The 60,948-nt window shown below is 49.4% G+C and overlaps 6 protein-coding genes across 17 annotated transcripts; 4 read left to right on the top strand and 2 right to left on the bottom strand.

Annotated features, from left to right (window-relative positions):
- Positions 1 to 4,800: 4,800 nt before the first annotated feature.
- Positions 4,801 to 6,927, top strand: RAMP2 (receptor activity modifying protein 2). 2 transcript variants are annotated; one of them, XM_047846053.1, is made up of 4 exons: positions 4,801 to 5,273; positions 5,625 to 5,780; positions 6,246 to 6,354; positions 6,482 to 6,927. In XM_047846053.1, exons 1-4 carry the CDS (start codon positions 5,174 to 5,176, stop codon positions 6,735 to 6,737), a joined length of 621 nt encoding a protein of 206 aa, XP_047702009.1. In that variant the 5' UTR covers positions 4,801 to 5,173; the 3' UTR covers positions 6,738 to 6,927. The 2 variants fall into 2 exon arrangements, with proteins under 2 accessions (XP_047702009.1, XP_047702010.1); XM_047846054.1 differs by having other exon boundaries at positions 4,915 to 5,273; positions 5,715 to 5,780.
- Positions 6,928 to 11,048: 4,121 nt separating this feature from the next.
- VPS25 (vacuolar protein sorting 25 homolog) lies at positions 11,049 to 16,095 on the top strand. Its single transcript, XM_047845621.1, has 6 exons — positions 11,049 to 11,175; positions 11,389 to 11,534; positions 12,454 to 12,507; positions 13,135 to 13,223; positions 13,995 to 14,070; positions 15,467 to 16,095. Exons 1-6 carry the CDS (start codon positions 11,123 to 11,125, stop codon positions 15,577 to 15,579), a joined length of 531 nt encoding a protein of 176 aa, XP_047701577.1. The 5' UTR covers positions 11,049 to 11,122; the 3' UTR covers positions 15,580 to 16,095.
- A 124-nt stretch (positions 16,096 to 16,219) lies between these two features.
- Positions 16,220 to 32,839, top strand: WNK4 (WNK lysine deficient protein kinase 4). Of its 8 annotated transcripts, none has more exons than XM_047845608.1 (19): positions 16,220 to 16,555; positions 16,810 to 17,847; positions 19,268 to 19,440; positions 20,424 to 20,644; positions 20,977 to 21,134; positions 21,609 to 21,697; positions 21,794 to 22,010; positions 23,947 to 24,211; positions 24,468 to 24,589; positions 24,817 to 24,875; positions 24,967 to 25,084; positions 25,358 to 25,474; positions 29,701 to 29,838; positions 30,412 to 30,466; positions 30,570 to 31,165; positions 31,245 to 31,305; positions 31,405 to 31,813; positions 31,897 to 32,096; positions 32,263 to 32,839. In XM_047845608.1, the coding sequence occupies exons 2-19, from the start codon at positions 17,233 to 17,235 to the stop codon at positions 32,400 to 32,402; spliced, it is 3,753 nt and encodes a 1,250-aa protein (XP_047701564.1). In that variant the 5' UTR covers positions 16,220 to 16,555; positions 16,810 to 17,232; the 3' UTR covers positions 32,403 to 32,839. The 8 variants fall into 8 exon arrangements, with proteins under 8 accessions (XP_047701564.1, XP_047701569.1, XP_047701566.1 ...); XM_047845613.1 differs by having other exon boundaries at positions 16,220 to 17,847; positions 32,263 to 32,318; positions 32,507 to 32,839; XM_047845610.1 differs by having other exon boundaries at positions 16,220 to 17,847; positions 32,263 to 32,360; positions 32,507 to 32,839.
- A 234-nt stretch (positions 32,840 to 33,073) lies between these two features.
- On the bottom strand, positions 33,074 to 34,578 carry LOC125158475 (cytochrome c oxidase assembly factor 3 homolog, mitochondrial). The gene is made up of 2 exons (XM_047845622.1): positions 34,274 to 34,578; positions 33,074 to 33,928 (listed from the first exon to the last, which is right to left on the bottom strand). Exons 1-2 carry the CDS (start codon positions 34,485 to 34,487, stop codon positions 33,822 to 33,824), a joined length of 321 nt encoding a protein of 106 aa, XP_047701578.1. The 5' UTR covers positions 34,488 to 34,578; the 3' UTR covers positions 33,074 to 33,821.
- Positions 34,579 to 34,982: 404 nt separating this feature from the next.
- On the top strand, positions 34,983 to 42,634 carry CNTD1 (cyclin N-terminal domain containing 1). 3 transcript variants are annotated; one of them, XM_047845618.1, is made up of 8 exons: positions 34,983 to 35,047; positions 36,387 to 36,506; positions 37,998 to 38,073; positions 38,321 to 38,489; positions 39,460 to 39,622; positions 40,543 to 40,687; positions 41,300 to 41,396; positions 41,974 to 42,634. In XM_047845618.1, exons 4-8 carry the CDS (start codon positions 38,325 to 38,327, stop codon positions 42,139 to 42,141), a joined length of 738 nt encoding a protein of 245 aa, XP_047701574.1. In that variant the 5' UTR covers positions 34,983 to 35,047; positions 36,387 to 36,506; positions 37,998 to 38,073; positions 38,321 to 38,324; the 3' UTR covers positions 42,142 to 42,634. The 3 variants fall into 3 exon arrangements, with proteins under 3 accessions (XP_047701574.1, XP_047701576.1, XP_047701575.1); XM_047845620.1 differs by lacking the exons at positions 36,387 to 36,506; positions 37,998 to 38,073 and having other exon boundaries at positions 34,998 to 35,047; XM_047845619.1 differs by lacking the exons at positions 34,983 to 35,047; positions 37,998 to 38,073 and having other exon boundaries at positions 35,095 to 36,506.
- Positions 42,635 to 42,766: 132 nt separating this feature from the next.
- On the bottom strand, positions 42,767 to 55,797 carry BECN1 (beclin 1). Of its 2 annotated transcripts, XM_047845615.1 has the most exons (12): positions 55,657 to 55,797; positions 55,254 to 55,382; positions 51,336 to 51,403; positions 50,375 to 50,433; positions 49,612 to 49,702; positions 49,362 to 49,498; positions 49,007 to 49,201; positions 47,953 to 48,099; positions 45,700 to 45,849; positions 44,868 to 44,928; positions 44,286 to 44,428; positions 42,767 to 43,570 (listed from the first exon to the last, which is right to left on the bottom strand). In XM_047845615.1, exons 2-12 carry the CDS (start codon positions 55,378 to 55,380, stop codon positions 43,402 to 43,404), a joined length of 1,347 nt encoding a protein of 448 aa, XP_047701571.1. In that variant the 5' UTR covers positions 55,381 to 55,382; positions 55,657 to 55,797; the 3' UTR covers positions 42,767 to 43,401. The 2 variants fall into 2 exon arrangements, with proteins under 2 accessions (XP_047701571.1, XP_047701573.1); XM_047845617.1 differs by lacking the exon at positions 55,657 to 55,797 and having other exon boundaries at positions 50,292 to 50,433; positions 55,254 to 55,276.
- Between the last annotated feature and the right edge of the window lie 5,151 nt (positions 55,798 to 60,948).

The following is a 60,948-nucleotide window of genomic DNA, read 5'->3' as shown; positions in this document are numbered from 1 at the left end:
TGTCCATCTAATGCATTAAGGTGTTGGGGAAAAGGATGTGAAAAGATGCTGTCTGTAAGTGAAACAAGCATAGTCAGGAGAGGGATCATACAGAGGGAGGAAAGTCCTCTGGCATGAGGAATCCTGTCTGGTTACCCTTCCGGCCTGTCTTTTGCATCCCTTTCTATTTGGTTCTTTCTAGCAGGCTGGCTAACGGGTTCTATCAGGTATTGTGGAGCAGAGGTTAAGTACTCTGGCTTCAGCATTAAGAAGACCTGGATATCTGCCAATATTAGTTGCATGAGCTTGGATAAATTACTTAACTTTTCAGTTTCCTCATCTGGAAAGTGGATTGCTATGGTACCTGATTTAATAGAGTTGTGAATTTTACTCTATCTATCTATCTATCTATCTATCTATCTATCTATCTATACTTAGGCTTCACACCCAGCATGGAGCCCAACTTGAGGCTTGAACTCATAACCCTGAGATCAAGACCTGAGCTGAGATAGAATCGAACACTTAACCAACTGAGCCACCCAGGTGCCCTAAGTCATGAGTTTTAAATGAAACAATCTGTATGAAGTACCAAGGATACTGGTGGGCATCATCAGGGCATCTTCATGTTACTTAACATCTAAACTCTTGGGGTGCTGGGAGCAGGTAGAAGCGTTCCTGCAGATGGTTTCATAGGACAGTCCTGAGGAACGGAGGAAGAGTGAAAGCAACCCTGGCGTCTGGCAGCGGGTCCTGAGAGCAACCATGAGTCAGCCCCAGGTGCCGAGGGACCAGCAGTGTTCTCAGCACTGCTGGGCGTGGGCTATGGTCACTTGGCCATGGTCCTCTTCAGTCATGCTGTCTGAATGTCCTTCTTATAAATCTGGTCTGGTGGGGTTTTTTTTCCCCTTTCAGAAAAACAGCCTCCACCATATGATGTCATGGTCCAGCCTGGATCTGGGAAGGAAGGGAGGAGGAGGTTGTATGTATGTAGTTGGGTAAAGCAGCATCTTCTTATTTCTGGAGGGGTCTATCTGGCCCTGGAAGAAACTCTCTATCCTTTTCTCCTCTTTTCAACCTCATTTTCAAGACCCAGTAAGAAATCAATATTCAGATGTAGATTGAGAGGGAGGTGATACATCACAATGGTTAAGACATGAAGCTTAGCATCAAGCAGTCCCAGGTTTAAATCCTGACTGTCAGTTGCTACCTTTGAGGCCTTGGGCACATCATTCCTGTTTCCCCATTTTACCCACAAACAAGATAATTTTAATGTTACGGTGGTAAGGTTTTAAGACATATTTGCAAAGCTCAGCACATGTGTCAGAGAACACACTATGCATCACATAGTAATTGTTCAATAAATGGTAGCTACATTAAGAACCAGCATTTGATGAGGAATATGGCCTAATCATTTTCTCTGCTTCTTCTAACTTGAGAGCCAAAGTTTTCTCCAATAACCATTCTTCCCTCTGTGGGATGGCCATACTCACACTGAGTGTTCCTTCATTCTGGAGATGAGGAGATGGGGAGAGATGGAGCTGTGTCCCTACATCTTTGTCTTCCCTCCCTTAGCTAGCTGGCTCCCCAGCTGCAGCTCTTCTGGTTCTCTCTGCTACCTCCCTGCCCTCTAAAGAAATCTGTTTCCTCTCTCCAGCTTGGAAGGATCAGCCCCTCCCAGCCAGGACTTCTGGCTCCCCTGACCCTGACTCTCCCCCACATCCTCTCCTGAGCTCTGGTCTTTATTTTGCAGACAGCTGGAGAAGAGGCCAGCATATGTGAATGTCTCTACATGGTAGAGATGCTGATTCCAGGATGCTCTGCATGCAATTTCATTGTGTAGGAGGCCCCCAGTGCTTTTTACTCCACATTATGTTGTTCTGGATTTGGGTGTAGGGGGAAGGGTGAAGATTAAAAATGGCACTTCTTTTAAGGATCAACTCACCTCTCTTCTTGTTTCAGGCAGGATGTCCCTTCCCCTGTAACAAGAAGGGGAATTTACTTGGCAGTAGGATCTCTATCAAGGAAAAGTCAGTCTAGGTTGGGGCCATAAATCTCAGGTTAATGTCCAGCTGGACCAGAACTAGATCCCTCTCTTCCTAAGCAGTAGGAGTGGGTGTGGAATATGGACAGAGGACTAAGGAAGTGTGTAGGAAACAAAGACCAGACTCCACTGGATATGAGACAAAAAGACTACAGATAATATTATACTACAGTTAAAAGAAAAGAGGCACATCTGTATGTGCTATTGTGAAAAGAAGCCCAAAACATGTTATTAAAGTAAAAAAAAAAAGTCATCAAACAACAGAGATATTATATCCCATTTATGTTTTTTTTTAAGTCCAAAATATATAGGGAAGTGAGAAAGGAATAAAGGTATAAAGTTTTCTGTGTTTAAATATTTTGCAATGAGTATATACTTGTGTATTACCTGCAATTAGAAAGTATATTTTTGGGCTGCCAGGGTGGCTTAGTTAAGTGTAAGATTTTGGCTCAGGTACTAACAGCTCAGAGCCTGGAGCCTGCTTCAGATTCTGTGTCTTCCTTTCTGTCTACCCCTTCCCTGCTCACACTCTGTCTCTCTCTCTCTCTGTCTCTCTCAAAACAAATAAACATTAAAAAAAAATTAAGTATATTTTTATAGCAGAAAGTATGTTTTTAAGGCAGCAGTAGGGTTTAAAAGGGAAGGGAAGAGGGCGTCCATGGGTGGAATACAGGATTTGCATAAAAGAACCAGCTTCTGTCCTTAATGAAGCCCTTCTCTGTCCCCTCCTTGCAGAACATAGGACTGTCTTCTATGGCAAAGCGAAGTCTCTGGTCCTCTTTCAGCCCCATAGTACCCCAATACCAGACCCCCAGTTACCAGGATGCCCTCAGGAGTCAATGAAACAGCCAAATGTCCAACTGGTAAGGAAAAGTAGGAAGAGGAAAATCAGGAGGAGGGAAAATTCCCAGATTCTCCAATGGGAAGGTTAGACTCCCAAGTTCAGGAATGACTACATCAAACTTCCCTTTGGAGGTCTCCATGTCATGCTCCAGGCTAAAGATAACATTTTCTACTGAGTCACCTATATTTTCCCTTTTGATTCTAAGGTCATTTTATATATGAAAATGTTGACCTCCAGAGATATGAAATGACCTGCCCAAGATTACACAGCAACACAGAAGCAGAACTTGCCTTTAGAATCCCAACCAATGCTCGTTTGTGTTTGTTTGTTTGTTTGTTTGTTTGTTTTTATCAAACGATACTATACTGCCCTATTTAAAACCCAGCATTTATTTTCGTCAACTTTAATCTTGATCCCCAACCCCATTCCTAATTCACGGTGGGCTCAGGTGTTTCTGGCCCCAGCCCAGTGGAAATGGTTTGTTTTGTTTTCTGTCCCTCCATGCTTTCCCTTCCCATCTTATCACCCAGAGATCCCCCTCTTGACCATGTTTCCTTCTTGAAAAGGGCAGTCATGGGTGGGAGGAAACGAATGGATTCGGTCCCTGGCCTGATGTGGCTCTGAGGCTGTCTGGCTCTTTCCTGCACATTGCAGAAGATGACAATCACCAGGAGGGCTTTGGGGTTCCTGCCAACTGGGCCACCTCCTTTCTTCTTTGGGATGCCTTATCAAGGCAACCTCTTGACCCTAGTGATGGAGGAGGACAACAGGCTTTTAGTGGCCATAATTCAAGAGCCTAAGACCCCGAGATGAAGATTTGAAGAGAGATCATGAAAGATAATTTATGGTGGGCAGAAATCAGTAAACTGGGACAAGAGCAGCAGCTGAGTCCAGGGGTCAGTGTCTGGGAGTAATTTAGGAAAGTTCAGTGCTGACAGCTGTGTCTGGAGTTGAACGCCAGGGCCAAACCAGCTCCTGGGCTGCTCGGCTGCTTCAGGCTAATGAAGCTCTGGCTCAGGACACAGAGACAGCTGTGGTATGGCAGAAGTCAGGGCCCCTGGGGCCCCAGGCCCAGCCTGGCTGCTTCATAGCAGTGTAACCTTAGGCAAGTCCTTAGGAAAGAAGGAAAGGAAACGTCCACTGAGTGAGTCCAATGCCCTTTCACATACATTGTCCTCAGTACAGTTTATCCAGGAAGATGATGTATGTCCTTATCTTACAGGAGAGTAAGCAGAGATCATCAAGGTAACCAAGATCATTCTGGGCTATCTGGCTAGGGAGTGGGAAGACAGAAATACCAGTCAGAGCTTCTGAACTCAAGTTCTGGGCTCTTTTCCCTGAGCTTTCGCTTTTTTCGCTGTAAAACAGGGACAATAATGTACCCACCTTGTGAATGAAGTCACCCATAGTAGGTTCTAAATAAACCGTTCCCTTTTCACAACCTTGGTCTTGAAGAGAGAGTAGTGGCCACTTTCTTCCTAGGAATGGAGTAATCTTTTACTTTTGCCCCTCCCCCCCCCCATCCGGTTTATGGCACCTTTTTCCTAGGAATGAAATAATCTTACTTTTGCCCTTCCCCCCAATCAGATGTGTGGATCGAGGCCCCAGGAGGTGCCTCCGAAGGGAGGGTATTTGGATTTTGGTTTCCCCTCTGCCCGGATCCCCAGGCCTTCTCCTGACTCTGGAGGGCTGGCTCCCTCATCTCCTCCTCCCCAGTTTTGGCGGGTGAGTTGACATCAGTGGGTGTTCCCGGGGAAGGGGAACTCTGAGCCCAGCTCCAGGAGCCCCTTCCCCCACGGCCCAAGACAGCCCCAACCTCCTTCCTTAGATACTGCGGCGTGGAGAGGCCCTCTGAACTCCCAGCCCCTTTCTTCTGCAGATCCGCGATAGCAACACGCTAACCCCCTTCCTCAGCCCCCGCATCGAAAGAGAAGGGGACGACTAGGGTCCCGGGAGCGGATGCTCAGAGACTCGGGAGAGTCCTTGGGCGCCACGCGGCTCAGCCCAGGAAATGCGTCCCGGTTCTGGGGTTACGAGGGGAGCTGTCCAGCCCCGCAGGGTGAACTAGAAGAAAGAGTGGGCCAACGCCGACCCGCCGGAGGGAGCGGCGGGCGCCGGGGCGGGGTGGGGCATCGACTCCCCCTCCGGCCCGCGGGCCCCGGGCGTCGCCCCCGCCCCCCACGTGGCCGCAGCCGTCCCAGCCCCTGCGAGGAAGCGGCGCGGCTTCCTGGGGCTTGGGCCGGGGATATAGGCGCCCCCGCCCGGGCTCGGCTCAGCGCCACCGCCCCTCCTCGCCTGCTAGCCGCGCGATGGCCTCGCTCCGGGCAGAGCGCGCCGCCGGCGGCCCGCGGTTCTCTACGACCCTCGCGGGGCGACCGGCAGCGCTCCGCCTCCTCCTCCTGCTGGGCGGTGAGCGCTGCGCCCCGGGGCTCGGGCGGGAGGCGCGGGAGGCCCGGAGGGGAGGGGGGGGGCTGGACCGCCAAGGCCGAAACGGGCCCCGGGGTGAGGGCGGAACAGCGCTGTCCTCCGACAGTCCCCGGCTCCACCTCGGTGAAGGCGCAGCGCGAACTGCTTCCCACTTGGAGGAACGTGGGGTGCCGGGGGCCCGGCGGAGAGGTCTTGGGAGGTCTGGGGCTGGCCTGGAGGAAGAGGGTTTGGGGTCTGGATGTGAGTGGGAGGGAGCTGGTATCAGCCCTCTCTTCCAGTCACTGAAGCACCCCTTGGGAGCCTGGATTATTCTTCTTTCTCTTCTGCGAGTAGCTCTGACTTCCAAGGGTCTCAGACCCCTCCTCCAGGCTCCACCGCCTAGATCCCCGCCATCCTCCTTCCTTCCCCCATTTCTGCTCACAGCTGTCCTGAAGCCCCAGGAGTCCCTGGCTCAGCTTCTTCCCACTGAAGGCAGCTTGAAGTCAGAAGGTGTGTACCGCGCGACTCTGGGAAGGTGGCCGAGGGCAACGAGGAGAGCTAGGTCAGTGGGGAGGGTCCCTTTCCCACAAGGCAGGCCCCAACCCCAAATGAAATCGCACTAAACTCCCTTCCGTTCTCTCCTGGGGTTCCTTGTGGTCTTTCTCCCTCTCAGCCCACAACCCACCCTCCCCGCACCCCCCCCCCCCCCGCCCCCAGCTCTGAGCTGGCTCACCTCAGGTGGGTTAGAAGACCCCAGAAAAAAACGTATATGGATGTTCCCCATCAGGCTGGGAAGTGCTGAGCACATGGAAGGCATTAACATTTTTCTGAGCTGAGACTCTCTCCTTGGGAAACTTTCTGAGGCTGTTCCTGGTGGCTGCCATGTCTGAAGACAGGAACAGTGGAAGTACCTGGACCTGAGGGCTTGGAGGGAGGGCCAGGGGTGTGGTCAGTGTGCAGCATCTGTGCCCACAGAGAACAAGATGGAGGACTATAAGGCGAATGCCCAGTTTTGCTGGCAATCTTATAAGGAGCAGATGGACTCTATCCCCAAGGACTGGTGCGACTGGACCATGATTAGCAGGTAGGGGCAGTGCTAGGGCAGCTTGGACCAGGGGTGGGGCCTGCTCCTTGTGTGTGGGCCTTGAGTGTGGGGTATTCCTCTCTCTGGGCCCAACCCCATATTCACTCTAGTCTTCCCTTGCTTCCAGGCCCTATAGCGACCTGCAATATTGCTTGGAGCATTTTGCAGAAGCATTTGGCCTGGGTTTCCCCAATCCCTTGGCAGAAGAGATCATCTTTGAGACTCACCAGATCCACTTTGCCAACTGCTCCTTGATGCAGCCCACCTTATCAGACCCTCCAGAGGATGTGCTCCTGGCCATGATCATAGCCCCCATCTGCCTCATCCCCTTCCTTGTCACCCTTGTGGTGTGGAGGAGTAAAGACAGCGAGGCCCAGGCCTAGGGTGGTGGTATGAGCTATTAGCAGTCATCTTACTCCTTTCCCCTGCCACCACCAGGTCTCTCTCTCTTCCCCTCCCTGCCTCCTTCTCTCACTCTCACCCCCACCACAGACCCTTGAATTGCTGGAAATGGAAGCCCAGTGGTGGCACAAGTTTTGTAATCTTCAAAATAAAACTTTTTTTTTTTTTTTTTGGTACTATCCCCTCCCCATCCCAGAGTCTCTACCATTTCCCACAGCTCTGGGCAGCAGAGCTGGAAAATCTGGATACCAGCACTGTTTTGTTCACTTGCCTGCTCCTCACTATTCCTCTCCCCCCACTTGAAAGCCACCCCCTACACTGCTTCCTCCCAGGGCTGGGCCTTTCCTGTCCTTATCCAAAACCAACACCAGGAAACCTGCAGGAAGAGACTCCCTTCCGGCTTGGATGGCAGCTGGGGAGGTGTGGGGGAAGGGGCAAGGGTGGAATCTCTGCTGTGACTCCTGTGGGAAGGAAGGGGGACTGCCTAGGAGCTCTGAATTTTCCTCTTTTTCATGCCTCAGTTTACTCCCAGGGCCTAGGAATAGAAACCTTGATATGACCAAAAAGAGTTCATTCCTAAAGAGCTCAGGATTGAAGGGAAAGGCAGTGGGACTTATTCTACTAACTCCACCACAGAACTCCCCGTCCAGGTCCCTGGCCCTCATCCTACATTGTCCTGGACCCTGGGGGTGTGGCCTACAGCCTGTTAGCACACTGCCCCCTGGTGTCCACTGGAGCTAACAGCCAGAAGATGGATATGACCTGGAAGCAGCTCAAAGCTGAGGAGACTGGACCCTGGAATCAAACATCTGTCATCCCCATAGCAACCATTAGTTCTTAGCAAACCCTTCTATCAGCTTCCTAAGCCATACTGATACTCCTCTAAGACACCTTCCCACTTTCTAGGGACATACCTAGCCTCTGAACTCACCATTTCTGTATATGAATACTCTTACATGTTCCCTGGACAGTGAGGCCCAGTTTTCCCCCAGAGAACCTTCATCTTCAGTTCTTCCAGATCATCAAAAATACTGGAGAACAAGGACAGCTGGATGGCTCAGTCAATTAAGTGTCTGACTTTGGCTCAGGTCATGATGTCATGGTTTGTGGGCTCGAGCCCCACATCAGGCTGTGTGCTGACAGCTCAGGCAGAGCCTGGAGCCTGCTTTGGAGTGTGTGTCCTCTCTCTGCCCCTGCCCTGCTTGTGCTCTGTTTGTCTCTCTCTCCCCAAAACAAATAAACATTAAAAAAATACTAGAGAATAACTTTATTCTCCATAAAGACACCTGTTTATTTTCTGTGGCACGTGGAGCCTTGTCAGGGACTTTCCTTCCCTCCTTGCTGAAATATTTGCCTCCCTGAGTACATGCATATCCATTTCCTTGGGACATGCCTGTCTATTCCACAGATAGATATCTGTATGCTTCCTAGAATGTATCTACTCATCCTCTGAGATAGACTTCTCTCAGGGCATATCTGTCTCTCTAGGGGCATACCTGTTCCCTGGGACATTTTGGGTTTTCACCTGAGATAAGTCTCTGCTCTGTTCCCATGAATGCATTGGTCTTCCCCAGGGATATATCTATCCTCCTTTTGGCCCATATTTGCCTTCATGTGTTTTACTAATGTACATCAAGGGCATACTGGTATAAAATACTGTGTATGGTATATTGTGTTGGAAAGATAAGTTAGGACTTGGTTTCTGCTCTCAATGACTTTCCATCTAGTACGGGAGCTGACATGTGTACCAATCAACAAAAGCAATGGAGTGTGTGATTAGAGTCACGAAAGGGATACAAACCAAATGTTATCTAAGTGCAAAAAAAGGAGGGGTCACACCTAGCTGAGGTGTGATCACAGGAGGGTGATTGCAGAGTTTGTACACGACTAGGCCTTAGGATGGAGTGCATTTCCCCCAGGGAAGAGAATAGGAAAACAGGTGAATTAGGAAAATATTGTGATAATCCAGGCTTGAGAAAAAGAGGACATGGGTCAAAGGAGTGATGAATGGGAAATAGAAAATAAAAAGTAGAAGAAATGATTAAAAACAGGGGAGGGACTTTGGATATGAAGGAGATGAAAGAGAGGAGAGGTTAGAGCTGATTGAGGCTTTGCATCTGAGTTACTAGGACAACGATGGAAGTAATGGTAGAAAATGGCCATTAGGGAGAGAAGCTGGCATGAAGAAAGGGATTTACAATATGAGCTAAAAACGGAACAAGCTTTTACGTCCCACAGAGAGTTAGAAATGGGAGGGGTGTTGGTGGTGGAAAGAGATTGGAGCTGGAAATACAGATTTAGGAATCTTTTGCACAGAAATGTCAAGTGAAACCATGAGAAGGATGAAAGTTCTTAAGACAGAAGATGTATTGCAAAGAAAGCTAAAAGGGCACCTGGGTGGCTCAGTCGGTTAAGCTTCCAACTTTGGCTCAGGCTATGAGCTCGAGGTCCATGAGTTCAGGCCTCTATGCTGACAGCTCAGAGCCTAGAGCCTGCTTCAGATTCTGTGTCTCCCTCTCTCTCTGCCCTCCCTCACTCACACTTTGTCTCTCTCTCTCTGTCTCAAAAATGAATAAACATAAAAAAAAAAAAAAGAAAGAAAGAAAAGAAAGCTGAGAGGGCACCTGGGTGGCTCAGTCGGTTGAATGTAGCTCAGGTCATGATCTCATGGCTCATGAGTTTGAGCTCCAAGTCGGGCTCCGCACTGACAGTGCAGAGCCTGCTTGGGATTCTCTCTCTCCATCTCTGTACCTCCCCTGCTCGCATGGTTCTCTCTCTCTCAAAATAAAGAAAAAAAGAAAAGGAAAGGAAAGAAAGCTGAGGTTAGGTTCTTAGGAAATGTGCACATTTATTTTTTTTAATGTTTATATTTGAGGGGGGGGGGGCGAGTGCAAGTGGGGGAGGGGCAGAGAGAGAGAGGGACACAGAATCAGAAGCGGGCTCCAGGCCCTGAGCTGTCAGCACAGAGCCTGACACAGGGCTCAAACCTACAAACCGCAAGATCATGACCTGAGCCAAAGTTGGATGCTTAGCTAACTGAGCCACCCAGGTGCCCCATGGAAAATTACACATTTAAAGAATGAGGGGGAAATGAGACAGAAAGATCAGAGAGACAGTAGCAGAACAAGGATAAAGCAGTGCCATGGAAGCAAAGGAGATAGTGCCTTTTGAAAGAACATTGTCAACAGAATGGTCCATCCATTCATATAACAAATATTTGCTGGGTACTACTGTGGATCAGGAACTGTGCACAATGAAGGGTGAACTTGGGTGGGGGAAAGGTTAAAGATCGGATAGGAAATTGAGAGGGTGACAGAGTCAAGGAAACTGTACATATTTTCAAGTAGGGATGGCCTATGCATATTTGTCAACTAGGGGAGAGGAGCCAGAGGAAAGGAAAAGAGGGTAGATGACACCCAGAGAAGTCCTGGAGGCACTTGGAAAAGAGAGGCAAGAAGACATGCCAAAGGTTGGCCTTGTAAAGGAGGAGTGACACTTCTTCCTTTGAATCCAAAATGAAGGGGTAAAAGTGGAGAGAAATTCTTGTGGGATGCATTAAGTGTGGTGACAAAGAGGGACAAAAAGGGAAAGATTAAGAAGTTCACATGTTCGGCATCAAGTTCACAAAATAGAGAAAGGCATTCTGCAGAAAGGAGGAAGACGGAGACAGGTGGAATGACTTGACGACCGGAAAAATGAAGAGTTACCTGGAGGGATGTGACAGGGAGTCAATAAAAGTGTTGGGCTGCACCGAGAGCCCAGCAGTGAGGTTAGTCAGGGAATCTGGGGTTCAGCCAGCATGTTCAGACAGAATTGGGTAGTCTAGGCTGGGTAAGGAGTCAAATACGACCACAATGGGTCCGGAGTCTTGAGACTAGGAAGGTGAGGATGTGAGAGATAGATGGCTGTGGTCCAAAACGGCAGCAGTGAATCATGGAAGCTGACCCATTTTCAGCAATAAAAGCTACAAATATGCTCCCATGGGTGCTGCAGGAGACCAGGGAATGGTGGAGTCGAAGGACACAGTAATTGAGGAGGCTGGGGAATTGTGAGTGAAGTTAAATGCAACTAACACGTGTTAATATTAAAAGAAGCCTTAGCAGAGTGAAACAAACTATCAAGCTATGCCGCTTTGGGGGAAGTCACTGCCCATTTCTAGAGCTGAATGAGACTTCTCTGGGCTCTAAACGGTACGGATTTTTAGGTTCATAGCAAGAGACTGGCAGAGAAGCAAGATACCTTCCGTTGGGCGGCCCTTCTCGGGAAAGGCCTCCGGAACCTTTCTGCTGTGCTTTTTGCCCGGACGTGCAGAAGCGGAGGCCGGAAGTCCTCTGCCCGGAGGTTCCGGGTTTCCTGGGCTACTACGATGGCGATGAGTTTCGAGTGGCCGTGGCAGTATCGCTTCCCGCCCTTCTTTACGTGAGGCTCAGACCCCGAGAAGCCCCGCTGTGCCTCCCTCCCCTGCCCCGGACCCCGGGCTCAGCCCTGATGCTTCAAATGGGGAGGGGGAGAAAGGACCCGGTCGCCACCACCCTTAGTCCCTCACTTTGTCCCCCAGACGCGCCTGCGTCTGTGCTGCCTCTCGCCCTCTCACGCCCTCTAATTCTGCGCCCCACCCCCTTCACCCGGCAGGTTGCAGCCGAATGTGGACACTCGGCAGAAGCAGCTGGCCGCCTGGTGCTCGCTGGTCCTGTCCTTCTGCCGCCTGCACAAACAGTCCAGCATGACGGTGATGGAAGCTCAGGAGAGCCCGCTCTTCAACAACGTGAAGCTACAACGTATCCTCCCTCAGGCTCTTCCACAGCCCACACACACGCACTTCTGCGCTTGCACACATGCCCAGACTTCACACCCCCTTCACCCCAGTAGGCAGGTTCCCACCCAGACTGGACTTGGGAAGGAGCCATATGTGTAGCTGACTTCCATTTTAGCCCCAACCCCCAATGCAAATGCAGCATCAGACCCTCCAGTCCTAGGTAGTGATGAATACCCAGGTGTCATTCCGGGCTTAGAATCTCTGACCCAAAGCCAAGTCCCCGGTTTTCCAACCTGAGCCCTTTTGACTCTGAATCTCCTGTCCTCTTCTGAGTGAAGCTCAAACTCTGGTACTACCTTAAGTAATTTTCTCTACCCACTCTCCTTCTCCCAGGAAGTAAGGGTCATTTGTTTTTGCTTCCTGATTCATAGCTAAAATATCTGTGGAGAAAGTCTGAAGGAAGAAGAGGAGACAGATGGTGACAAAAGGGAGTGCCTTTCATTTCTAAAGCTCTTCCTTTTTTTTTTTTTTTTAATGTTTATTTATTTTTGAGAGTGAGAGGGCACAAGTGGGATAGGGACAGAGAGAGAAAGACAGAATCCGAAGCAGGCTCCAGGCTCTGAGCTGTCAGCACAGAACCTAACTCGGGGCTTGAACTCAGGAACTGTGAGATCATGACCTGAGTTGAAGTCCCACCCTTAACCGACTGAGCCACCCAGGTGCCCCCATAAAGCTCTTCCTTTTAATTGAACTAGTATCTCTTTACCTTCCTCCCCCCTTTATCCAGGAAGTGCCAATTTATAGCCTTTTGGGGAATTGCACATATATGTGTGTGGGAGGGAGAGGAAGGGGACAGGTGGTTCTTCACATGAGACTGGCCTCAAGAGTTTTTATCCCACCTAATTCATTCCATCAATGCTGTTCCCTTAACTTTAAACCAGGGAAGCTTCCTGTGGAATCAATCCAGGTTGTATTAGAGGAACTGAGGAAGAAAGGTGGGTTCAGGTCCTCAGATTTCCTTATTTTTCCTCCTGGTTGGGTTTTCCTGAGGGCAGCTTGGCACAAGTCTTTGCTTTTTTTTTTTTTTTTTTTTTAATTTCTTTTAACTTTTATTTATTAAGTAATCTCTGTACCCAACATGGGGCTCGAACTCACAACCCCTGAGATCAAGAGTCCCATGCTCTACCAACTGAGCCAGCCACGTTTCTCTGAGATTTTAGTTTTAAGTAATCTCTCTCACCCAGCATGGGGCTCGAACCCACAACCTCAAGATCAAGAGTCACCCACTCCACTGACTGAGCCAGCCAGGTGCCCCATGAGTCTTTGCTTTTAACAACTTTCTTTTTCTCTCCCCTGGCTTGGAGCCCATAGTGTTCTATATAGAAGATAGTCCAATTCCCTGGGTCTTTTTCCCTATTGGTATTCATTATTGAAATCTCTCCATCTGTGTTCTGAGACCTGGAGAAAGGTGGAAGGAGAATTGGTGCCTTGCAGATAATAATAGTAAAGCAATTCTTGGATTTCACTTCCTGAAAGCTGAATCTCTTCCACTCTTTATACATTTGGTTTTGCCTTTTGTCCCTTCTTAGCGTAAGATACTTTCATAAGTATCTTTTTTGTAGGAAACCTGGAGTGGTTGGATAAGAACAAATCTAGCTTCCTGATCATGTGGCGAAGGCCAGAAGAATGGGGGAAACTCATCTATCAGTGGGTGAGACTGTTCTGCCACAGTGACCCATGGCAAAGGAGAATTATATCTGTGTTCAGCAGATACCTGGTGTTCCTAGGTCTGGACTGAGCAAAGTGGGAAGGGGAAGAAAGAGGAAGTATAGGTCTTCCAGGCAAACCTCTTTCAATGACTCAATTTCCTAGGCTGCATAGAACTTCCCTACCTTTGTAGGAGGCCAGAGGCTACGTGAGGCCATGTTTGGAGAATGCAGTGCTGGGAACCATGAGTACTATTGTTGGCTGGCGTCTCTGGCCACAGAAGATAAATGGGGAAAGGAAGGGCAAAAAAAACCCAAAAAACAACAACCCTGGGGCCCCTCCCCCACTAGGCGCTTTGGGGCTGTCCACAATATGAATGAGACATTCTGAACCAGTATGGGTGTGGGGACAAACTGTCTTCCCCAAATTCCTAGCCACCACCAGCCCTAAACTTTCCCAAGGGAGAGAAGAGGGGAAGAAGCATCAACAACCTAAATATAACAAACACATGCCACCTATTCCTGAACAGGAAAACAAAATGAGAGGTCACTCCTCAGACATGTGAAGGCCTGTGGTTTAGTGGTTCCGTATATGTGTGTACACGTATAAATATAGCACCTGTAGGGGTTGTGGTTTTTAGGCCACTCCTGCCGAGGTGACAGTGAGCCCTGGTTTGGGGACAGGTATCATTCGTGGGTCAGATAGGTGGAGTCAGTGAGCTCACCTTCCAGGAGATCCCTGGTCCTTATTCAGTCACTGTTTTCTGTGTCTATAGGTTTCCAGGAGTGGCCAGAACAACTCCGTGTTCACTCTCTATGAGCTGACCAATGGGGAAGACACAGAGGATGAGGGTAATGCTTCTCCCTTTCCCTCCAGTTTTGTCATCTGAATCCTCCAGTCCTTGTTCAGCTGACATTCAGACTTCCCATCCCTGCCTTTGAATTCCAAATACTACATGATAGAAGGGCTCTTAACCCATGTCCAAGGTTTCCCTAAGCCACCTGAATTTACATGCAAAATACCCCCAAATTTTGTCAGTGGGATATGTGCATTTTTCTAGGGATAGAGTCCATATTAAAAGATTGTCAAGGGCATCTGTGATCCATGAAAAGTTAAGAATTCCTGGTGTAGATAATGAGGAACCGGCGCAGAAGATTAAGCCTGAAATCTCATTCTTTGCTGATGCTGGCTTTCTTTCACCCTTTATACTTACAGAGGGCTCAAGATTTGTGGGTGTCAGCTGAAGGGATTGGGCCAACGCCACCATCCCCACCCCTAGGCCTTTTAAATACTTTAGTTTCTAGCCAGGTGAGGATTTATATACTGTTTGATTTTTACATAGTGTAAATATACTCTTAGCTTTTTTATCTCTGACTTCATATTCTGATCCCAGGATCACCAAAAGTTCCAATCTCAGCTGGGGAGGAAAGGGCAGCTCCCCTTTCTGCCAGGCCCTGGCTGCCGTAACAGAGTTTACAGGTCTTGGCTGTTCCCCCCTGCCCTACAGGCCTCTGCTTGCTACTCCCACCATTGCCCCATGACTTCAGTGCCACAACCATGCCCAGCCCACCACTCATGCTGGGCAAAACTGGAGGCTTCCTCAGAAAGCAAGCTCCCTGACTCAAGCCGTAGGCCCCCGCAGGGAGTGAGGTGTGCGAGCCTGTTAGGGCTTGCCACCTGCTTCTCACATCTCCCTGCAATATCTTGCCATATCTCCAGATATTCAGCTGGCCCTTGGCTCCCAGCCTCGCTCCTTTTAACTAGGAAAGGGCAGATATCTGTGCTGGCCCTTAACAGTCTCCTGGTCAGAGGTATGGCTATACTTTGTGTTAGGACAGGTGCTCCTAATGGGTACAGGTGTGCAAACTAGGGTCAGTGTCCAGTGTCAAGGACCTTGACGTTCCTAGGTTTAATTGTCCCCCACTTTGTGGCCCAAAAGTAGATGGTGTCACTCTCATACATCAGATACTAATGGCACATGGGTGGGGGATACACATGAGGGTTGAGTCCAACAGAAGAACCCAGAAGGGGAAAATAAGTGTGAACTCACATTTTGTGCAGACTCTGGCTTTCTCTCACCCCTTACTCTTAAGGCGTACCCAGGAAGGATTGGTGGCAGCGGCAGCAGTATAGGTGGTACATGTCTACCCTGGCCTCAAGGGGTCCCAGCTTCCAGCTAGACTTCTCCTCAGGGGCCTTGAGCCCCCAGGAGCCAAGTGTCCCTGACTACCCATCTCTCCCTTCCAGAGTTCCATGGGCTGGATGAAGCAACCCTACTCCGGGCTCTGCAGGCCCTACAGCAGGAGCACAAGGCTGAGATCATCACTGTCAGCGATGGCCGAGGCGTCAAGTTCTTCTAGCAGAGACCTGTCTCCTTTTACTTCTTACCTCCCACCCTTCCAGGGCTTTCAAAAGGAGACAGACCCAGTGACCCCACAGACTGGATCTGTGACTCCACCAGACTCAAAAGGGCTCCAGTCCAGGGATGGGTTTCCCACTTACCCCACGTTTCTGTCCCTGGGGAAGGGCGAGGCTGAGGCGCCTGGGAGAAAAGATGTGCTTCTCCTTGCCCTACCTCCTCTCCCATCCTAGACTGTCCCTGAGCCAGGGTCTGTAAACCTATAAGTCCACATGTGTTCACACACGTAAGTACATACACACGCCTGCACAAGCTTCTGTCTCTTCCCCTTCCCACCCCCTTAGCTGCTATTGCCTCCCTCTCAGGCTGGTGCTGGATCCTTCTTAGGGGATGGGAGAAGCCCTGGCTGCAGGCAGCCTTCCAGGCAACATGAAGATAGGAGGCCCAGGAAGGGGCCTGGCAGTGAGAGGCCAGGCCCGACACTGATTTTATGATATTAAAAAGCTCATCCCCACTGCCTCCTGTTGGAAGTTACTACTGGAATGGGCATAGGGAGGGCTGTGAAGTGTTGCCCCCTGAGTGAATCCCAGCCTAGGAGAGGGTAGAGGAGGCCTATGGCCTTTGTAAATGAAAAGGTGCCCCCGTGCTGGCAGGCTCCAGGGGGCCTGTGGTTTTACATCTGCTGGGTGGGCTGTGTGGGGGAGTGCTGATGGAACACAGCTTAGGGACAGACTGCTTTCTGAATTGGAGTAACTTCATGGCTTCCCCTTCTCCCCCATGAAAGTCCTGAACTGCTCTGAAGCCCCTCCCTCCATCCCACTGGTCTGGGGTGGGGTAGTTGAGGCCAAGGGGAGCTGAAGGGGTGTAAACCGGATATGGACTTTGGTTTATTGGGAACTTGGGCAAACAGAAGGAGGAGGAAGGAGAGCCCACAGAGCAAAAACAGCTACTGTGGCCAGGGCTAGGCTGCGGCCAAGGTAGGAAGGCGGAGGGGATGGGTGACCGGGTCCTTGGCTTGGGGGAGGGACTTGTCCTGGGGTGCACACACCCATCCCTGTGCAGCCCAGAGGGTCAGCGGCTTGGGAGAAAACCAGACCTTTCCATTGACCTCTGTATTGTCGGCCTGGGGCTACTCCGGACGAACCGGAGGGGGGTGGCGCTACCTTATCTGGGGCTTGCAGGCGGGTGGTAACCTTCCCTTAACCACCCCTCTCTCCCCCCACGCTTCTAGGGCCGGAGGGCCGCTGTCACGTTTCCTCTCCCAACCCCAGCATCGTGCCTCCCCCAGCTACCCCCGCCCCCCGACAGGTTTGCTCACTCTTAGTGCGGGAGGACACACGGCCGCCTCGCACCCGGTCGACTTCGGAATGAGCCCCCGGGCGGTGCACCGGGAGGCGAGGGAGAGGAGGGCCTGCGGCCGGGGGCGGGGCGGCCGAGGTGAGGGGCTGCGCACCCGATTCCGCGCGGCTGGCCGCTCCGAGGGGGCCGCCCTGGGGGGATGAGGGCGGGGCCGGGGGCGGGGCTGCAGGACGGTCGAGCCGGGACTGGGGCCCCTGTAGCTCAGCCCTAGCGCTGCGCACCCAGCCAGTCCGCCTGTCAGACCGCCTCCTCTCCAGCCGCCCGGCTTGCTGCCCTGCGGCGCCGGCCCTTCCTCATGCTGGCACCCCCGGCCTCCGAGACTGCGGTCCCCATGTCCCAGGCGGAGGCCGACCTGGCCCTGCGGCCCCCGCCGCCTCTCGCTGCCGCGGGGCCGCCCCGCCTCGGGCCCCCTCCTCGCCGGGCGCGCCGCTTCTCCGGGAAGGCTGAGACCCGGCCGCGCTCTTCCCGTCTCAGCCGCCGCAGCTCAGTCGACTTGGGGCTGCTGAGCTCTTGGTCCCAGCCAGCCTCACCCGCTCCGGAGCCCCCTGAGCCTCCGGACTCCGCTGAACCCGACCCCGCGAAAAGCCCACCGCCTAGCTGCCCAGAACCCCCCGAGGGCACGTGGACCGGGGGAGCCCCCGCGAAGGCTGCAGACTCAGCGCGTCCAGAGCTAGCAGTCTCGGCAGGAGGCCCGGGGTCCCGGGAACCGCCGAGGGTCCCCGAAGCCGCGGCTCGGGAGCGGCAGAGGGAGCAGGAGGAAAAGGAAGACACGGAGACCCAGGCAGTGGCAACGTCCCCGGACGGCCGATACCTCAAGTTTGACATCGAGATCGGACGTGGCTCGTTCAAGACGGTGTATCGAGGGCTGGACACCGACACCACGGTGGAGGTGGCCTGGTGTGAGCTGCAGGTGCGGCTGGGCACCCCCTCTGTGGCACCCTCTGTGGTCCCTGGGATGGGACCCTTTGGAGGTCTGGGGATGAGAAACCTAGGGGACAGCAGCAAGGGAGAGATCTATTTTTCCAGTCAAATGTCTGGACACTCCTGCCCCACCTTGCTCTGATGATTAATGGATCTGACTGATTCTGGGCTGCAGAAGGAAAAACTGAGGCAGGGGGTACATGGAAGCTCCCCTATGGGTTGTGGACATTTTAACTTTGAAGTCTCTGTACTCAACCCTGAGAGGTGGAAGATAGGATGCTAAATCGGGGAGGGAGCCAGTTTGGATCTGAGGGGGACCAATTTCCCTCAGTAGTAACAATCTCTTCCTTTCCCGTTCCCCTGAGTACTGAGACACTCAGTGTGACCCTGGTCCTCCTCCTTCACCCTGGATCTTTGCAGATTAGGAGGCTGGGATGATGGAAGCTAGAAGCTGGGGCAGGGTCCTCTCCATTTCCAAAAGATTTAGAGTGGTGGTAGCAGGATGGGGCCCCCCCCAGGCCCCTTCTGGAACAGTCAGACTTCTAGACGTCTCCACAACTGGGGGAGGGGGAGACAGAGAGCTCCAGCCCTGGCCTGAATCCAGTCCTTCTCCTCATCCCACTGTCTCCCTGGGCTCTCCCTTCCCAGACCCAAAGGCACTGAACCCAATGGGCTTTAGGGGGATGTTGGTGTGAAGGATTTCTTCTCATGGAGGGAAGAACCCAGTTAAATCTGGGCCAGCAGCAGCTTTGGGCAGAGCCTGGGTAAGGGTCCTCCCCTCCAGCCCTGGCACTGGGCTCGCCCCTTGCGCCTGCCAGTGGCGCGCCCTAGGCTGTAGGCCAGGCAAGGAGAGGCAGCCAAACCAATGGGGTGGGGGGGCGGGTGGCGAGGGATATGAGAGGGGAGCGGGACGGCCAGGGGCAGGAGGCGGTCTTCTGGTCCTGGATCTTTCTCTCTCTCTCTGTAACTCCCTCTGCAGCCCTCCGGCCTCCTGTCTGGATCTAGCAGTGCCCAGTTTCTGGGGCCAACCCCGTTGAGGGCCCCAATTCTCTGCCCGCTGTCAGCCTGCTGCCCGCCTGCTGCCTGCCCGCTGCCAGCCCCTGGGGCGTCCCCTCCCGCCCCACGGCTGGCCAGGGAGGCCACAAAGGCGCTATTGAGCTCAGGGCTCCTGGATGGGGCTGCATAAAGGCCCTTGTGTCCAGCGGGGGGTCCAGGGGCGGCCCCAGGCCCAGGATGGGCGTGTCCTTGCAGCAGCCGGAGGGGGCGGACCGAGAATTCGGGGTATACAGCTCCTTGGGCGAGCGATGACCTAGCCCCATTCGCGACCTAGGCCCTTCCTCGTTTCGGGAGGGGGGGGGGGTCCTGGGCTTGATGTGATCTTGACTCCCACCCATCCCCTACCCCCACAGACTCGGAAACTCTCTCGAACGGAGCGGCAGCGATTCTCTGAGGAAGTGGAGATGCTCAAGGGGCTGCAACATCCCAACATCGTCCGCTTCTATGATTCGTGGAAGTCGGTGCTGAAGGGCCAGGTTTGCATCGTACTGGTCACCGAACTCATGACCTCCGGCACGCTCAAGACGTGAGCTCTGCGCCTGGTGGTAGTGTTGGTTGGTGGGTGAACTGGTGGTGGGAGGTCCCCACTCCTTCTGGAACTTCTCCCAGGCTCCCCAAACTCCAGATTTAGGTCCAAAATCAGGCTCTCACCCACCCCTACTGCATCCCTGCCTTGGTGAGTGGCAGTGTCTACCCAGCACTCCAGCTGAAACTTGGGCATCTCCCCAGATGCCTCCTTTGTCTCCGCTCTGTACATCCACCTTCTCCACCAGTCTGTCTCCAAGGCCCTTCTTAAAATGCCCACTCTGCTTTCCCTGTTCCATGCGCTGCCACCTCAGTGGTCTGGAGCCCTGCAGCAGCCCCCTAAAGGGCCTTCCCCCACTCTGCCCTCACCTTTCGGAGCAGTCCTGTCTTCCCGCAGTCTGGACAGCCTCTCTCCATTCCTTAAAACCCCTTAAAGGTTTCCCACCACCCTCAGGAAAAAGTCCACACTCCCTAACCTACTCACAAAGTCCTTAGGATTTAGCCTCCTCTTGAGCCTAAATTCTACAAAAACTGAATTCCCAGCACCTCCTCCCACCCTGCCCTATCACCGCCTGCGTGCCTTGGAGCACAGTGTCCCCTCGGCCTGGAAAGTCTCCATCCCTTCCCCTTTTCACCCTTGAACCCCTACTCATCCTTCAAGATGCAACATAAAAGTTATTTCCTTTCCGAAGCCCTCCCCCACGCCCCAGGCGGTTAGTCATCCCTTCCGGCACCCCCACAGCCCCTTGGCGCAGCCTTATCTGTGAATTTATGCCTGACCCATTTTGTAATCTCGGGTCTACTACCACACCCCCGACTCAGTTTCTCTGTGGGGCGCACCGCGGACTGAGCTAGAATAATGCTGGGAGAAAATGTGTACCTGGCGGTGCCGGGGAACTAGGGTAACTTCCCAGTGGGGGTCTCCCCCCCCCCCCCCCCCCGCCGTGTCTCCGCCCCGACCCTGGCTCTGCGCCCCTCCCCCAGATACCTGAGGCGGTTCCGTGAGATGAAGCCGAGAGTTCTTCAGCGCTGGAGCCGCCAGATCCTTCGGGGGCTTCATTTCCTACACACCCGGGTACCCCCCATTCTGCACCGGGATCTCAAGTGCGACAACGTCTTTATCACTGGCCCTTCAGGGTCGGTCAAGATCGGGGACCTGGGCCTGGCCACGCTCAAGCGCGCCTCCTTTGCCAAGAGCGTGATAGGTGCGTTCCTCCAGGAGGTCCTTGCTATTCCTACCTCCCCCACGTTAGAAGAGACCCTGGGGGCCCACTCTCCCCAGCAGGGTCCTTGGAGTTGCACGGAGTTACAAGAGCATGGGGAAAGTGGGGAGACTTATGGCATCCTCTCTGCCCCACACCCCTCCCACACACACGGTGGGGGTGGGAAAGGGTCCGTTACTAGCACTCCAGAACTCGTGAGGTTGCTTTCCCTCCCCGTCCTCCCCCCTCCCTCCCACCTAGCCTGTGGTACGCCCAAGAGGAAAGGGAAGCCAGAGGGAGGCTCTGCAGCCTAATGCCTGCTGTGGATCCTACAGGGACCCCGGAGTTCATGGCCCCGGAGATGTACGAGGAAAAGTACGATGAGGCGGTGGACGTGTACGCGTTTGGCATGTGCATGCTGGAGATGGCTACCTCAGAGTACCCTTACTCCGAGTGCCAGAATGCCGCGCAAATCTACCGCAAAGTCACTTCGGTGAGAGGGGACGGGGAGGGGAGACAATTCCAGATCTCCTCCCATTTTCCGACCCTTACCAGCCCGCGTCAATGCCCTTTCCCTTAAAGAAAGCAGGCTAGACGCAAAGATGCTCTGGTAAACACTGAAGGATATTGGATGCACACACGCCCTATCCCCTTACTAGCTGTTTAGAATAATGTTGTGTGTAGCACTCTCTAGAGTTTGCAAACGATTTCACATCTGATCTTTCATCCGCAGCGTGAGCAGGGCGTCTCGTCCTGCCCTGCGCTTTACAAATGGGAAAACTGGTACACTGGGAGACTTGTTCCAGGTCATACTGTCAATACTTGGGCTGGGATTTGAAATCAAACCGTCCAGTAGCTGTCGCGGTGCCTTTGCGATTGCATGCTCTGCTGCCCCAGACGGGGTGAGGGGCAAGCAGAGAGCTGGGGCGCAGAGGCCTGGAGGCCTCATGCGCCCCCTTTCCTCTAGGGCACAAAGCCGAACAGCTTCTATAAGGTGAAGATGCCTGAGGTGAAGGAGATCATTGAAGGCTGCATCCGCACAGATAAGAACGAGAGGTGGGGTGGAGGGGGCAGGGTGGGGGTGGGTTCAGGGGCCGGGGCAGGGGTGGGGGGACGGCGGCAAGGCTCGGCTCACCGCAGCACTCCTCCCAGGTTCACCATCCAGGACCTCCTGGCTCACGCCTTCTTCCGCGAGGAGCGCGGCGTGCACGTGGAGCTGGCGGAGGAGGACGACGGTGAGAAGCCCGGCCTCAAGCTCTGGCTGCGCATGGAGGACGCGCGGCGCGGGGGGCGCCCGCGGGACAACCAGGCCATAGAGTTCCTGTTCCAACTGGGCCGGGACGCGGCAGAGGAGGTGGCGCAGGAGATGGTGAGCAGAGGACAGACTGCCCTGCGCCTGGGCTTGTGCGCGGCAGGTCAGTGCCATGCGGGTGGGGCGCCAGGGTGGTGGGAGGGGCACCCAACCTGCCCCTCTCAGAGCGTCTGGTAAGTGTCCCCCTGGCCCGCGCACCTAAACACACGCACGCCCCAAGTGCGGGGTCACTGCACATTTCCTTTTCCAGAGCAAGCCCTGGGTCCTCCAGCCTGCCTGGCTCTGCTTCCTGCTGCTCTGATTTCCCTGGAATGCTCTTCTCTCCAATTTATTTATTTTTCTCTTTTCCACCCCCCCGCCTTGGTCTTTTTTTTTTTTCCTCCCCTCTTTCTTCCTCCGTGCTCAGAACCAGGAATTTCAGGAAACCTGTCCCCTCTAGGGTCAAAATTAAATGCTTAGTTCCAGTTCAACAGGTCCTCCATTACAGGACCCACCACCATTGGTCCTGTTTTATACCAGGATACACTCCTGTCTCTCTCCTCCACTGGACTATAAATTCCTTGAGGGCAGAGACTGTGTTCTATTGATTTTTCTATCTCTGACAGTGCTCGGCACATGGTTGGAGCTCATTAATAATCCCACATTTGTACATGGCTTAGAGCACTTTCACATGCATTCGATTGTTGTTACCAACCCTGCCGGGAGTGATTTTATCCTGATGTATTGATGAGGAAATGGACGGTTCAGAGAGGTTGAATATCTTGTCCAGGGTCCTGAGCAAGTAAGTGGCAGAGCTGGATTTAAACTCAGGCTGTTCAGATCTTAAGTCAGATCACCCTGCCCCACCTCCCTTACATGTGCTGCAAAGTTTGAGATGAATAAGGAGTTGATGAACAGAAGCTGCCAGCGCAGGAGAGGCATGCATGGGAGAGAGAAGATGCAGGACTGTTTAGGAAGGCCTGAGAAGGGGAGAGAGTATGAGGTTCTTGATAGATGAATGGCAGTTGAAAGTGTGGGGATCCTCTATGGTAGGTCTGGATAGGGAACCTGAGAATGTGTTTTTAAATGTAGCAGAACAGGTGTCCTTAGTACAGCTCAAACCTGACCTAGGATCAAATCTTGATCCATTATGTACAGGGATTCTTTTCTTTTTTTTTTAATGTTTATTTACGTATTTATTTTTGAGAGAGAGAGGGAGAGAGAATGCATATATGTTGGCACACAAGCTGGGGAGGGGCAGAGAGCGAGGGAGAGAGAGAATCCCAAGCAGGTTCCACACTGTCAGCACAGAGCCTGAGATGGGGGCTTGAACTCATGAACCATGAGATCATTACCTGAGCTGAAATCAAGAGTCAGATGCTTAACTGACTGAGCCACCTAGGTGCCCCCCACTTTTTATTTGAGGGGGGGGGGGAACAGAAGGAAAGGGGCAAAGGGAGAGGAGGAGAGAGAGAATCTTCAGCACGTTAGGCTTGATCCCATGACCCTGAGATCATGACCTGAACTGAAATCAAGAGTCAGCTGCTCAACCAGCTGAGCCCACCCAGGTGCCCGAAACAGGGGATTCTTGATGATGACACACTATTGATACCTTTAGTTGGGAGACTGTCCTGTGTATTGTAGGATGTTGAGAAGAATTCCTGGCTTCCACTCACTAGATGCCAGTAGCACTGAGGTGTGACAACTACAGGTGTCTCCAAATATTGCCAAATGTTCCCCCTTACCCCTGAGAGCAGTTGATCTACTAGATAACCATGAACTAGTCACGGCTTTACTTATTTCTAAGACAGGGCTAAGCCCACTTCAGACGGTTGTTGGGAGGATTTAACGATGATAATGTAAAGAGTTGCCAGTTAATGGACACAGTGCATGATCAATAAATATTAGTGTCCTTTCTCCAGGAGAAATATCCCGAGGCCTCAAGAAGGTGTCCTGATGGGTCTTTGAGTGGAGTCCTCACCTCAAACCGTGCTCCTCGCCCTCTTAACTCCAGGTGGCCCTGGGTCTAGTCTGTGAAGCTGACTACCAGCCAGTGGCCCGCGCAGTACGTGAACGAGTTGCTGCCATCCAGCGGAAGCGTGAGAAGCTGCGCAAAGCTAGGGAGTTGGAAGCCCTCCCCCCTGCACCAGGACCCCCACCAGCAGCTGTCCCCAAGACTCCTGGTCCCCCCAGTGTCTTCCCCCCTGAGCCTGAGGAGCCAGAGGCAGACCAGCACCAGTCTTTCCTCTTGCGCCATGCCAGCTACTCATCTACCACCTGTAAGCCACCCCTGACCTTGGGATATGGGATGTGACCTAGGTCCCAGAACCCTTGGCCTCTGCCCCCGCCCCACCCAGAAGTCCAATCCAGCAGCACTGTCACTTACCCTGCCTTCCACAACTAGCCACGAAGCTCCTTCTGGGAAAGAACTCCCACAGCTCCAGGCCCCTTCTTGCTCAGGCAGCAACCACCCCCCCCCCCCCCGCTCTGCCACCCTTTATTTCCCCTTTTTTGATCCCCTCCCTCCCCCACCAGCGGATTGCGAGACTGATGGCTACCTCAGCTCCTCCGGCTTCCTGGATGCCTCAGACCCTGCCTTTCAGCCCCCTGGGGGGGTGCCATCCAGCCCCGCTGAGTCCCATCTCTGCCTGCCCTCGGTGAGAGGGGGTCACGTGGGGGGCTCCCAGACATTCCAAGCCTGTGACCTATCTTTCTCCTTGTAAAACCCAACCCCATGACCTAGCCCCATGTCCCTGGAAATCCACCACTCTGTCCTCATCTTCCTTAATTCCCTCTGCCTAGTACCCCCAGCATCCTTGACACCATCTCCCTGAACCCCCACAATTGTCTTCCTCTGACCTCGTGAACCTATTTCCCATTTCAGGCTTTTGCCCTGTCCATTCCACGTTCTGGCCCTGGCAGTGACTTTTCCCCGGGAGACAGGTAGGTTCTGGTAGGGGTTGGGGGCAAGGGTGAGACATATGGCGGGTCCCAGTGTCCATTCTGACACTCCTACCTCCTTTTTCTTTTCTAGCTATGCCTCAGATGCAGCATCAGGTCTTAGTGATGTGGGAGAAGGGATGGGACGCATGAGGAGACCCCCAGGGAGAAATCTCCGGCGTAGACCCCGATCCCGGCTTCGGGTCACTAGTGTAAGGAGGGGGCATAGGAGATGGGGAGTAACCTACGGGACCAGGAGGGAACTGTCAGGGGCGGGTGAGGGAGGTCAGCCAAAAAAGGGGAGAACAGTGTGTGACTGGTACCATAGAGGCAGCCAGTCTGGTTTCTAATATCAGACTTTGGGGGCAGAGTCTGCTTCTGTCCAGTTCCAATCTGGCCACCGTCACTTGGTTGGAGTGGGGTGGGGGCACGTGATGAGGACAGAGGGCTTGACCTCCTCTCCTCTGCTGACTTTGAATCTGAAGGTCTCAGACCAGAATGACAGAGTGGTTGAGTGCCAGCTACAGACGCACAACAGCAAGATGGTGACCTTCCGATTTGATCTGGATGGCGACAGCCCGGAAGAGATTGCGGCTGCCATGGTGAGGGGGGAGGGTGAGGAGGACAGAGTCTTTAGGTCTAGGATAAGAGTCTCCCTCCGGATGTCCCCTGGTACTGAACTATCCCTTCCTCCCACCCAACAGCAAGGGTTTTTAAAGCATGATGACACTGAAGACATCTGCTCTTGTTTTGAGGGCAGTTTTTATTTATTCAGTGAGGTTTGGATCCTCAGAGCAATTTCAGACTAACATAGGGTACACACAGATGCTGTGGTGAGGTACACGCTAGACACATGATACTGTGGCCATGAGTAAAGGGTGGTCTGGGGCAACAGGGAGAAGAAGTAGAACTTATTCAAAGTCATGACAGATGGTTAAGAACAGCAGTGAAGACTGAAAAGGGCAGGTCTAGAGGAAGTACAGCATCAGGACAGGCATGGAAGCAGGGAGTGACTTGGAATATGGGGTGGGGGAGGGGGACTTCATGAGGAGACCACTGCCACTAGAACTAAGAGTTCCTCTAGGAGACTTGTGGAAGCGAGGTTGGGCATGTGGAGTAGGCTCAGATTATAGACAGTCTTAAGTGTTAGATGGAGTGTAACATGGTGAGAATAGACTTTAAGAAGACCATTCTGCCATGGGAAGTGGGAGAGGGTCGGGGGTAGGGAATCCAGTTGGCAGATGGATACAAGAAGCCACAAATGGTCCAAGGAGAAGATGGATTATGGGGGAAGAAAAGAAGAAAAGGGGAGCATCTGAGGGTTGTTTCAGGAAAATAAGTTACTCTGTGATCCAGTTTCTTATTCTATTTTTTTAAGTTTATTTATTTATTTTGAGAGAGAGAACGGGCATGAGTAGGGGAAGGGCAGCGAGAGAAGGAGAGAGAATCCCTTGAGGGCTCTGCACTGTCAGCACAGAACCCAATGCGGGGCTCGATCCCACGAACGTGAGATCATGACCTGAGCTGAGATCAAGAGTTGGATGCTTAACTGACTGAGCCACCCTGGCACCCTTCCAGACATTTATTGATGTAATACAATACAAATAATAGGTGCTCAGGAAACATTTGCTGAGTTGAAATGATAGGGAGTTAGGGAGAGAGGATATCATGGGCAACTTGGAGCGTGGAGAAGCTAGTGGGAGTAGACCCTTAAAGGAGAGAGGAAGTTGGAAAATGAAAGTAGATGTTCTTAGGGGTCATGATGAGCTTGAATGACAGAGAGGCAGGCAAGATCCTCCCTGGGAGCACAACATGGTCAGGCAGGCCTGGAGGCAGAAGTGGATCGAGGAGTTGTCAGCATGGAAGGGAGAGTGAAGGGAGACGAGCTTGAGAAGCCAGAGGCAGAGAGGGTCTGAGAGTGGGTCTCAGTGGATACCCCCATTTCTGGGATGGGTGAAATAGGTCATCAAAGGACACAGAGATGGAGCCTGAGAGGTAGGAGGAGCCCCAGAAAATGTTAGGGAAAACTGAGGGAAAAGAGAGTTTCAAGGAGGTGACGTGGGGTAAAGCCTGAGGCGAGCCCACACTGACTTTTGTCAGGAGAAGGTCTTTGTGCGAAACCAGCTTCCCTGGAGTGGGGGAAATGGATGCCAGCCTCTGTGGTGAAGGAGTGAGGGGAATGCGAGAAGCATCAGGCTTCGGGAACTCTCTTTAAAGCTTCCCCTCCATCATGTCACTCACCTTGTATCCAGAACAAAGACAAAATATCACTCGGCACACCAGCTTGTCGTCTTCCATCAAGCCACTTGACCCTTCAAGAATCTTTCCTCTGGCCACACTGGTGTCCGAATGGTCCCCTGACGAGGCTGGCTGCCTTTCCGCTTCTGCCTCCATCTCCTCAGGGGTCTCTTGCCTTGAAAGGCTTCTCTACTAGGCTTTCAAGCACACTCAGATCCCACACAGCCAAAGGGACCCCTCCCCCTGACCACAGGGGTCACCCTCCATGCGTCTACAGCAGACTTGGGTCTGCTCTTCCTGCTGTTTGTCCCTACATTTTTTTTAAAGCTTATTTATTTTGAGCAAGAGAGAGAGAGAGAAGAGAGAGAGAGAGAGAGAGAGAGAGAGAGAGAGAAAATCCCAAGCAGGCTCCATGCTGCCAGCACAGAATCCAATGCAGGGCTTGAACTCATGAAACCCTGAGTTCATGACCAGAGTCAAAACCAAGAGTTGGATGCTTAACTGAGCCACCCAGGTGCCCCCTTGCCCCTACATTGTTAATGGCTACCTGTGGTTACAGAGTAAGGTCCCAATTCTGGAGCATGGCCTTTTTTTTTTTTTTTTTTTTTTTAAGTTCTTTTCTTTTAATGTTTATTCTTGAGAGAGAGACAGAGACAGAGCATGAATGGGGGAGGGGCAGAGCCAGAGAGGGACACAGAATCTGAAGCGGGCTCCATCCAGGCTCTGATGTGTCAGCACAGAGCCTGACACAAGGCTTGAACTCACGAACTGGGAGATGATGACCTGAGCCAAAGTCGGATGCTTAACCGACTGAGCCACCCAGGCACCCCTGGAGCATGGCCTTTAAAACTCCCAGCACTCCCAGCTCTGCTCTGGTCTTGACTGTTTTGTGAATGTGCTATGTCCTCTCATACCTCACAGCTGTTAATTCATGCCATTCTCTCTGCCCTTCTCTTCCCGACGAACAGCATGGAACAGAGGAAAGGGTGGGCTTTCACTTAAGACCCGAGTTCAAATTTCAGCTCTGTGATTTACTGATTTGGTGAATTGGGGCAAATTTCTTAAGCTCTCTGAACCTCAGTTGCTCAACAGTAAAATGATAGTACTCATTTGGCAAAGGTGTTCTGATATGATATGTAATTTATGAGAAGTGAGATCACATATGAGATATGAAATTATACGAGAAGTGTCCGTACATGGTAGGTCCTCGATGAAGGGTTGCTTCGAGGCTCAGCTCTGTGTGGCCATCCCAGCTTCCCTTATTCCCCCTGGGTGGCATGACCTGCTCTCTCTTTGGAATGGCATTTAAAAAAAATTGTGGCAGAAAACACATACCATAAAATTTACCATGTTAACCATTTTTAAGTATTCAGTTCAGTGGGGCCAAGTATATTCACTTTGTCGTGAAACAGATCTCCAGAACTTCTTTATCTTGCAAATCTGAAACTGTACCCATTAGACACCTCTCCCTTTCTGCTGGTATTGCATTTGATCTGTACCTTGACCACAGTGCCTTTCCTACCATGGACTGACTTGCAGTAAATCGAGTTGTGTAGATATGTGTCTCTTCTACTAGATCTTGGACTTCTTCGGGACTAGGACTTTGTTACATGCTGTTCTGCATTCCTCACCTAGAACAATGTACCCGTACCCACAACAATGCCTGGCACATAGTATGTGCTCCAGTGTTTGTGAAATTGAATGTTACATTTACCATTTATTGCCGTATTTTCACTTAGTGTGTGTGTGTGTGTGTGTGTGTGTGTGAGTAAGCCTGCATGGTTTATGAGCCCTATGAGAGCAGGAGTTATGTCCAAAAGCATATGATGCAACCATGGGAAGAACTCAGGCTCTGGCTTTAGACAAGTCTGGGGGCAAATCCTGTGATGTTAGGCAGACTGAACTTAACCTTTTTGAGCATTGGTTGTCTTAACTCTAAAATGGGGTTGTTGGGGCACCTGGCTGGCTCAGTCAGTAGAGCATGCAACTCTTGATCTTGGGGTTGTGAGTTCGAGCCCCATGTTGGGTGTAGAGGTTACTTAAAATTAAATCTTTTTTAAAAAATCAATAAAATAAAATGGGGTTGTTAACACAGACCCGAGAGAGCTGTTGTTGGTGTTAGATGAGCTCAGACATGTAAAGCATCTGGGCCATGATGCATCCTAGGGATGTTAGCTCCTGTCCTCTAAGGTATATTTCTCCTCGCACCACATGGTGCCTGGCATACAGTAGATACTTACTGAATACTTATTTTAGGTGGGTGGTTGGCAGAGCAGTCGGGTAAAGGGTTGGTTTTTAAAAACTTTTTTTTAATGTTTATTTATTTTTGAGACAGAGAAATACAGAGCCTGAACGGGGGAGGGTCAGAGAGAGGGAGACACAGAATCTGAAGCAGGCTCCAAGCTGTGAGCACAGAGCCAGATGTGGGGCTCGAACTCACAGACTGTGAGATCATGACCTGAGCTGAAATCTGATGCTTAACTGACTGAGCCACCCAGGCGCCCCGAAGGTTGGTTTTTAAAGATCAGTGCAGGGGAGAGAGATGAGTAAGATAACAGCCCTCTGTCCCCTTCCTGCTGACCCTTGCCAGGTGTATAATGAGTTCATTCTGCCCTCGGAGCGAGCCGGATTCCTGAGCCGCATTCAGGAGATCATCCAGCGAGTGGAGACCCTGTTGAAGAGAGATACTGGCCCTGTGGAGGCTGCTGAGGACCCCCTGGGCCCCCAGGTCAGACCTCTTAGATCATCTTTGGGGGGGGGGGGGGAACAGACTCTCTGCTCCAGACTTCATTACTCTCTGCCAACACCAGCCCCCGTGACTCTAACTCCTTCATCTGTATGACCCTAACACAATGGTTCTTACCCCATTTGAGTATCTGATGAAAGCCATGGGCCCTTGTTCTAGAAAAATGTGTTCAGTGCATACTTTTCTTTTTAACTCATTATTCTGGTAGAATTTCAGACTTACAGAGAGAAGTTGCAAGAACTGTACAAAGAACTCCTACTCTTTGCCCAGATTTGCCAACTATGACTGTTTTGTCATGTTAGCTTTATCATTCTCTTCTTCTCTCCCGTCTCTGTATGTATGTGCACATATTATTTTTTTCTGAACCATTTGGGAGTGAATTGCATACATCATACCCCTCTACCTATAAATATTTAGCACATGCACTTTTGAGTCCCTTGAAACTCCTCTTTAGGCTCCTAGAAGTTCATGGGCCCTAGATTAAGCCCTGGCTGAGCTGCCATCTAAGACTCAGCTCTTCCCCACTGTGACCATGGGCCCCTTCCTCTCCCTCAGGTGGAGCCAGCACCATTGCCTGCCCTCTCTGACCCCCTCCCAGACCCATCCCGTGGTATGTACTGCGTTCTGTCCCTACTCATCACAACCTTTGCAGCTGCTCCTGGGAAGGGCTTAGGGATTGGGGGACAGGGAACTCAGCACACCTTTCTCGCCAGCAGAGCTCCAGAGCAGCACCTCCCTGGAGCAGAGTTGCTGGGCAGCCTTCTCCACCTCGCCATCTTCTCCTGGAACCCCCTTGTCTCCTGGAAACCTGTTTTCCCCCGGAACTCCTGTCTCCCCAAGTCCCATTTTCCCCATCACTTCTCCCCCATGTTGCCTCAGTCCTGTCCCATTCTCCCAAGTCTCTTCAAATCTCTCTCCACAGACCCTCAGCTCCCCACTGGCATTCTCCCCCAGTGCTGCCCAGCTCCCTGGCCCTCCCTCTCAGTCTCCGCCGAGTTGCCTTCTCCCTTCTCCACCTGCCTTCTCTCCCAGTTGTTCTCAGGTCACCATTACTCCTCCTTCCTTTCCCCACTGCCCCTCTGCTTCCCCCCTTCCCTCCACCACAGCAGCCCCTCTCCTCTCTCTGGCTAGTGCCTTCTCACTGGCTGTGATGACCGTGGCCCAGTCCCTGCTGTCTCCCTCACCTGGGCTCCTGTCCCAGTCTCCTCCAGCCCCTCCTGCTCCCCTCCCTAGCTTGCCCCTGCCCCCTCCCCCTGCTCCTTGTGGCCAGGATAGGCCTTCACCCCCAACAGCTGAGACCGAGAGTGAGGTGAGTAGGAAACCAAGAGGGATGGTTAGGGGAGCTCCACTCTGGATCATTTCCCTTCTCATGGACCCACACTTTGCAGGTCCCGCCAAATCCTGCTCGGCCACTCCTGGGCGAAGCCAGACTAGCACCCATCTCTGAAGGTGAGGCCTCTGACCACTGACCTTCCCCTGCCACCTTCCACTTCATACCCTGCCAATTTCTCTCCCTTCTTTCATGATTCTTTCCTTCTCTCTCGACAGAGGGAAAGCCACAGCTTGTGGGGCGTTTCCAAGTGACTTCATCCAAGGAACCAGCTGAGCCTCTACCCCTGCAACCAACATTCCCAACTCTCTCCAGTTCCCTGAAGCCTCCAACCCCTCAGCTGACCTCGGAGAGCTCAGACACAGAGGATAGTGCTGGAGGCGGGCCGGAGGCCAGGGAGGCTCTAGCCGAAAGTGACCGTGCAGCTGAAGGCCTAGTGGCTGGAGCGGAGGAGGAAGGGGACGATGGGAAGGAACCCCGAGGGGGGGGCAGCCCCCCACCCCAGAGCCATCCCAGCCCAGTGTGGATGAACTACTCATACAGCAGCCTGTGTCTGAGCAGTGAGGAGTCAGAGAGCAGCGGGGAGGATGAGGAATTCTGGGCTCAGCTTCAGAGTCTTCGGCAGAAGTGAGTCTGGGGAGGAAGGATAAGAGGTGGACTTGGGAGAGCAAAGCATGTGGCTAGCCCTCATGGTCCTGGTGCTTCCTCAGGCACTTGTCGGAGGTGGAGGCACTACAGACACTACAGAAAAAGGAAATTGAGGACTTGTACAGCCGGCTTGGGAAGCAGCCCCCGCCGGGTATCGTGGCCCCAGCTGCTATGCTGTCCAGCCGCCAGCGCCGCCTCTCCAAGGGCAGTTTCCCCACCTCCCGCCGCAACAGCCTGCAGCGCTCTGAGCCCCCGGGCCCTGGTGAGACCGCAGTAGCCAGGCTCCCTTCTTTCCCAGGTCCCCTTCCCTACTGATCTGGCTTTCTTCCAGGCCCTGGGGGTCTGCCCCTTGGTTTGGGGGCATTAGCCCCCCTCTCCCCGTGGCCCCTTCCTTCACTCAGTGCTCTCCCTCCCCATCCTGCACCCAGGCATCATGCGAAGGAACTCCCTGAGTGGCAGCAGCACCGGCTCCCAGGAGCAGCGGGCAAGCAAGGGGGTGACATTCGCCGGGGATGTTGGCAGGATGGTGAGGGCGGGCCCAAGGGAGGGCGAGCCCAGGGAATGGTAACTGGCTGCAGTTTCACCCTTCTCCCATCCTGAAGGTTTCGTCAGTGCTTTTTCTTTTCCCTCCAGTGAATTCAGAACAGAAGCCATGTGTCTCTCCCATACCAGGGCCCATGATGGAGTTCGTGCTCTCAGAATCTGCTGACCAACACAGCTCCGCAAGAAGACCCCAGTACTGAGGAAGTAGAAGGCCAGAGGGGCATGGAGAGTGCTGCTCCATTAGAGGGAAGAGCCAAACACAGGGAATGATTTACTGTGTAGAAGGTGTCAATTCTGCAGCCTACCATCCTCATTCCTCCACCTCCCCAGCCAAAGGTCAACCACTAAGCAATTCCACTCAAGCCCTAATGCTTCTAGAGAGCACACTCCCAGCTGAACAAGTGTAGGGGGTGTACTCACACAGAATTGGCAACAGTCAATTAAAATGCCGAAAACTAGGAATCTGTGGTTCTGACTCTGTTGTGTCTTAAGAACTGGGAGTAAAGGCTTGTGGGGTAAGGCAGGGGAAAATTTAGAAGGGACTCTCCTCACAATGGGAGCAAGGCTAGAAGCTGCCCCGCTTTCTGGCTTCCTGCCAGCAGTTCATGAGGAAACTGCAAGATCAACCAATGATGCACTTGACCAAGCTAAGATCTCATCTAGACCCCACCTTAGGCCTACAAAGCAAGGTCCAAGTGGAAATTAAAAGAATTTTAATTCCCTCATTCTTTCATCTACACCTCTCAGAATGGGTAAAGGCAGGAAAGTTGGGAGTAGGGGTGTATTGTTTTTAAGGGTAGAGGACAAAAGAGTGACCTTCCCTCCCTGGAGACATAGTTTGGTCTCACACAGCCCAGTGACCTACCATGATCTCTCCCTTAAATCAGATGGAAACATCTCATGGAAAAAAGTAATTCTAGTTAAACATTTACAGCTCCCTGGGGCAATGCCACTGCTGCAGCTACTGCTTGTGGAGCTTTCCAGCATGGTCATGCCATCCCTCAGCCTCAACACACTCATCTTGGCTCCAAGAAGAGGTGACTCAGTTTATTATTCTCAACCTAACCCCATCTTTTCCACTTTAGGTTCCAACACCACACAGAGCTGCCACCCCACCCCTATAACAGCTAAGCCCCTGGGAGGTGGAGAAGGTAAACCACAAAGTTAGAAAGACCGAGAAAAGCCAAGGTCAAGGTTGTACAACTCTCAAATAAGGAAACATACTATAAGAAGGGCTCAGTGACTGGACACAGTGAGCATGAAGTGGCCAATATTCCCTTGACCAGGCCAAACGCAATAAATCCCTGGCTTCTTGGGCTCATTCATTGTCCAAGGTTGAGGCCAGCAATGCTGTGTGCAGGCTTTGATTTCCACAGGGTCATGGGGCATCATCCACCATGTGAAGGGGCTCCAGCAGGTTGGAGATGCATAGTGCCCATCTGGTTCAGGGTCCCGATGCCCTCTCCATGGCTCGGGCTCGGGCAGCTTTGGCCTCGTCCTCCAGCTCATCTAGGAAACGCTCCTGGGACACGGAGTAGAAGGTGTAACCATCTGGGGAAGTGAGTTCAGGAAACCACTTGGAGTATGCACATTGCCTTTTCCTAGCCTTGTTCCACCACCCTTGTTATTCTCTCACCCTCCCAAATCAGTGATTGGATCTTCTGCCCTCTGCTTTTCTGAGCCTTGATTATTCCGTTATTATTGACAAAGCATATTAAAAGAGCATCTTACAGTGACAAAGTAAGGTACATTAAACGCTTGGCTCAGCATCAGGAATGGCCAAGACTTTCACAGCTCTGGCTCTTTTTACCACCCCCACACTACCTAGTACTCGCCACTGTTCCCCTGTCCCTGCCCCCATATGCCGTCTCCTGAGCCTACAGTTCGAACGGATACAAATAGCTAACACCAGGGCCCCGATGCCCAGGCCGGTCACGATGTTCCGGGTCCGCCGCTGTGGTAGAGTCTTCTGCCACTGGGCGAGCTGCACCTGCCGCATGTACTGCAGCTGCGCGGGAGTCAGCTTCTCTCGAGTTGGGTCGATGCGCTGAGCCACGGGGGCCTTTCCACTCTTAGCATCGAGAGAATCACCAGCTCCTGGCGCCGCCATGTTGCCGCTCCGCCCTTCGTAGCCCCAAGGCGCGGGGCTTGCTGGGAATAGCCGTCCTTGGCCGCAGCAGCGGACTCTGGGAATTGTAGTCCGCGTTTTCTTTCGCGAGGGGAGTGCGGCCCTTGGCCTTAGGGGAAGGGGGGCGGGGGTGGCAAACCAGCCGAGCTTTCTGATTGGCTGAGGGGTCCGTGGCCGTTAGGGCGAGAAAGGGCTGTAGAAGGCTCGAGGCAGTGGGGGAAACTGGGTTTTCCTCAGACTTGAGGTGAAGACAAGCACACAGAAGGGGACGAGGAGTCCCAGACAGAGTGTGGCGGAAGACTCTGGGGTGAAGCTAAGGGGGTCGGTTTATGGATCCCGTGAGCCGTCCGGGTGCCCCCAAAGGCTTCTGAAAATGCAGGAACCTGCGAGGTCAAGATTGGCCTCCCTCAGTGACTTTCAATTTGGAGCTGTTGCCACAGAGACGATCGAAGACGCTCTGCTTCACCTGGCGCAGCAGAACGAGCGAGCCGTGCAGGGGGCTGCCGGCCGGATGGGCAGCTTCAGGGAGACCCGGATCGTGGGTGTGGACCCAGGGCCCGGGAGATGGTTTTGTGGGAGACTGGGGCACCTGTCTGGGAGGCACCCCAGCCTGGAGATTCTGTTTGCCTTCTTCATTCAAATAAGTGTTGTTAGTAACCACTATATGCGAGGTACAGGGGATACAGTGATGAACAAGATAACACCAGCACCCTACCCTTGATTTCAACCCATGTAGAGTGCTTCTCCGCACCGCTTGGCACAGAAGGACAAAACAGAGATTCAGCCCCTGCTTTCAAACCATGCCTAATCTTTAGAGGATATTAGAACAAATCTGTAAATGACCAGGTACAGGTACTGTTAGTTAAGTGACACAGCAGATAAAAGAAGCTTTCTCGGGATGGAAAGGAGCGATAGTGTGAGGTGAGGTTAGGAAGATTTAAGAGTGTTCTCCAGGCATGGTAGACCTCAAAGCAGGATGAGGTTTTGGTTGATGAAGGTGGAGGACGGGGGCAGCATTTCTACCAAAAGGGGCTAACCTGAGTAAAGCCATGGAAACAGGGAAGCGTAGGGGGAGTGGGGGTACAGTGGTTAAGTCCAGGTTGTCCAGAGCATGTGGAAGAGGAGTTGAAATTAAGACCAGAAAAGTAGTTTGGAGACATTCCATATGGGACTTTGAATGCCAAGGGCCGGGGTGGGGGACTGTTTATACTTGGCTTAGTAGGAAAACAAGAAGGCATTGAAGGTTTTCAAATAGGGGAGTGATATGACTGTAACCTTCCCCCTAGAAAAAATTATTTTGGCTGCGATGTATACAATGGAGTGGAGTAGGGAGGGATAGGAGAGAGGTAGACCAGTAGGAATCTTCTGTCACTAGTTTAGGCAATAGGGCAGAGGGAATGACAGGGGAGGATGGATTAAAAACATTTCAGAGACAAAATCTTGGGTTCTGCTGTGGGTGAATTTAAGAGGTGGAGAAGGCAAAGAAGACCATGCCAAAGGGTTGAGTCTAAGAGAATGGGAATATAGTGGTGCCATTAAGAGAAATACATACATCTAGTAAGAAATAATAAAACAGGGCATGACTTTTGTTTGTGAAAGAGAACAGCTTTGGTTTCAGATCCACTGAGTTTCAGGTGCTTGTAGAACCTCTAAAGGAAGGTTTCTAGTAAGATATTTTAAAAAAAAAGTCAGAAGAGAGGTCAGAACTAAAGATAACGGTTTTGGAGTTATCTCCATAGTGATACTGTTGAAACTGGTAGAGAATGAGTCTGAGAGGGAGAAAAGAGAAGCAGGTCAAAGACATTTCCTCCCTTGGGAAACATTCTGTGTTCAGGCAACTGAAGTAGGGAGAAGAGTCATGAAGGAAATTCTTAAAAATAGGGAGATAGGAACAGAACCAAGGCACCTCTGGAAGCCAAGAGGAGAGTTTCAAGAAGGATGATGGTCAGCAATTTCAGCTGCCTCAGGGATATGAACGACGGGATTGAAAGTTGCAAAAAGGTGATGATGTTTAACAGTTTGGACCTGTTTTCTGGCCTTTGAGACCATCATTCCGGCAAGGTGATAAAAGTAGAAGCCAAACCACAGAACGTCAGGGAATTCACAAGGAAGTGGAAGCAGCAGGTTTGAGCAAAGGCTCTCAAGAAAGTTAACAGTGATGCAAAACTAGCTTAAGAGGATAGAAGGGGAGGGTCTTTCAGGTAAATGATGTATGTTTTTAAGTGCTGGAGGGAGAGCCAGCAGGAAGGGAAAGCATAACCATCATCTATTGCATCTAACCCTAGCTCAGTTTGCTTGGCAAATTAAACTAGAAAATAGAAACAACTGCCCAGATAATTCAGTCCCAAACCAAACCCAAACAACTACACACACACACACACACACACACACACACACACCCCGAAGAAGTAAGGCCTAACCTCCAGCAAACAAAAGGACTAATAACACACGGTTACGTGTGCAAGGGTATTTTGCTTAAACTAATTATCTTCTGCATTGGGACTGCTAGCAGGGCTTTAGTTTCTATAACACCCAGGTTTTGTACATATGTGTAACATGTGTTGGGCAGACTGTTCAACTGTCTTGCGCCAGCTTAACTTTTATGTGCCTAAGAAAGGCAAATTTTCTCTGAAGACACAGGGTCATTTGACTATGCATAATTCTTTGCTAACCAGCGCTAAAAGTCCCAAGTTCTGTGGGAGCTTTCTTTGTTGAGAACTAACATTTACCCTTGTTTCCACCCTCTAATGATAATGCAACCTAAATAGAATTCTATCTGGGGCTGTTCTTTCAAAGAGAAACAGAGGCGGCCTAAGATTTTGCCAAGGCATCTTGCCCTTCCCATCTTCCCAATGCCCTTGCCACCCTCACAGAGTGGGCTGTGGTCCCTGACGTAGGGGATATTTCTTCAAAACGAGCCACTCCCCAGTAACAAACTTGCCCCTGCGGACAGGCTCAGCCACTGCAGATTTACCCAACAAACGGGTGGTGGAGAGATGGTGTCCAGCTGTAAGGTGAATCCTGTTTGTAAAGCACTGGGAGTTCCCCAGAGGGTGGTTACTAAACAAACACTGTTACGAAGAGTATTGAAGCTCCAGGAGGGACTTTTCTGTTCCTGTCAACATTCCACTGAAAACAGAATATAGGGGTTAGGGTTTTTATCCATCCAAGAATCTCTCTTGAAGCTGGAGGTTCCCAGCATGGTGTAGAGGCCAACTGGACCAGCTGGTATGTTTGTGTGTAGCTGGCCAAGCCTTTTATCAGCTGAGACCCACAGGAAGGCTCAAGGGTCACCAAGGGGGCTCTGTCCGCTTGGATCTGCCTGTTGGCAGGAAAGGGAACTAAGCTCAGCTTGTGTTGTTCCAGTCTCCCCCTTCTCAGCCCCTGACCCTCTTCCCTCGGCCCCCTCGTGGCTTTTACACAATGCCAGGAGTTCACGGAGTGGTTTTGGTTGCACCTTGTGAATTAGGCTCTTCTTTTCTGTTTTGGCAGAGTTTGTTTTTCTCCTGTCTGAACAATGGTGTCTGGAGAAATCCGTGAGCTACCAGGCTGTAGAAATCCTAGAAAGGTAAAGCCCTGAGCATAGGTCTTTGTGAGTGGTACCTCTCAGAATAGGTAATGTCTCCAAGTCTTAAAAAAGTACAGTTGTCCCTTACCATGAGGCCTGGTTTTACACCCTCTGTTACTTACAAATGCACATGTCTCACCAAGGGACTGATATCGGAGAGGAGGAGATATAGCATAGTTCGATAGCACAAACTCCCTTTAGTTTGAGTGAGTGCGGATGGTTTACTCTCCCTTGCCCTTCCTTACAGGTTTATGGTTAAGCAGGCAGAGGATATCTGTAGGCAAGCCACGACCCAGCTGAGAGAGAAGACGGAGCCTCAGAATTGGAAAGCTCTGAAAGAACAGCTTTTCAACAAGTTCATCCTGCGTCTTGTGTCATGTGTTCAACTGGCGAGCAAACTTTCCTTCCACTACAAAGTAAGGAACTGGGGCCTCTCATGGACACCTGAATGTTAGGAGAAACCAGTTCGTCCAAAGGTGACTGTGAGAAACCTGCTCCTAAGCTAGGTGTTACTACTCCAGTGGAAATTCCAGAGTGTGATTATGCTTCCTAGGCATACCTCCTACACATGCACACACACACACACACACACACACACACACACAGTCACACAGAGGCAGTTATTAAATAGCCTGAAGTTCTGTTCCCAAAGTATAATTGCTGGACAGATGCCACCATTCATACAGGTCACCTTTCCTCCCCTTGGACTCAAGGACAGTTTACATAAGGTGCCTGAATTACCAACAGACCTATCAGTATTAAAGACAAATGGTCACATTTATAGGGGATAAAATGTTTCCATACCCCTACCCAATGCCTGTACAGTAAAATACCATTCACTCAACAAATGTTCACTGTCTTCTATGGTCAGATGCTGCACTAGGTGCCATGGGTACAACATTAAACATATTGCCTGCGATCTCAAGGAATTTATTATCCAATGAGAGAAGACATGCAGGCAAATAATGTGGGAGAGTGCTCTGATTAGTGTAAATACAGATGGCTATGAATGTACACCCACAGCCTTGGAGAGTCAAGGAAGTATATTTAGAGACCATGACTTTTTGAAGGGGGTATGGGCAGGAGCTGGGAAGGTCCTTAAAAAAGATGGAGAGGTGTTAAGGAAAGTGGGGAGAGAGGAGGGGGAGGAAAGGGAGATCCAGACATAGGAAACAGCACGCATACAGGCCTGGAGAGCTGGACGGGCTCAGAAACTGCAAGTAATCCTATATGACGGCGTGGGGGCGTAAGGGGCAATTACTAAGAGAGAAGACGCGATGAAGGCATGGGCTGGATTGTGAAAAGCTTTGTATACCGTGCCAAGATGTATGACCTTTATTCTGACACCCTTCTCTCCCTCTCACTGTTTTGTTTTTCTTTGCTCAGATTATCAGCAACGTTACAGTCCTGAATTTCCTCCAGTCTCTGGGGTATGTGCACACTAAGGAGGAACTGCTGGAGTCAGAGCTTGATGTTTTGAAGTCCCTGAACTTCCAAATCAATCTGCCTACTCCCCTGGCATATGTAGAGATGCTTCTGGAGGTTTTAGGTACTTTATTACGTGTGTCAGAGAATATGGGTTGGAGTCGTCCATAGAAGGCAACAAGAATGTGCCCAGAGGTTTGGAAGCCGTGGAAAGAACCTGCCAATGAGAAACAGCAGGAAGTCTGGGGTGGGGGGGGGGGGGAGCAGGAAGACTGGGGACACAGTCAAGTGTCCCCTCTGGTACTTGTCAGGGAAGGAAACTCAGGTCTCAGCACCTGGCTTCTATTTGGACTCACTAGGCACTCTTGCTGTAGGATCAAAGAGGTGATTTTCTAGAGAGGTATGAGATAAGATGGGAACAAATATACTCTTATCTGTATATATACTGTAGATGGAGATTTCTCTACCTCTCCCTTTATCCTTTTTTTCTTTAACGTTTATTTTTGAGAGAGAGAAAGAGAGAGTGGGGGGGGGGAGGGGCAGAGAGAGAGGGAGACACAGAGTCTGAAGCAGGCTCCAGGCTCTGAGCTGTCAGCATAGAGCCTGACATGGGGCTCAAATGCGTGAACCGCAAGATCATGACCTGAACCAAAGTTGGATGCTTGATGGACTGAGTCACCAGGCACCCCTCCCTTTATCCTTTAAAATTGACCTCCTGGGGCACCTTGGTTTGGGCTCAGGTCATGATCTCCTGGTTTGTGAGATCAAGCCCCATGTCAGGCTCTACACTGGCAGCACGGTGCCTTCTTGGGATTCTCTCTCTCTGCCCCTCCCCTGCTCGAACGCACACACTCTCTCTCAAAATAAACATTTTAAAATTGACCTCCAAAAAAATAAAAATAATATAAAATTGACCTCCCAACTAAAGAGATTTCCTACAGAACTCATTATCATTAGCTCAAGAGCTTTATGTCACATGATAACGGTGATTACGGTCAGAGAAGATGCACTTAATGTTCTTTACCATGCCCACACTCCATCTAGGATACAATGGCTGTTTGGTCCCAGCCACACAGCTGCATGCAACCTGCCTGACCCTGCTTGACCTTGTCTATCTCCTGCACGAACCCGTATATGAGAGCCTGCTCAGGGCTTCAATTGAAAACTCCATACCCAGTCAGCTGCAAGGGTAAGGCAACTCCTTTAGGGTAGGCCTCTTCCAGAAATAGCGAGTTAGGAACATACCTCGAGAACATACCATGGGAATGGAATTTCCCCAGTAAGGCATCCAGGCCACAGATAACCTGCACAGGTTACCTGTTTTTAATTAACTTCCAGTATTGCTTGGATGCAGATGACTAAGCCCAATCAGCAAAACTCTGAAGTATTTCATTTTAAATTTAAATGACTTCAGGTAATTAACATACTTTCTTTGTTAGTTCTTCCTTTATGGCTGCTTAAATTTGAGATTACTGGACGGCCCTTATAGTCACAGGGCTGCAACTTGGACAAAAGTGTTTGATTACTGTAAAGTCAGACTGGTAAAAAGACTCACAGTTACATTTGTTAGGAAGACCGATGGGACAACAAAAGGCCCATAAACGAGTCCGAAGGCTCAGGTTTTAATCCCAGTTGGGCTGGGGAGGGGGTCAATTAGCTATTATTTGGCCATTTCCTTCCATATCTCAAAAAGTCCAAGATGATCAACATAAACAACTCTTAGTTGAAGTTCCATGACCCTCGGGTTTGGAAGATCAAATTTCATTCTAGCTCCAAAATTAATATGGTTTTAATCACTCAGGGAAAAGTTTGCTTCAGTGAAGGAAGACTTCATGCTGTTGGGAGTAGGAATCATTGCGGCAAGTGCTTTCATCCAAAACCATGAGTGCTGGAGCCAGGTACGCACCACTGAGCAGGACCAGCACGGTCAGAATTCACTTAATAGAAAGCATTCTCCCATCAGTTAAAGGAAAAGAAAAGACAACTTCTAAATGATAAGTCCAGACCCAGGATTAGGATGAATAAGCAGGATTTGGGAGAGGAAATGCTAGAGTAGGCCTGAAAAGCGCTCTCCAGTTTTTCCCTTATGGAGCTGGAAATGGAGGTCCGTGTTCAGCTTGTTCATTTCCCTTTCTGACAATATCCACTATCACGTTCAAGTCCAGTAAGTATATCGTCCCAAATAGAAGACAATGTCAAGGCCCAAGTGTCCCATTTATATTTCACAGACCTTATCTCCAGCACAATGAGATGTCTAGCAGAAACTTTCCAGGCTAACACTATCAGGGTAAAGGTATCCATCCTAATGTAATTTGGCCATTGGCAAACACTGGGATCTGGATTTAATCATCTCGGTAAACTCAGAGAAATGAAAAAATTTACATCTGGCTTGAGAGAACAGCATGAGCGATGTGTCTGTGCACTAAAACACGTGGAGATTATTTAGTAATAAAAAAAATCCGTCTATTTCTGAAGGTTGTGGAGCATTTGCAGAGCATCACTGGCATTGCCCTGGAAAGCATCGCTGAGTTCTCTTACGCAATCCTGACTCACAGCGTGGGCGCCAACACTCCAGGGCGACAGCCTGTCCCCCCCCACCTGGAGGCCAGAGCTCTGCGGGCTGCCACTTCCTCCAACACGTGAGGCGGGCTCCACCCGCCAAGTATTCAACAGCCTTCACCACTGCGCTTATCCCTCCTTTTGTTTACTCTTCAACTCAGGGTACAAAAGTTCCAAGTATCTTTTGGACTATGTTTTGTGTTCCAACTTCATGTGCGCTTTTCTGCATCGGACAAAGAGTTAAAGTTGACAAGCATGTCCTTTTTGTTGTATCAGACTGAAAATGTCAAGGAGCTGGGAGGAGATAGAACATTAGTGAAGTTGGTTCGTTTTTGTTTAACAAGGTATTTATAGCTTTTCCTTAACTGTTCATTTCACTGGAAGAGAACATAGGATGTGGAAATTAGTGTTAACCAGGGGCTTGAAAACCGAGACTGTTTGGGTGACCTTGACTGAGCATCAAGGAGGCAGCCTTTATTTCCCCTTAAAGTTAGTTTAACATCTCTGTTCTGTCGTTGACATGTACACAAACAGGGCTTCCTCCACAGCTGTCTATTGCCATTAGTCTTTTTTAAAACTAACACCAATCCATCTCTAAACATGTTTCAACAGAGCTTTCACATACCTGCACTTGAACTCAATACTCCCGGGATACAAAGTGCTCTATTTTAGTCAACAAAAAAACCAGCAGTGCACTTCTGGGCAGTTATCAGACTGCAGTAAATCTTTTATTACAAATAATTAAATCTCTCCATAATGTCTCAAACAATATCAAACACCATTTCATATCTCTAACAGAGAGCAGAATAGGCATTCAGCACTGGAAGCAAGTGAGGACAAGTGTTAAATTGCAAGCTTCTGATCACATCATCTGGTGACCAAAGCTTATGTGTCATTTTCTCACGTTATCCAGCTGTACGTCTCACACATCTCCTCGTCTCAGTGGAGACAAAAGTTTCTATTTCATATTGTAAGTGCAGGAAGTTGAGAGAGATAAAACCCAGTGAAAACACATTGATCTCAATTCAACTCAGTTAACAAAACAAAAACAAAAACAAAAATTTTAAATTAGTTGTTTTGAGGGGAGAGAGGGAAAGGAAGGTTTGGGGTTAAGAGTCAAACCTATGACAAAGGCTGATAGCTGTACATGACACATTGTAGCCCTGGAAACTACCTGTCACATGATATCCTGAAATAAAGTGGCTTTTGTAGATTTTTTCTGTTTTGGTATTGTAAACATGTGCTGTTAATAGTACCCGAATTTAATTTAAAACATTTTTTTTTTTTTTGCAAAAAAAACAAAATTTAAAGCCTTTAAGGCAAACATCTCCCTAAGAAAAAAAGTCATTTGTTATAAAACTGTGAGGATACCCAAGCAAGACCCCACTTAAGATTCGTCAGCATGAACTTGAGAGCTTTTGTCCACTGTTCCTCGGAGTTAAACTGGGTTTTGATGGAATAGGAGCCGCCACTGCCTCCTGTGTCTTCAATCTTGCCTTTCTCCACATCCATCCTGCAGATGCACACAGCAGAGCTCATTAGTAACTGAGATCCGAGTTAAGTCAGTTCAGGCAAACGGGCAGGGACTTGATCATGGGACCATTCACGTCATTTTATCTATTAAAGAACTCTTGGCGAGGAATGGTAGTGTATTTTGGATTTGCTTAAAAGCCAAACATCAAGAAGGCTGTCACAAGAGCCTCATTGTCATTGCAGAGTACAGGGACAGGACACACACCCAAACAAATGAGAAGCCTGGAGCAGAGGGTAAGTGAGGGTTACAGTACCCCTGACTGTTTTCCTAGGCATCCCTGAACTCATGGGGAGAGAAGGGAGGCAGGAGAAAAGAAATGCTTTGTTTTGGGGTGACAGAAGCAGCTCAGCCTTGTTCTCTTGAACTAAGGTCTGCATCTATCACTGGGCTCCTACAACATTTGACCAAAGGAAGCATTCCTATGTATTTCCAAGGGCCTAAGAGGAAAGCTTCCTGAAATTAGAGAGCCAGCTTGAGCTCTGTACTAAGAAAATCCCCCAGAACACCGAAGAGAATATGTGACCAGATGGTCATATTCTGTCCTGCTTATAGTGTTGAATCACTCTTTGCCCATCAGTGTCATGATTTTGCTTTCCTACCATTTAGACTATGTTTTGCCTCCATTCTTACTGTCCCTTTGGTTATGCTCTATTTGGTCCTACTCTAGGTTCATGGAGCATTAGGGAATACTGACCTGTAAGGAAGACAAAAACGTGTCTCGCCTTTCTCAACCTCTTCTTTGAACTGCTGCACACAGTCCAGGAAAGCCACCATGGCATGGTCAAACTTGTTGTCCCAGAAAAACCGCAACCCCCCGGAACAATATAATGGCAGCTCCTGCCCAAGAAGAGAGAACTGGCTGAGGGTGTGGCACCAAGACAGGCTACCAGAGAGTGTTCCCAAGACCCTCCATTTCTCAAGTCCTGTTTGTCTGTATTCCACTGGAAGCAGTAATCCTGGGCAAATGCAATGCCCAGGAACTGTTTTATCACCAGAGATGTATTAAATACCTCACAGTGACTCCTTTCCTAGCCTACCATACACATCCCCCTCTGATCTGCCCTTAGCCCTTTTCGACAGACTGTAAAAACCTACTTTTTGTCTGTAGGCCCCAAAGAGCTAATCCTGAACTAGACAAGGCATTGAACAAGACATAGGATCATGAGACCCCTCCACCTAAGGAACAAACTAAGAAATGCTATTATCAAAAGCAAACCATTTTGTCAGGAGGTACCAGGATTCTGCATCCCACTGAAGATGGGGCTTCCCAGAGTACCTTAGATTTGTCTGTCAGAGACTCCAGATATGAATGGTTTCCGTAGGGAACAAGTCGATACCTAAAATGGAGACGCATACAGAGGTGGATACAGGGCTCCTCCTGAAGCGATTATTGAAATGTTATGACCCAGTGATTTTCATGCTTCAGCCTATCCAAGGACTACTTTTACTATTTCCACCTCTGTCTCTCATCTCCCCATAGACTCCCATGTTTAAAAGATTCTGTTTACTGAACTACATTTATTACATAATTGTCTGGGGGTCTTTCACAGGTAAATGGAGGTTTTGGTTTAGGCTGAAAAAAAAAAAACAAAAGCTAAAAACAGCCTGAGGAACCCCCAAGGTTCTGGAGACGATGGGTTGGGGACCACAGCTACGGTCATGCAGCTCAAGGACTGCTTGATGAGTGCAAAGCGACTTTTCTGGGAGTCTCTACCAGAAGCCGACCAGAAGCCGACGGGAGTCTCCACAGGCAGAAAACTCTCGGTGTGTTGTGAACAAGGGTTCTTGCCGCAGCAGAGGAGAGTACCAGGCTGGAAATACAAATTACATCAAAGACATGCCACACCCGGGGGCGTCTGGGTGGCTCAGTCGGTTGGGCGTCCGACTTCGGCTCAGGTCATGATCTCGCGGACCATGAGTTCGAGCCCCATGTCAGGCTCTGTGCTGACAGCTCAGAGCCTGGAGCCTGCTTCAGATTCTGTGTCTCCCTCTCTCTCTCTGCCCCTCCCCCACTCATGCTCTATTTCTGTCTCTCAAAAATAAAAATAAATGTTTAAAAAAAAAAACCAAAGACATGCCACACCCCAAGAAAGGGGTGCACTTCTTACCTCTGGAATTTCAGACCCATCTTATTGGCCAGGGCATGGAGTAGCAGCACTGTTTGGCCCCATGCAGCATTGATCTCATTCCATTCCACAGGAACACTGGGCAGGCGCCCCAGTCGGAAGTTATTGATTGTGCCAAACTGTCCACTGTGCCTAAGGCAGGAGGGCAGGAGAAAATACAGGGAGAACTCAACATTCGGCAACTTTGAGACTTCCTGTTTGCACCTAAACGCTGGTATAGATCTCCCCCATCTCCAGATTCATGGTAAGCTTTATTTGGCACTTTATTTTTTCTTAGGTAAGCTCTACACCCAACGTGGGACTTGAACTCACAACCATGAGATCAGGAGTCATATGCTCTACTGACTGAACCAGCCAGGCGCCCCTCTACTTGGCACTTTATTTATTTATTTTATTTTATTTTTTTAACATTTATTTTTGAGAGACAGAGAGAGACAGAGCGTGAGCAGGGAAGGGGCAGAGAGAGAGGGAGACACAGAATCTGAAGCAGGCTCCAAGCTGTCAGCACAGAGCTCGATATGCGGGGCTCGAACTCACAAACCACAAGTTCATGACCTGAGCCAAAGTCGGGCACTTAACCGACTGCGCCACCCAGGCGCCCCTCTACTTGGCACTTTAAATACACGTCTGGGGCGCATGAGTTGGCTCAGTCGGTTAAGCATCCAACTCTTCATTTTGACTCAGGTCATGATCTCACAGTTTGTGAGTTCAAGCCCTGCACTGTCAGTGCAGAGCCTGTGTGGGATTCTCTTTCTCTCTCTCTGCCCCTCCCCTACTCGCACTCTCTCTCTCAAAATAAATGAACTCAACATGTTAAACAAATACAAACATAGGTAGGTAAGTAAATAAATAAATATATGTCCAAATGTGAGCTGTCATCTTTACCCCTTGTGCTCAGATGCCAAAGTAGAAACAGGGGCATCACCCTTGAATGCTCTCTCCCTGCTCCCTCCCCTCAAAAACCACCAAGCTCTCGGGGCGCCTGGGTGGATCAGTGGGTTGGGTGTCCGACTTCGGCTCAGGTCATGATCTCGCGGTCCGTGAGTTCGAGCCCTGTGTCGGGCTCTGTGCTGACAGCTCCGAGCCTGGAGCCTGTTTCAGATTCTGTGTCTCCCTCTCTCTCTGACCTTCCCCCATTCATGCTCTGTCTCTGTCTCAAAAATGAATAAACGTTAAAAAAAAAAAAAAAAAAAAACAACCCACCAAGCTCTCTTGATTGGACTTCCTAAATCTCTTCCATTTGTCCATTTTTTCTCAAACTCCATGCCACTGCTCTATCTTTTCCTGCTTAGAGTCCTACTGACAAGTCTCCTTACCAAAGGCACTGTCCTCTCCCCGCCCCGCCCCCATCATCTCCCACATTGCAGGTGAAACTATCATTTACAAATGCAAAAGTAATTATGTCACTTCCCTGCCTAAAATGCTTCAGTGGTTTCCAGTGCCTTTTGGATGAAGTCCAAATCCCTTAATGAGGCCTACAAGGTCCTTGGGGGAACTGGTCACTCTCCAGTTTCATATCCTGTCACTCTCCCCTTCACACTCCATCTCCAGTCACAATAAGCTCCTTTCAGTTCTTCGGATGCCCCACTCCCACGTTCCTCCGTGTCTTTGCACATGATGTTCCTCTGCCAGGAACAAGCCCCCTCCCTCTGCAAACTTCCACTTCGTGCCTCAGCTTAAGCATCAACCTCCCCTGGGGAAAACTCTGCATGCGGCCTTCCCAAATTGGGCAAAGTGTCTTTAGGTGGCCCCAGAGCACCCGAGGGTTACAGCTATCATACCGCATAACAACAGTCTGTCACGTATCCGTCTCTTCCACGAGGCTGTAAGCAACCAGAAGGCAGAACGCATGTTGTTTGCTGTTGCCCTTCTGGCGCTTAGCATAGTGCCTACCACGTGGAGATACTCAACAGATACTAGTTAAATGGATGAAATGTCGAATAAATACATCAATGACCCTAGGGGTTAAGAAATCAGCACCAGGCAGATGACAAAGTTTTCACGGGGCTGGAGGGCTCAGATCTTTCCCTTTCCTTGGGAGAGTGAATGTCACCAAGCTCTAGAATTCCAACCCCCTGAGATGTCTATCCCATCACAAGGAATGAAAGCAACCTGGATGGGGAGACGACGCACAGCCCTATTTCACGGAGGCGGGCACCCCGGCTTGGCGGTCACCAGCTAAGGCGCAGGCGCGCAGTGCTTTCCGGGCACTCCTCACCCTCCAACCCGCATTACCAGATGTGGAAGGTTGCATTAAAGACGTTGGTTTTCTTCAGCTTGTCCAGCTGCATCTGGGCGTAACGCATCTGGTTTTCCACACTCTTCAGCTCATCGTCCAGCTCCAGCTGCTGTCGCTTAAATTCACTGTATTCCCTCTGATACCTGTGAGCAGCAAGGTGGCTGTTGAAGGCTGTAGGTTCAGGGCTAGAATTTCTCTCTCACCACCCCCCAGAACGATGTATTCTAGTGGTTATGGTTAGACCTAGTTACAGCATCCTTTCCATTTGGCCCAGATCCCATTCAAAGGAACATACAGATCCTAGCTGTTTTGCCTGCGAGGGACAGAAATGTCTCAAATTCCAGCTGCCCACGTGCAAAAGATAGAGGCAAACAGGACTCTTCCTAAACCAGGACCAAATGCCTCTTGTATTTCTCATTTTTTTCCAGAACTGGGGTCAGGGCGTTAAGAGTGGCTTCCTCCAGGAAGTGACCACAGGTGAACTTCCAAAACTTCCCTTCTGTGCACTTACTGTCCTTCTGTATAGTTGGCATACACCATTTCCGATGTAACTTGTTCACTCCTTTGAAAACATTAACTTTTTTCTCTGTCCATCACTCCCCCAACTTTAGTTAATGTGGATACTGTGTCTCCTCCACTACACAGGGGGTTCTCTCAGGTCAAGATCACCAGTGACATTTCCGGGCTGGGAAAGAACGAACGTAGGCCAACACGTCCATCTTTCCAGAGGAGGATGCCAGCTTCGGTGGCTGACTTACCCAAACGAGCTCAGCTCCCCCCAGGGCAGCAGTGCAACTTAGAACCCTTCTTTCTCTGCTCTCTATTCAACCAACATGCTTTTTTCACTTAATCATGCTGACCCTTCACACATAACCCTCCCAACAGACCTTGAGAAGCAGGGCCCGCAAAGTATGTGGGATCTGGAGCAGACATGCTACCAAATGACAGGCGACGGCAGCTGACAAACTGCTCAGACACATTCAGTCAGAAGCCGCTGCTTCTCCTGGAGCCTCGTGGGAAGGGAGACAGAGGAACGGGGTGACCACTCACTGAGCTTCCTCCTGATCCAGTCTCTCAGCCTCAGCCTGGACCTTCTCGAGATTTTCTGCCACTATCTTGCGGTTCTTTTCCACGTCTTCCAGCTCCTGGATCAGCCTCTCCTCCTCTAACGCCAGCTCCTTCAGCTCCATCTGTAGCTGTCCACTGTCATCCTCGTTCATTTGCTCTAAGATCTCTAAACAGCGTCTGCCAAAGACACGGGCAGAATACACTCACCGCGGGGAACCTGTCATTCTGTTTACCTGAGCGGAGCACGGCGCCTGGGTAAGAGCCAAGCAGTCTCCGAGCAGTGACAGCTGCACGGTCCAGTTCTCCATTTCCGGGCACTGGCTCTAGAGGCACTCACTTGTAGTTCTGACACTCATTTTCAGTGACGTTGAGCTGAGTGTCCAGCTGGTCTAAAAGGGTATCTGTGCATTCCTCACACAGTGGGTGATCCACATCTGTCTGGCCTGACATGATGTCAAAAAGGTCCCCAGTGACCTGGAAGCGTGGGGTGTGGGAGAGTCAGGGGAGGGCCTGACCCAGGCTACCTGCCCGGCCACCCCCTCTCCCGGCCAGGCCCGCCGCCTGATGCTGCTACAGTGCTGACTTGCCTTCAGTCTTCGGCTGAGGTTCTCCATGGTGCCGCCATCAGATGCCTCCCCGATCAGAGTGAAGCTGTTGGCACTTTCTGTGGACATCATCCTGCAGACAGCCCCCCGCCCACGGGCCACATGAGGGAGCAGAGAGGCCTCCTCCACTCCACCTACTGCAGTGGCAGTGGCAGAGACTCTCAAGCACTGGCTGAGGGGCCTCAAGGCGCATACCCACTCCTAGCCCGACTGACCTCCCAAGGGTACCTCTCTCCCAAGGGAAGGCCATGCTGGTCTTCCACAGGGGCACTCAGCATGAAGGTTGGCCTGGATGGACTAAGGAGGGAGAGGGGGCATCAAAAACTGACATGTGTGTGTGTCTATAGTAGAAAAGGAAGGAGAATCAGGAAAGACCATTTTTAAATATCATACCCCTCACCAGCAGCCTTCACATGCATCAACGATTAAGAACTTGAACATCTAACATCTGCTATTTTAAAACTTTTCAAGAGCCCCTCTCTCTTATTAGTCATTCACTCCCTCAACTTTTCTCGATTCTTCGTCATGAGAGCTACCGTCCCTTCCCATTGTGTGAACGGCTACAGGAAAAAAATCAATACTGGAAGGTGACGGGCCAGGTATAAGAGAATACGTCCTTTCTGGAAGAGCCAAAAGGCTAGATGAGGATTTATTTCCATCACCTGGCTCCAGGTCTCAATTCTGGGTTCCATTAAAATTCTACTGGCCTTTGGCAAGGAACAGGGGGCTGAGGAGTAGTAGGCACCTGGCTGGGGGGATGAATCTGCGAGAGACACCATCCTGGCGAGTTTCAATAAATGGCTCCTGGGAAGGAAATAAGAGGGCATTAGAATTCTGGCAGCTTACAGGGGGAGTCTATTTCCCAAAGAGCCTCAGAACCATTTGGCTTTACCTTTGATTGATAACCACAGGACCTGATAAACCACAGAGACGTAAGAAATGGGTATGATCTAGCCAATCCTTGGTATATGTGCACTAAGAAAGGACCCCTCATACAGACAAACGCCAAGTCCCATGTGATTTTTTGTGGCAAACCATGTGATATCTATGTGATAGTAGTTATTGTGTGGTTAAATCTGCATTTTCTCAACACTGACCAGGCAGGGGTAGGGGAGAGAAGGCCCTAAATCATGGCACAAGGAAAAAGGCAGATCAGACTGCAATGAAGTTTGCCATGGCATACGACAAGGTAGATGATTTATATGTTTTTGATACTTTGACATAATTGATATGTCATCAAACTCTTATGACATCTACCTTCAGCAAAGAAAATTATTACTAACGTTACCGCAGCTTAAAAATGACATGTTCTCTGACACTGACAATCCCTTCTGGCTAACGTAATCATACTCTAGTCCAAACTAAGACACTTTTGAGAATGGGGAGCAGTAGATATTAATAATTAGCTAGGACAATAGACATAAACCAGACATGCCCTGGGATGACCTGGACACATAGGTCATCTCACCTCCTACCTCTAATGGCTTGTAATTCTGCTTCAAATAAAAAACCCCTCCCCACATTTTTAAACTGATGCCTCAGTCAGTAATCCTGTAACCTCAGGTGTATTTCTGTACCTCCCCAACGACCCACAGTGGCCTGATCATGTAGAATGTCTCTTGTTAACCAGAGTTTCCAGAAGTCTGGGCACTCTAGAAGCACCAAGTACCCTGCAGAAACCCAGTTTGCATTCCAGTGTTTCATACTTCTCCTGAGTTAGCCTCTTCCTCTTGGGTCTCTCCTGGTTTCACCTGGGCTGTGGCAAGTAATGGAGCTAAGGACAAGGAAAATACTGAATTAGAGTCTTAACAAAGCCAGATTGTGTATGAAAATATGGGAAATAATAAAAACAAATTCTCATCACCACTCCCACCTCCACCTTTTTAATTTTTAAAATTTATTAAAAAAATTTTTTTAATGTTTATTATTTATTTTTGAGAGAGAGAGAGAGAAAAAGAGACACAGCACAAGTGGGGGTGGGAGGGTGGGGGAGAGAGGAAGACACAGAATCCAAGTAGGCTCCAAGCTCTGAGCTGTCAGCAAAGAACCCGATGAGGGGCTCGAACCCAGGAACCGTGAGATCATGACTTGAGCTGAAGTAGGACGCTTAACTGACTGAGGCACCCATGCGCTGCCTTCCACCTTGTCCTTAACGTTTATTTTTGAGAGACAGACAGAGTGTGAGTGGGGGAGGGGCAGAGAGGGAGCACAGAATCTGAAGCAGGTTCCAGGCTCTGAGCTCAGCACAAACTGCGAGAGCACGATCTGAGACAAAGTCAGAAACTTAACTGACTGAGCCACCCAGGCGCCCCACCACCCTTTTCTTAAAGTACCATTTGCACATAGATGAAATCTCTTATCTTCTTCCCCTTGCCCCCATTAAAATCAGATTAAGAACTGTTAAATTTTTTATGTGTTTGATAATTGTGTATGATTATTATGTGTATGATTATTATTATATTGTGTTTGATTATGTGTATGATTGTGTTTTGAAATTTTTTTAATGTTTATTTATTTTTGAGAGAGAGAGACAGTGTGTGTGTGTGTGTGTGTGTGAGGGGAAGGGGCAGAGAGAGAGGGAGACATGGAATCCAAAGCAGGCTCCAGGCTCCGAGCTGTCAGCACAGAGCCTGATGAGGGGCTTGAACCCACAAACCGTGAGATCATGACCTGAGCCAAAGTCCAATGCTTAACCGACTGAGCCACCCAGGAGCCTCTAATGGCTGTGTTTTTAAAAAGACACCTTATTGGGGCGCCTGGGTGGCTCAGTCGGTTAAGCGTCCACCTTCAGCTCAGGTCATGATCTCATAGTTCGTGGGTTCGAGGCCCGCATCGGGCTCTGTGCTGACAGCTCAGAGCCTGGAGCCTGCTTCGACTTTTGTGTCTCCTTCTCTCTCTGCCCTTCCCCTGCTCACACTCTGTCTCTCTCTCAAAAATAAACAAACACTACGGGGCGCCTGGGTGGCGCAGTCGGTTAAGCGTCCGACTTCAGCCAGGTCACGATCTCGCGGTCCGTGAGTTCGAGCCCCGCGTCGGGCTCTGGGCTGATGGCTCGGAGCCTGGAGCCTGTTTCCGATTCTGTGTCTCCCTCTCTCTCTGCCCCTCCCCCATTCATGCTCTGTCTCTCTCTGTCCCAAAAATAAATAAACGTTGAAAAAAAATTTTTTTAAATAAAAAATAAACAAACATTAAAAAAAATTAAAAACAAAAAGACACCTTGTCTTTCAAAAATATTTACCAAAACATTTACAGTATTTTTATGTTTGGGATTTGCTCCAGGGTGGGAGGGGAATAGATGGGGCTGTAGATGAAACATGATTAAATAGGCACTGATAATTGTGGAGGTGATGGGTATGTGAGGGCTCATTATATACTTTGAGGTTTTCCACAACAAATGTCAACATCCCCTTTCCTCCAGAATAACTAGGAAGGAAAGTGAGGGAACATGAGGAAACTTTCTACATCACCATGATCTGAGTTATACTGAGTTATCCATTTTGTCAAAAATGCACAGCTAAAGACGACTGGCTGGCTTGGTCAGGAGAGCATGCGATTTAATCTCAGGATTGTGAGTTTGAGCCCCATGTGGGGTGTCGAGATTAAACAAATAAACCTTAAAAAAATTTTTTAGGGGTGTCTGGGTGGCTCAGTCAGTTGAGCGTGCAAATTCGGCTCAGGTCATAATCTCATGGTCCATGAGTTCAAGCCCCGCATCAGGCTCTCTGCTGTCTGTGAAAAGCTTGCTTCAGATCCTCTGTACCTTCCTCTCTCTGCACTTCCCCCCCCCCCCAAAATAAAGATTAAAAAAACATTGTTTTAAAGCACAGCTAACACTTGTGCATTTAAAGACATGCCAATTCACATGAAAAGACGCTCAATGTCGCTGTCGCTCCTCATCAGGGAAATACAAATCAAAACCACATTCATATACCACCGCACACCAGTCAGAGTGGCAAAAAAGAACAAACCAGGAGACTATAGATGCTGGAGAGGATGTGGAGAAACGGGAACCCTCCTGCACTGTTGGTGGGAATGCAAACTGGTGCAGCCTCTTTGGAAAACAGTGTGGAGGTTCCTCAAAAAATTAAATATAGATCTACCCTGTGACCCAGCAACTGGGAATTTATCCAAGGGATACAGGAGTACTGATGCACAGGGGCACTTGTACCCCAATGTTTATAGCAGCACTTTCAACAATAGCCAAATTGTGGAAAGAGCCTAAATGTCCATCAACTGATGAAAGGATAAAGAAATTATGGTTTATATACACAATGGAATACCACGTGGCAATGAGAAAAAATGAAATATGGCCTTTTGTAGCAACGTGGGTGGAACTGGAGAGTGTTATGCTAAGTGAAATAAGCCATACAGAGAAAGACAGATACCGTATGTTTTCACTCTTACGTGGATCCTGAGAAACTTACCAGAAGACCATGGGGGAGGGGAAGGAAAAATAAAAGAGGTTAGAGAGGGAGGGAGCCAAAACATAAGAGACTCTTAAAAACTGAGAACTGAAGGTTGATGGGGGGTGGGAGGGAGGGGAAGGTGGGTGATGGGCATCGAGGAGGGCACCTGTTGGGATGAGCACTGGGTGCTGTATGGAAACCGATTTGACGATAAATTTCATATTAAAAAAAAAATAAAAAAATAAAGACATGCCAATTTATTTTTTCAAAAGAATAAAAAGCAAAATAATTGAGCGGGGATGGGAGGTGAGTGAAGATATAGAGAACACAAGAATGGCAGAATGTGGCTAATTGTCGAAGCTGGGTCACGGATACAAGGGAGTTCATTACGCTGTTCTCTTGACCATACGATGGAAACTTTCCATAATAAAAGGCTAAAAATGTATTAGAGTTAATTCTACTCAAAAAAGGGAAATTGGCAGTAATGATGATAGCTAACATTTATTGAGTACTATTTGCCCAGTATATTCCTAAGTACTTATGTTCATCATATTTGATCCTTACAACTATCCTGAGGTCATTTTACATTTTACAGATAAACCAAGAAACCAGGGCTTAGAAAGTAGAGTAACTTGCAAAAAGTCAGTCAGCAAGTAATTGAGTTATGATTTAAATCCAAGCAGGCTGACTCTGGACCCTCGAGCTTATTTAAACTACCTATTCAGCCTTTTTGTTCCTTTTCTAACTTCATCTTACTGTGGGACTTTAAGACTCTGCTCCTCCATTTACCAGCTGTTGGCCACTGATAAGTCACTTAAGCTCTCTGAGCCTCAATTCCTCATGTGTAAAATGATGATCGTACTCTCCCGTAGGGGCTGTTGCACAGATGAAGTAATGCACGCACTGCACTTGGTATATGGTAAGCCCTCAACAAATGGTGCTTATTATTATACACACACATTCCTTTACTCTGAAACAGCAGGAGCAGAACACTAAGGACCTCTCCTTAGAATAGGAAGCTCTCAGAAGGATACAGTGTCAGAACTCCTTCACGTTCCCAAAGAGAAAATAGGGAGCCCGAGAGATGAAATGACTTTCCTAGGTTCATACAGCGAGAGTCTATGGCCGACTACAAAGATAGCTACCTTAAGACCTACATCTCTAAAGCTGCCCATTTTCCACGATCTTGACCACCCTCTTTTCAAGGGTCTCGCTGACCTGTGAGCTCCTGGATAGTGACACGGTCCAGGATCTTGAAGCTCGTGTCCAGTTTCAGGGGCTGGCTGCAACGCTGGCACACGAAGCTCACCTGCATGGTGCTGCTGGACGTTTTAGACCCCTCCATCCCTGCGGCGGTGGAGAGGAGGCGATGTTAGGGAGAATCAGCGCCCTCGAGCCCCTGGTCCGAGGCTACCACCTGCCTTGCTGGTGTAGTCAAGGGGGCAAATCCTCGCCCGCGCCGTTCCCTGTAGGAACGGTCTGATACCAGGCAGACCCGTTTCCGGGGCAGCGCTGGCAAAGGCAATTGACCAGCCCAGAGTCAGGGAGGGGCTGCAACAGGGGCCGTCAGGGTTCCCAGGCTCCCTTCTAAGGCCCCGGCTCAGCCCCCGACGCCCGTCACCTTGGAACCCGGTGCCCGCCACCGTGGTCCGGTCTACCGCGGGGGCACCGTGGCGTCGGGTCTGCCCCAGAGGGAGGCCTCCAGAACTGCCATCGCCCAGTCTTCAGCTACTTCCCGGTCGGCCAGGGGAGGACTTCCGCCCGGACCGGACGTGACGCCACGACCGCCCTGCCGGCGCTCCAGAGGTCAGAACGGGTCCACTCGCCTACGGGCGCCGTCGCGCCCCCTAGAGGCTAAGCTGGGAAGCGCGGCAGGCGTCGGCGGGTGGGCAAAGGTAGCGAGGGGAGGTGAAGGACGAGTTGAGAGTGAGGAGACTGCCGGTTTGTAATTCTGTGACTTTTCTTTAGATTTGTCACTTCCGAGCGGAACCACTTTAATTCTTCTTGCAGTATCAGTTTTAAAAGTTTCTCCTTGGGAGAACCCGGCTTTCTTTTAAACACCCCTGAAAGTGGTAGACACACTTGGAGGGGAAGGTGAGAAGGTAAATTTTATTGTTTTATTTTATATTTTAAATTTTCAGTTATTAATCAGGAAAAACCGAGCCCTTCTGATACTAAATATTCAGATATTAAAATTATAAAACGAAAACCTTTTTGTCTTGGTGCAGGAATAGACCGATCAATGGAAATAATACAGTTCAAAAATAGACCAAGTGTACAGGGTATTTAGTAGGTGGTAAAGCTAGTATTCCATTTCAGTGGGGAAATGAACTACTTAATAAGTGATGAATGGAGCCAAAGAGCCTGAAGATAGTAGATAGTACGTAGTAGTGAGCTGAATCTCTGCCTCCCTGGTTACACCAAAGAAGCTCCAAGTTTGGTCACAAATTTAAGCATCAAAAATCCAATGATTGGGACGCCTGGGTGGCTCAGTCCTTAAGCCTTTGACTTTGGCTCAGATCGTGATCACATGATTCACGAGTTCCAGCGCCCCCATCCGGCTCTCTGCTGTCAGCACAGAGCTTGCTTTGGATCTTCTGTTCCCCTCTTTTTATCCCTCCCCTGCTTGCTCTCTCAAAAATAAATAAACATTAAAAATATTTTTTAAAAAAAATACAATAACTAAAGGCACTCGATGAAAGCATTTGGTGAATATTTTTTATAATCTTGGAGTAGAGAAGGTCTGTCTAAGCAGGACATGAAAATCAAAACCCGAAAAAAGGAAAATATTGAATTTTACTCGTTAGAAATTAAAACTTTCTGCACCATCAATGACACTGTAAAAAAAAAATTTACAAGAGAAAAATGTAGAAAATGGTTGCAGCTCAAGATAGGAGGGAATTTCCTCAATATACAGAACTCTATTCAATCCATAAAAATACCAATGGGCCTGGAATGAAATGGGCAAAAAATATGAAAACGCAGCTCACAGAAAAACAAATGATTGATAAAGAAATAGATGTTTCATTTAATTTGTAACGAAGTCAATGGAAATTAAACTTAAGTGAGGCAGCATTTCTCACTTATGAGATTGATAAAAGCTGAACCGGTTGATAACATCCACTGTTAACATTCGCACAACTATAGAATACCATTGGCTGGGAGTGTACATTAGTATAATCTTTCCAGAGGTCAAATTGGAAATGTCTATCAAAATTTTCAATGTTCATATTCTTTGATTTATAAAATCTCTAGGAATTTTCCTAGTAGATATTCAGGTGCACAAATGTATATGTACAAGAATGTTCACGGCTAAATGTCTTTCAGCAATAGGGGATTGTTTAAATAAATTATGGTGTTATTCATTCAGCCGAATACCATGCAATCGTTAAAAGAAAATAAAGTAAACTTGCTTTTTATTTGGTTCATTTGGCCACTTTGAGGATAGTCTGAAGCAGGGCAAGAGGTGGAAGCAGGGAGACCAGCTAAGAGGTTTTCCATGAATTGAGGCAAGAGATGATTGTCAATTGAAATAAAAATTATAGGCAGTATACATGGTATGATTTTATTTGTACAAAAAAACCATGGTATATGATATGATGTTACATGTTACATGTTACAGGAAGTGATGCACAACGAGCTGTGACTGTAACTGAACAATACGCCAGAGACTTTTTCTTCTACTTAATGCAAGTTTGTATTGCTGGGTTTTGTTTTGTTTTGTTTTCCACAATAAGCCTATAATTCATTTACAACAAAATTAAGCCTTTATAGAAAGATAATATAACAAATACAAGAAGCTATTATTTTTATATTTTCCATTAAGGTGTGTTTTTCCTATGGATTTTAACACAGTTGTATTTGTACTTATAATCTATCTGCAATTTTTGTATCCTGCTTTGAAAATTGAACATTACAGGGGCACCTGGGTGGCTCAGTCAGCTAAGTGTCCGACTCTTGATTTCAGCTCAGGTCATGATCTCAGGGTTCATGGGTTCGAGCCCTGCATTGGGCTCTGTGCTGACATCACAGAACCTGCATGGGATTCTCTCTCTCCCTCTCTCTCTGCCCCTCCCCTGCTCTCTCTCTCTCTCTGTTCCTCTCTCTCTCAAAAAAAACAAAAAAAACCAAACTTTAGGGGTACCTGGGTGGCTCAGTCAGTTAAGCGTCCAGCTTTGGCTCAGGTCATGATCTGGCAGTTCACACTTTTGAGCCCCACGTCGGTCTCTGTGCTGACAGCTCAGAGCCTGGAGCCTGCTTTGCATTCTGTATCTCCCTCACTTTGTGCCCCTCCCCCACTCATACTCTGTCTCTCTCTCTCTGTCTCTCTCTCAAAAATAAATAAAAACATTTTTTAAACCTTAAAATTTAATATTATATATTATTTTTCATTTTGCTACATAATTTTCATGATTGTCATTCTCATGGCTGCATTACATCCAATGAGTGACCTTAATGTATTTTTTTTAATTTTAATGTTTATTTATTTTTGACAGAGAGAGAGAGAGAGAGAGAGAGAGAGAGACAGAGCATGAGCGGGGGAGGGGCAGAGAGAGAGGGAGACACAGAATTTGAAACAGGCTCCAGGCTCCGAGCTGTCAGCACAGAGCCCGACGCGGGGCTCGAACTCACAGACCGCGAGATCACGACCTGAGCCGAAGTCAGACGCTCAACTGACTGAGCCACCCAGGCACCCCAATGTGTTTCTTTTTTGCTGGAAATTTCCATCGCTTCCAGTTTTGGTGGTTACATTCATGCTGCCACGAAGAGCTGACTGATGCCTTGTGATAGGGTCTCACAATTGGGATTTCTGAATTAAAAGAGCATGGCTATTCCATGTCTACTGATGAATATTAGCAATTGCTTTCAAAAAAGGTTGCACATAATTACATTCTGCCTCCAGAGTGAGAGAGCCTGTTTCACGATGTGTTGGCCAGTATTAGGTATCATATATCTGAGGAACATGGGCTAAAAAATGGCACTTGCCTGTCATTTTAATTGGCATCATTTGTTACTTGTATATACTGGCTTGCTGTAATAGTTCCTCTTTTGTGAATTTTCTGTTTCCATCCTTTGCTCATTTATCTGCTAGGCCCTTAATATTTTTCTCAATATTTTTCATCAATTTGTGTGAATGGTCTATTAAGGTGTTTTCCAGATGTGGAAAAGTTTTAAAGTTTTATGAAACCAAATCTTTCCTTTTTTTCTTGGTGACTTATATTGCTTAGAAGGTTGTACTAAATAAATAAATAAATAAATAAATAAATAAATAAATAAATGTTAAAATTAAATTCTATTAAAAAAAAAAGACAGTTGTTCCCACTTCCAGAAATAACTTTCCTATTATTTTAAGTGTATGTGACCTTTCTATAACTGGTATTAAATGCAGTGTGTGGGACTAGATTGCTCTTCTCCTGGTATTGCTAACTAATTAGAGATTACAACCTTTTTCCTCTTGGGTCTTTCAGCATGACATCCCCTCCCCTCCAACACATACACAACCTGGAGGAGGTGAGTGGAATCATCCCCAAAGAATTCTCACCTTGGCCTGGTTTGGCCGGTTCATAGTTCTACATTTCTTCCTGCTTGGCTGCCACCAACACCATCTCAGAAAGGTCCAGAGATGTAATGAGCTTTTAAAGCAAAGAGCATAGGGACACCTGGGTGGCTCAGTCGGTTGGGCGTCCGACGCCGGCTCAGGTCATGATCTCCCAGTTAGTGGGTTCTGGCCCCACGTCGGGCTCTGTGCTGACAGCTCAGAGCCTGGAGCCTGCTTCCGGTTCTGTGTCTCCTCCTCTGTCCGCCCTTTCCATGCTCATGTCTTGCTCTGTCTCTCAATAATAAATATTTTTTTAAAAAACTAAAAAAAAAACAAAGAGAAGAGCATATAGAGATTACAACTAGGGATTTAGAAGTCTAGACTGCCTGGGTTCAAAACCTATCTTTGTCATTCCCCAGCTCTGACCTTGAACAAGTTGTTCAACTGCTCTGTGCCTTGTTTTCTTATTTGTAAAATGAGAATAATAGTATAGGTCACATAGAGTGATGTGATGATTAAATAAACTACTAATATTAAACACAAAGAGCAATGCCTGGCACTTAGTAAAGTGCCTGTGCCCTGCTGCTTGGGGAATATGTGACAGTCAGCATGCATAATGCTTGAGGGATTGTCAATAATGGACAAAATACCCTAAGTCATTGGGGTGCCTGGGTGGCTCATGTGGTTGAACATCAGTCTTGATTTTGGCTCAGGTCATGATCTCACAATTGTGAGATCAAGCTCCACGTTGGGCTCTGCACTGGGCCTGGGGCCTGATTAAGATTCTCTCTCCCTCTACCGCTTATGTACTATCTCTCAAAAAACAGTACCCTAAGTCATCAATTCAATAAATGCTTATTGAAGACCTACTATGTGCTAGTTACTCTTCTACCTCTGTAAGGATACACTAATGAACTGTTCTAGTAGTTTATATTCTGGAGGAGAGAATTTGACAATAAACTTATAAACAAATAAGATGATCGATAATGGTAGGTATTAAGGGTGGAATTTTGTCCCCACAAAATATGTTCAGGTCCTAACCCCCCAGTACCTGTGAATGTGGCCTGATTTGGAAATAGGGTCTTTGCTGATGATCAAGTCAATCAGGTCATTAGGTTGGGCCCTAATCCAATTTGACTGATGTCCTTTAAAAAGGGACAATCTGGATACAAAGATGGATGTGGGGGTGCCTGGGTGGCTCAGTCGGTTAAGCATCCATCTTCGGCTCGGGTCATGATCTCACGGTTCATGAGTTCAAGCCCCGCGTCAGGCTCCGTGCTGACAGCTTGGAGTCTGGAGCCTGCTTCGGATTCTGTGTCTCCCTCTCTGTCCCTCCCCTGCTCACACTGTCTCTGTCTCTGTCTCAAAATAAAT

Source organism: Prionailurus viverrinus, unplaced genomic scaffold (genome assembly GCF_022837055.1).
Source record: "Prionailurus viverrinus isolate Anna unplaced genomic scaffold, UM_Priviv_1.0 scaffold_35, whole genome shotgun sequence".
Classification (NCBI taxonomy): domain Eukaryota; kingdom Metazoa; phylum Chordata; class Mammalia; order Carnivora; family Felidae; genus Prionailurus; species Prionailurus viverrinus.
Note: the sequence above shows the minus strand (reverse complement) of the source record. Positions and strands in the feature narration are given on the sequence as shown.

Bases quoted from the DNA above. Each gene is read 5' to 3' on its own strand.
- RAMP2 (XM_047846053.1), top strand. From the start codon at position 5,174: ATGGCCTCGCTCCGGGCAGAGCGCGCCGCCGGCGGCCCGCGGTTCTCT. The intron at 5,274-5,624 runs GTGAGCGCTGCG...TTCTGCGAGTAG, and splicing joins CCTCCTCCTCCTGCTGGGCG to CTCTGACTTCCAAGGGTCTC. The intron at 5,781-6,245 runs GTGTGTACCGCG...CTGTGCCCACAG, and splicing joins AGGCAGCTTGAAGTCAGAAG to AGAACAAGATGGAGGACTAT.
- VPS25 (XM_047845621.1), top strand. From the start codon at position 11,123: ATGGCGATGAGTTTCGAGTGGCCGTGGCAGTATCGCTTCCCGCCCTTC. The intron at 11,535-12,453 runs GTATCCTCCCTC...ACTTTAAACCAG, and splicing joins CAACAACGTGAAGCTACAAC to GGAAGCTTCCTGTGGAATCA. The intron at 14,071-15,466 runs GTAATGCTTCTC...TCTCCCTTCCAG, and splicing joins GGAAGACACAGAGGATGAGG to AGTTCCATGGGCTGGATGAA.
- WNK4 (XM_047845608.1), top strand. From the start codon at position 17,233: ATGCTGGCACCCCCGGCCTCCGAGACTGCGGTCCCCATGTCCCAGGCG. The intron at 17,848-19,267 runs GTGCGGCTGGGC...CTACCCCCACAG, and splicing joins TGGCCTGGTGTGAGCTGCAG to ACTCGGAAACTCTCTCGAAC. The intron at 20,645-20,976 runs GTGCGTTCCTCC...TGGATCCTACAG, and splicing joins CTTTGCCAAGAGCGTGATAG to GGACCCCGGAGTTCATGGCC.
- LOC125158475 (XM_047845622.1), bottom strand. From the start codon at position 34,487: ATGGCGGCGCCAGGAGCTGGTGATTCTCTCGATGCTAAGAGTGGAAAG. The intron at 33,929-34,273 runs GTATCCGTTCGA...TCACTTCCCCAG, and splicing joins GGCCCTGGTGTTAGCTATTT to ATGGTTACACCTTCTACTCC.
- CNTD1 (XM_047845618.1), top strand. From the start codon at position 38,325: ATGGTTAAGCAGGCAGAGGATATCTGTAGGCAAGCCACGACCCAGCTG. The intron at 40,688-41,299 runs GTAAGGCAACTC...TTAATCACTCAG, and splicing joins ATACCCAGTCAGCTGCAAGG to GGAAAAGTTTGCTTCAGTGA. The intron at 41,397-41,973 runs GTACGCACCACT...CTATTTCTGAAG, and splicing joins ACCATGAGTGCTGGAGCCAG to GTTGTGGAGCATTTGCAGAG.
- BECN1 (XM_047845615.1), bottom strand. From the start codon at position 55,380: ATGGAGGGGTCTAAAACGTCCAGCAGCACCATGCAGGTGAGCTTCGTG. The intron at 49,499-49,611 runs GCAAGTCAGCAC...CCACGCTTCCAG, and splicing joins ACCTCAGCCGAAGACTGAAG to GTCACTGGGGACCTTTTTGA. The intron at 44,929-45,699 runs GTAAGAAGTGCA...TCTCCATTTTAG, and splicing joins ATGGGTCTGAAATTCCAGAG to GTATCGACTTGTTCCCTACG.